We start from the raw sequence: 50,926 nt of genomic DNA, 5'->3' as shown, positions 1-50,926 counted from the left end.
AAACATTTGCCTATATTACTATTATTGGAAATGTGATTTCTGAGTGATGATTAAGCCTATCAGGTGAATGGTCTGTAATTTAGCTTTTCTGCTTTGATTGGATATTCCTTGATCTACTCCAGTAGCCTCCTACCTGGGGCCACGTTTCTCTACTTGCTACCTGATTCCTCATAACCAATTTTTCATGCTGTATCGAGAGTAAATTGCCTTTGATTTTATCTATTTATTTATAAATTTTTTTTACATTTATTTATTTTTGAGAGACAGAGAGAGACAGAGTGGGAGCAGGGGAGGGGCAGAGAGAGAGAGAGAGACACAGAATCTGAAGTAGACCCCAGCCTCCGAGCTGTCAGCACAGAGCCTGATGCGGGGCTCGAACCCACGAACTGTGAGATCATGACCTGAGCCGAAGTCGGACGCTCAACCGACTGAACCACCCAGGCACCCCTGATTTTTTTTTTTTTTAACTGAAGTATAACCTACATCTGGAAAGGAACACATACAGAAACAGGTCCATGAAGTTTCACAGACACGTTTTGTCCATACTGCCAGCATCTGAATCAAGAAAGGAAGGTGATCAGCATGGGAGCATCCCTGTTATGTGTCCCCCAAGATACTGACAGCCCCTGGCCCAATGGAAACCGCCATTCTGACTTTTGACAGCAGAGATTAATTTTTCCTGTTTTTGAAATTTTGAAATTTATGTAAATGGAATCAAGTAGTATGATGTCTGTTTTAAAATCTATTTTCTTTTGCTTGACGTTATATGGATGTGAGACTCATTTGTGAGATCTGTCCATATTGTTGCCTACACTTGGGCGTGGTTTTTATTCATGGCTCTATGGGATCCCATCGCATGAAATCAACCATACCTGTTTTATCTATGTGATTGTTGATGGGCATTTGGGTAATTTCTAGTTTTTTACAGTTATAAACACTACTGCTGTGAATATTCTAGCAAATGTCTCTTTTGTGAACATATGCATACATTTCTACTTGGTGTATCCCTCAGAGTGGATTTGCTGAGTTAGCTTCCGAAGATACTACCAAATAGTTTTCCTACGTGGTCGTGCCAATTTGTGTTCCCACTAACAGTATATGATAGCTCCATTTGTCCCGCATCCTTCTCAACACTTAGTATTAACAGTTTTTATAATTTTAGCCATTTTTATGAGTTTTTAATGCTCAATGTGACATTTAAAAATGCAAATAAGGTTATATTTCTTTTCTGCTTTAAATCTTCGAATAGCTTTTCATTTTACCTAGAATCAAATCCAACCTTCTTTTTATTGCCTATGGGCCCCTTCAGTGGTCTAGCTCCAGCCTACTCTGTGACTTCTTTTATCCAGCATTTCTGCTTATTCACTCTGTTCAATTCACACTGGCCTGGCTTCCTTTATGCTATTTTGAAACATGCAAACTCTCTCCTCCTTCAGAAATTTTGTACTAGCTCTTCCTTCTAGAAGGAGAACTCTTTCCTCAGATATCTATGAATGCTCAGTGAATGAGTGAATGAAGGGATCACCGAGCCTGGGGGAGGGGCAGGCCTAGCACCTCAGGAAACCCAAGCTGCTGCTTTTTCCCTCTCTGGAAGCTCATTTCATTCCAGCAACAAAAGCCTGGCACAGAATTGCTGCTGTACATTTCAAGTCTCCCAGAGACTACAAACGTGAGAGCTGAAGAACCTGAAAGGCATGAAGATCGCGGTAGAACTTCCACCCCCGCCCTCCCAACCCCAGCCTAATCCTGCATTTCAGAGCATTTGACCATTACATGTGAACATATCTCTGCTTCATCCTCACTGGGGAACTTGACGTGCAGGTTGGGTTCAGTGGGAAATCATCGGATATTTAGCTAGAACAAATAAAAGCCACTGTGTATTGTATAAAACACACATTCGTGTATATGAATACACATCACAACCTCGTCTAAGGAGCAAATAGACTGAAGGTAAAAGTCAACCCGGCTGAACTCAGTGATGCCTCCATTACAAAGATTGCTGTTTTACACCTGCTCTCAGAATGATGTAAAGGATCTGTGGAGAAATGGTTTCACTTCATAAAAATAAATTAATGAATAAATAAACCATTAGAAAGAGGCCATTAACCATGGCTTGTGCCCAATGACATTAACTTCTAAGAATCTTGCCATTGCAAAAATATCTGCAATTAGGGAAGACTGACAAGGAGGAGTCAGTGGGAGAGTGAGAATAAACTCCAGGCTCATCAAGTATCTCTTGCTGTCGGGCACCCTGCAAGGAGCGTTTCACAAATGCTACCTCTGAAAAGTGGGTCTAATCATCCCTCTGTCATACATAAGGGCTGTTGCTAGGGTTTGAACTCCCTGGCAGGGAGAGGACAGTGAGGTACCTCTATGCCTCCCTTTGAAAGCAGCTACATGAGACATCAGAGGCAGAATTTAATGAGTTCTCTGTAGATCAATAAAACGAAGGCAAATAACCAGGTGGGTAAAAGGGCAAAGCATGTGAGAAAACATTTCCCAGGGGACACATAAATGGCCAATGCACATAGGCAAAGATGTCCCATCTTACTAGGAATTTGAGAAATATAAAATAAAATCACAAGATAGCTTTTACATCACTAGACTTGCGATACTGGCAAAATGTAAAAGTCATTTTCATGTAAAAGACATTATCAAATATTGCCAAGAACGTGAAGCAATGCAAACCTTATGCTCTAAAGGGTGTCTAATGTGGAGAAAATGAGGGATTTTCTAATACAGTCACAGATGCATCTACCCAGTGATGCCTCAATTTCACTCACTAGACAACCTCTCAAAAAAAAGCCACACAAGAGAACATTACAGAAATGTCCACCACAGCACTATTTTTAAGAGCAAATATAAATTGGAAACAACCTGTATGTCTAAAGGAGAGGGATACATAAATTGGAGTACAGTCGAACAATGGAATATCATACAGTAGTGACCTTGAATGATCTAGAACTAGAACTACACTCTTCAAAATGTTTGCATTTATGTTGCTTAAGGAACACACACACACACACACACACGCACACATACCGGAATGATAAGCACTAAACAGGATAGTGTGTTTGGGGGTGGTGGTGTGGGGGGAAGGTATACAGAAACTTGGTCATTGTGATTTCTGAGTCTGGGTCTTGCTTCCATGACTTATGATTTGTTTTGAATTCGTTAGCTGTTAACCATTGCATGTTGCACCTGTAAAAGGAGAATTTTTAATGTGAAAATCAGAGAAGATGAATAAAGTGACTGAACTCAGGAAGTTCCCGCACAAAACAGCAATTTTCTCAGGGCCATCCTAAAGCAAGCCTGAGCTGAGCCACAGAGAAGCTCCATAACTACATTGTTTGAATTCCTACCTCCCCTTTTCTCATTAGCAAACAATGCTCTCCGGTTTCTCCAATCTTTCAAGGTAATTAAGGGCCTGCCCTAGATGTTTTGGCTTTCTGTTGTTTTTAATTGCAACGTTTACATCCTCCTTAAAAACATTTCCATCCTCCTGATAGGTTCTGCCTTCAGAGCCACGTGGTTCCCCCTCCACCTATCAGGAAACACAGGCCTAGAAACCATCCTCGAAAGTGTAAAGTGGCCCATCCAGAGCCTCACCAGAAAAAGGAAATACCAGAAATGTCCCTTCAAGGCACTGCAGGGGTGGGGGTGGGGGGGCTGGGAAGGCACGTTGGAACTTCTAAGCTTTGGGGCAACTATACTGATTGGATTTGGCACTCGTGACTACTGTCCAGCTATAAAAAAAGTAAGATACGACACAAACTTTTTTATAAGGCAGAAGCCGAACAAGACAATGAGAGTTAGGAAAAAAATGGAAATAACTTTTAACACTGCTTACAACAATGGTTCTGTATGTATGTCACTTGACAGTTTTTGTAGTAACACCTTTGTTTTGTTTTGGGTGGGTGTCTAGACCTTGCTGAAGAACCTCATTTAATGCTGATGCTAGGGGAAAGGAATAAAGATCTCCATTTGCAGCTTACCAAAGGGGTCCTCCAAGTGTGAGAGGCCTAAGGGTTGCCAAGGTGTGTGAAATGAAAACCATTTTCATAATAGTATTCAGACCCTATTTATTGAAAGGGCGGGCCTACGCAGGTCGACTCCATCTTGTTCTGTGTCCTTCACCTTGACCAGCCTCCTCCCCTTGAGTAACCTCCCGCTCACCGGTTCAAACTTCCCGATCAAAACACGCCCGGCGACCTGCGTAACAGGACTCCGACCCTTCCCCAGCCAATCGGCCGAGGCCACAGCCATTACCTCACCAACTGCCCCTAGACCCCAATAAAACCTTTGTGCTTTTGAAACTGGATCTCTCTCCCCGATATCTCACCGCTGCGTCGGTGCAGGTAGGGGATGCTGCTGGAGCTAGCTCGAATAAAGGCTCTTTGCTTTTGCATCGGACTCGGCTCCCTGGTGGTCTTTGGGGATCACGAATTCTGGGCATAACATTTATCTTTTTAATTCTCATTCTCTCCAGTCTTTTGCTTGAAAGTGGATTTTTTCAGAGGCTACCTGACATGTTACATCCTAAGAGGTTTGATGCCGAAGCAGCTGTGAGAATCCAGCTGTCTTCTGTTAAGTCAGACATCAAAGAGACTTGGGAACATTAAGCAGGGGTATGTAGTAGTATGTAGAACAGTATGACTTTCCTCAATAAATTTGTTCTGGAAAGTTCAGTTATTTTTCATAAGATGCATGACGTTTATGTTAACACTTATGTTAAAGTCTATTGTTTGTATTTAAAATAAACAAGAAAATAAGCGTTTTAAATGCTCTCCGTCTTAATTTCTGATATAGTAAATATTGACAGCAGTAACCCACATAAACAAGCACTTTAGAATCCTCAATAATGTTTAATAAGAGTATAGCAACTTGCAAACCCCTGGCCCCCAGCTCATCACAGAAAGCTGTGCTGGTAATGAAATTGCCGAACTCCTGTCCTGTTCCTGCAGCTGCTTCTGTCTCGCTCTCTCTAAAACCACAAAACCCGCCAGAGATAGCTTGGTCAGGAATCTGCTAAATGGAGATTACATTATGTATATGTGTGTGTGTGTGTGTGTGTATATATATATATATATATATATATATATATATGTATGTATTTTTTTTTCTCTTTCTTCTTCTTCTTCTCCTTCTTCTTTTCTGAGTCCCAGTGCCCTGCAGGCCTGTCTCTGGGTGTCTCCTGAAGGCCAGGGCAACCTGTCCTGGTTGATATCATCTTTGGAAATTTCACACAGGAGCCGACTTTGTGCTCAGGTATTTCAGGATCGCCCTGGGAGGTCTGCTTTACAGAAGTTAACAGCCTGACTGGGCCAGGGAAATGCTATTCCTCAGAAGCCATTTGGGACACCTTCTACGTTGGGGTATTCTGTATAGACCAAGCAGGGCATGTAATAACTGCTCAGACGGGTCTGGAAAGGCAAGAGTTCCTTTACGGGGACGATTCGGAATAGATCTAAGCAGACATGACTGCCGGTGAAAGATTTGTCAGCCGCCAGAAAATCAGGTAACAACGCCTTTAAACCCACTTCTTCCTGTGATGGCACTATTCCTTCCTACGCTCCCCTTGGGGAAGGTAGGCCTGCCCTGCCCACGGTGGCAAGGAAGTAGCGCGGTATGGAAATGCCACGCCTGGGTTCAGTGCCTGTCTCCCATTCTCCTCTCTCCACGGGATCCTGCCTGCTCCCGCCGGTCTGGCAGGTGGACACGGGCCGGGGTCTGCGGTTGAGCCAAGCGGGTGCAGCGCCGGCCGTCGGAAAGGTGTGGAGGGAAAGAGGTGTCTGGCTAACATGTGCACGACCGGGAGGGCGGCCCCCGGCCCGCCAGGCGACCTTGGGGGAGCGGGCTCCGTCTCTGGGCGAAGGTGTGCAGTTCCCGCTACCTGCCGGTCCGGCGGCGCTCTGGCTTCCTCTCCCTTTTCCGGCGGCCCTTTGCCAGGTCGGCCTAAGCTGGCTTCTCCCAGGTGAGCTGGTGGTGAGGGCTCCGTTTGGACCGCCAGGCCCAGGCGGACCCTGAGGCTAAGGCGCGCAGGGGAGAGGCTACGCGGGACGCACAGGTGGGGAGCCCAGGTGGGTGGCGTGCCGCTCACCCGGCGCAGGGCGCACACCCGCCTCGCTGCGGGTTAGCAGAGGTCACGCCACCGCGGCCGCAGGAGGGGCCAGGGCGCACCCCGGAGCTGGGAACCTCCCTCCCTACGATGATCACTTCCCGGCACCGCGCCTCCCAGCTCCTCCCGCTGATCCCTCTCCAGCCTGCAGGATTCTGGAGGTGGGGTCGGGAGCGGGGAGTCTTTGGCGGCACGTCGGGTAAATGTGGGCACCCCGCGAAGACAGGTAGGCCTGGGCTAGGACCTCTGAGATTCGTGGTCGCCGTCCCCGCCGAGCCTCATCCGCTCCCACCTTGTGTCTTCCTTGTAGCCCAACGGGGGGATGCTGGCCCTGTTGTTCTGCGGCGTGTCCATCGCGCTTCCACCCTTTGTCAGAGCAGGTACGTTGGGCCGTCCTCGGGTCTAGGCCACCCTCACCCACCTGCCTCCTTGCGGCTCTGTGGGAGCGCCTGCGCGGCCCATCTGGGGGCTCACAAGAGCCCCCAGCCTTTCTGCTACTTCCACCCCAGAGGACCAAGTGAAGTTAACGCTGAGTGGGGAAACAGCAAGTTCCCAGCATCTGACGCTCAGCCCCAAATGTCCCCTTTGGGTTTTGAGGCACCTTTGGGAGGGGGAAGGTGGGTGGGGTGAGGAGGTGTGGATAGGCAAATTTGGAAGTCTTGAGTCCAAAGGCTCAAAACCCAGCAGCAGAACAGAGTTATCCCTAGAAGACACGCAGTGCAGTGCCATGCTATGTGGTTCAGTAGAAGCGAACTTTAACATGAGCGGATTTTTAAACAATCCTCTTTGGGATGAAATACTTGCACCTTTTATTCAAGACGGAGTGAAATAACTGGGTGGCAGAGCACAAAGAAACAGGACAAGGGGGCTCAGAATAGGAACGTGTACTCAGGCAGATAAGGACTCAGGGTCTTAGGAAAGAAGGGACAGAACAAAATCATCCCAGACAGAGAGGATGAGTCAATGTCTTTTATGGACACATTTTTGTCCATAAATCAAATCAGCAGACCATTTGAGGGAACTCCCACGCTGAGAAAACTCTCCAATACAATTTCAAATTGGCTAGAAAATTGAAGAGGCATTTGTTAAAACTGATAATAAATAGCACCAGAGTTCTCTTTCATGATTCCCCCACCCCTTTCTTTCCCTAGATGCATGCAAGGATATTAGAATGTACAAGGAGACACCTTCCGCCGGCCAGCCTTTTGCTTTTAATTGTATAAACCTGTCACCAACGTCTGGGAAAGTACATGTAACATGGTATAAATATCCTGGCAAAAGCCCAATATCCACAAACGCACAGTCCAGAATTCACCAGGAGCAAAACTGGATTTTGTTTCTCCCCCTGACACAGGAGGACACTGGGATCTACCAATGTGTCATAAAGTAAGTTGCTCATTTAAAATAGAACTAAGTCCTTCTTTCTCTCTGTCTCTTTTTCACACACACACACACACACACACGTGTGTGTATAATGTTATAACCATATATATATATGTGTATATATATATATAATTCTTTTAGGAAAATTCTTTATAAACTCTTAATAAACATAGAAAGCTCAGTGAGAAGAATAAAATACAATTTTATAACAGTTTGTTACCAGACGGTTTCCAGTGAACACATTTTACACTTGATATCAGCCAAAATGCCAAGAAGCGATCCAGTGAACACATTTTAAGACAGAACAGGTTTATAAATCAGTTGTTGGAACATGAAATGCGTCTTTTCCCATTGATCTAAGGCCACAGGCCAGACCAGCTTAAAAATCTGTTTCTCCCATTGTTATTGCTGCCTTCTTTCTTAGAATGCCAGAAGTTTTCATGACAGGTGGCACAACCAGATGGGGATAAACCTCCTTTGAGCACCTTTTTGTAATGGCACTACAATAGGAATTTAACAGTGACTGACAGATATGTTTCAGGCCCTGTGCTAAGTAAGCCTCATGTTAGGACGTAATGTAAATGAGTGACCCAGGGCTCATGGCAGGGAGACAGTTGAGCCTGGTGGGGGCTGTGGGGAACCAGAAAGCATATGTCCCACCAAAGGCAGCAATCTTTACAACTCAAGCCCATTTTCTAAGTTTTCAGGGATCCTGGAAATGGTGTGTGTGTGTGTGTGTGTGTGTGTGTGTGAGTGTGTGTGTGTGTGTGAGTTTTCAATAAGCTTTGTGAGTATGGCTTAAATAAAACACATTTGTGGACAAATTTTGCCCAACGGCCTCAATTTTATTACCTTTCCTTACTGGCTGGCATGCATGTCTTTAACAAATGATTTGATCTCTCTGAGCCTTGATTTTCCTGTCTGTAAAATGGAAGTAACGCCAGCCTGATAGGGTTGAAGGGACAATTAGCTGAGATTATATGTGAAATTGGTACTGGAGAAAGGTGATTGCGTTTGCCCAGTGGTACACAAGTGGGAGTGGCTGTGAGCCCCTGTTTCATGGCTCCTTTCCACAATTTCACTCACTGTATAGATTAAGGTGCTGACAAGGTGTCTCGTGGAGTCTCCTGTCCTGTTTGACTCTGGGTTATGACATAATAGAGCTGGAGATTGTGTGGCACACAAATTCATCTGGATGTCTGGGCTGGATTTAAAATACTTAAATCTGGTTGCTGTGAAACAGGGAAAGATCATCTTTCCTAGAAAGTAGACACAGATGCTGCTGTCATGGAAAAAAATAAGTGTGAATTCTCACAAATCATTAACATACAGATATGAGACATACTTAGTAAACTGTATATTTTTATGCTGAAGTAATTTCAAATTCCTGCAAAATTTGCAAGAATAGTATAAAGAACTCCCACCTATCCTTTATCTAGATTCCTCATTATTTTAACATTTGCCACATTTACCTTATAATTCTCTCTCCCTCTCTCTCTCTCTCTCTCTCTCTCTCTTGCTCTCTCTCCATATATGACTGATCCCTGAACAACATGGGTTTGAATTGCATAGGCCCACTTATACATGGATATTTTTTTGATAAATATAGTACATTACTGTAAATGTATTTTCTCTTCCTTATTATTTCCTTAACATTTTCCCTCTAACTTTATTATTTTTTTCTTTTTTCATTTTAAAGAGAGAAAGAGAGAGCATGAGCAGGGGAGAGGGGCAGAGGGAGAGAGAGAGAGAATCCTAAACAGTCTCCACACTCAACGTGGAGCTCAACAGGGAGTTTGATCTCACGACCTTGGGCTCATGACTTGAGCTGAAATCAAGAGTCAGTCGCTCACCTGACTGAGCCACCCAGGTGCCCCTCTAGCTTACTTTACTGTAAGAACACAATATATAATGCACATAACATACAAAATATGTGTTAATCCATTGTTTATGTTATCAGTAAGGCTTCCAGTCAACAGTGGCTATTAGTAATTCAGGTTTGGGGGAGTCAAAAGTTCTATGTGGATTTTCAACAGTGCACGGGGTCCAGTGCCCCTAACCCCCTGGTTGTTCAAGGGTCAGCTGTATATGTATATTACACGCAATATTTTTTTTCTAAGCCATTTCTTCTAAAACACTTGAGTTGTATGCGTCGTGTTCCTTTAGCCTTGAGTAGTTCCATGTGTGTTTGCTGCCAAGAATATTTTCTTAGTTATCATATTCAGGAACCATCATATAACATTTTTATCTAACTCCCAATTCACACTATAATTTTGTCAATCATCTCTATTTTTCTTGACACATTTTGTTCCTTTCCTTTCTGGTAGAGCATCCAATCTGGGATCATGTATTGCATGGGACTGTCACGTATTTTCAGTCTCTTTTCATCTGGAACAGGTCCTCTGTGCTTCACGACATTGACATTTTTAAGGAGTACAATTATTTTGTATACTATCCCTTCATTCGGGTTTGCCAGACATTTTCTCCTGAGTAGGATGAGGCTGAGCCTTCTTGGCTGGAATAGCATGTAGTCTGTACCCTCTTCAGACAACACACTCAGCAGCTCATGGTGTCCATTTGCCCCTTGGTGGTGGTAATCGGTTGGATCACGTGGTTAAGGTGCTGTCCAGGGTTTCCACAATATAAATATTTTTTTTCCTTTTTGTAAGTAATAATTTGTGAGATGCATCCCACCTCGCTTGAGGCAGAGGGCTTGCACAATATCTTGAAGATGATTTGGCAATCTGGAGATGAGTAGATTCATTTGATTTTGTGACTGTTGGAGTTTACGAGGTTTCAATTTGCCATTTTCTTACAGCTATACAAACACCTGTCACAGAATCCATGTAAACCTAACTGTGTTAAGAAAATATTGGTATTGTTTTTCTGGAAACAGTCAACTGATTTTATCAGATGAATACAAACAAATATTACATGCCGGAAAAGACGACAGTCTTACCTGTCATCTGAACTTCCCACAGAGTTGTGTTTTGGATTCAATAACGTGGTACAAGGTAAAAAAAATAATTTTCCTGATATTTTTCTTCTTCTTTAAAACTTACTCGTTTTGGGGGGGCCTGGGTGGCTCAGTTGGTTAAGCATCCAACTTTAGCTCAGGTCATGATCTCACAGTTCATGAGTTCGAGACCCACGACGGGCTCTGTGCTGACAGCTCAGTCTAGAGTCGGCTTCAGATTCTGTGTCTCCCTCTTTCTCTGCCCCTTCCCTGTTCTCACTCTTTCTCTGTCTCAAAAATAAATAAGCATAAAATTTTTTTAAACTTGTTTTTAGTTTAAGTTGTATCTTTTAAGGCAGAGTTGGTAAAGAGATTTGAGTACCTAGCTAATTGTTAGCTAATTGATACTGATAATTTTACCCGCTGATTATTGATTTTAAAATTTATGGTTCTTATAACTTTGTAATATTTTATTCCTTGTATTCACCACCTCCCTGCTATTATATTTTTTGAGAACTATCCTTGGTTATTCTTTTATTCTAACAGATTAATAAATTTGTTTGAGTGGGCACTACATGCACATGATTCAATAATCACAAAGTATAAAAAGTCACCCCTGGAAAGTATCCTCTGCTCTCCTGAGCTGTATTTGCCCTGGGCCTGTCACACCTTTCATAGCACATGGCTGCTTTTATTGGTTTCTTCTATCTTTTGCATTATTTTTATATCATGCTATCCAAGCAAATAAAACTATTTCTTTGTCCTTCACTTTTTATGAAAACACGAAATCCTTGACTCACCTTTCTGCACCTTGTGTTTTCACCTTGGAGCATTCTCTTTTCTTGGCTGTCCCAGCAGATATTAATGTCTAAGACATAATCCTAGGCAGGGAGGAGAACAGGCTGGTTATTTAAGATAGGATTAGTTTTCCTGTAATTCTGCTTGTTAGCACTTGTCGGTACAGCCATCTGGGGCGTGATTTTTCTCTGTGCAAACCTTTTTATCACCTGATTCAATTTCATTAATGGAGAGACGCTTATACCAATTTCTCATTTCTTCCTGAAAGAGTTTTGGTAAGATTTCTTTTTTTGTAGGAAATTGCTCATTTCATTTAACATTTCAGATACTCTAGCATGCAACGGTTTACCATCTTTGCTCTTTTGATGTCTGTTTCTGCCAGAAGGTTCTTCTTTTAATCCCTGTTACAATGTATTTCTCTCTCACTGTCTCACTGGATTAGTCTCTCATAAGAGAGGTGTCAGTTTTATTACTTTTTTCCAAGAATCCAGTTTTGGCCTTGTTGATCCTATTACATGTTTTGTGTTCATTTACTTTGTTTCCATTTTCTGCTCTCACAAGGCAATGAATGGCCTTATCCCCGTGTTTTAAGGCGCATTTGCCAGTGTGCAAGTTTTGTAGGCTACATTCTCATTAACCTTATAATTGTTAGATTGTAGGCTATGTATAAAGTATTCAATTTCATTGATGATGCCAAGTTCCTTGACAAAATTTTTTATCGGCTTATACTCACCCCCTGCAATATCCCGGACTCCCTAAAACCTTATCTGAGACTTTGTATTATAAGACTTATATATTTTTTTATCAGCTTAATGGGTGTAAATGTTACTGTATTGTTGTTTTGGTTGCTTTTCCTTAATTATTAGTGTTAGTGAGATTGAACAACTTTTGCATACATTTACTGACCATTTTTGAATGCTCTGAACTGGTGACTCCTACCTTTTGCCCTATTTTTATTTTTTTCATTTTTCTTACCATTTTGTTACTGACTTACAAGAGACTTTATATATTTATATATTCTGGGTACCAATGTTTGGAATGCGTGAACAATTTCCATCGAGGTTCAGTGTATGTATAGAAAATACATGAAGCTTAAGGGGACAAGCTTGATGGATTATCAGAAAGTGAACATACCCTTTGGTTACCCCTTCCAGTGATCAAGGTCAAGAACTAAAACACCACCAGCACCTCAGAAGGCCCCCTTCTGCCATCTTCCAAAGAACTGTACTTCCCTAATCCCCTGACTTATAATAGCATAGATTAGTGTTGCCAGCTTATGAATTTCACTGAAATTTAATCATATTGTATGTAGTACATATAGGCACAAACCTGGCTTGCTTGGCGCAATAGTGAACTTGTGAGAATCATCATTTGAAGTTGGGATTGACGCGGTCTTCTTTTAGGGCCATGCTTTTAGTGGTTTAACCAAACTGTGTGGTCATTTCGATCCCAGCTGATGACTTAAGAGTTTGGCAGGACGTCAGGCCCTGACTCTAGCTTTTGTCTCCTACACCTGTATCTGTCAAAGCACTGTCTTATCAGTCTACTGGCTGTCACCTTCAGGATAATTTGGGGGGTGGGGCGCCCAGGTGACTCAGTCGGTTGAGGTTGAGCATCCGACTTCGGCTCAGGTGATGATCTCACAGTTTGTGAATTCGAGCCTTACGTCGGGCTCTGTGCTGCCAGCTCAGAGCCTGGAGCCTGCTTCGGATTCTGTGGCTCCCTCTCTCTCTGCCCCTCCCCCACTCATGCTCTGTTTCTGTCTCAGAAATAAATAAACATGTAAAAAAAAAGAAGTATTTGGGACAGTTATTTCTAAACACCCAGTTTTCCTTTAATGAGAAGTTCATCTTTACAGACTTTATAGCTACTGCCTGTGCCTTCTCCACTTACAATACTAATACCTGGCCCTGAGGAAATGTTCAGTAAGTTTCTACTGAATAGGTGGATGGCTTCTGAGTTCTTTCTATCTCCAATATTTTTTGTTTTTCTTATTAACTATTGGGCCAGTGGAAAAAAATTACGTGACAAGTATTCATTTAATATGTGTCGGGACATATAATCAACAGTTTGCATACTCTTTCTCATTATCCCCTTGTTAGCATTGGCTCTGACTACAATTTAAAAACTAACAACAATCCTGTTCCAAGGGAGGCCTGGCTGGCTAAGTCAGTGGAACATGCAACTCTTGATCTCAGGGTCATGAGTTCCAGCCCATGTTGGGCGTGGAGCCTACTTGGAAATAAAAAATTCCCTAACAGTATTCCTGTTCTGCTCAGAGGGTACTGATTGCCAGGCCACCGTCCCCTCAGCCTCAGGTGGCTTGGACTGTGGCATTACCCACTTTCCGAGTCCAACTTTGGCCTTCTCAGGATACGGGGTCACACGTTCTTCTCCGTGGCTTCTTGTAGACTCTTCCTCCAGCATTCTGTCTCCCACCTTGCAGCCTTGCAACAATTACCTCTTGGCACCAGCATTATGCCCCTTTAGAGTCTTATCAGTAGAACTCTTCTCGAAAGTTTTTCCTCTCGGCCTGGGCCTGTTGTGGTCATAGATTTGAAAGCACTTGACATTTGTAGAGAGGTAGGTTTTTAGAATCAACTTTGTCACTACCTCAGTGTTAAGAGGATGGGTTTTTTTTTTTAAAGCACTTGCTCGGACTTATCTTCTACTTCCTGAATCAGATTATCCATGGGTGAGGTTCAGGCATCTTTATTTTTAAACTATCTGCTCAGCTTGAGCAGATAGGAGGCTAGGAGTCAAGCAATATGAAGAAGAGGGATTGTTCTGAAACCGTTCCCACCAGTGACCTCAGTTATGGCTCTGTTTTTGCTACTCTCCAGTTCAGACCTTGAGTTACTTTTTGGGCCTCAGTGTCTTCTTCTGTCAAATGAGAACATTGGAATCAATTCTCCAAGCACTTAGAGCTTATTATCTGCCTGGGGCCATACCAGGAAATGCTTTGTGTAGGAGGTGAGCATTGCACTGCGTAAAGAATGAATAGCAATGAAGCTGGTGGGGAAGGGGGGGTGGGGGGCGAAAATGATGACAATTAGAAAAAACCCTAGCAGGTGCAAAGGGATCAGGTAAGAAAGAGAATGGTGTTTGGGGGCATTAGATAGAGTCTGGGGTCCATGTCAGAGTGGGGTAAGGTGATGCTAGGAAGTAGAAGATCTTGTTTGCTAACCAGCACATAGCCTTTTCCCCACTTAAAGTATGTCAACGGCCAATCACCCTATTAGGAGAATGACATACTCCACTTCTTTACGAGTTAGTGAAGTCCTCGTGGAGGCACTGCAGGGAATAAATTGGAAGGGCTTGCGGATGGTGGCGTGTGGATCATTGACGCTATTTCAGAAATTCAGTGATTAAACGAGGACCATTGAGGAGAGTGTATGAGATAGAACTGACAGAATGAGGGGAAAGGAGAGGAGAGTGAGTGGAGGGAACTCATTCCCAGTGGCCCCTCTTTTCTCCATTAATTGGAGGGAGATGTTAGGTGGAAATTTAGAAAGAACAGTGTAGGTGAGTAGGTGAACGAGGGAGTCGAAAGCAAAGAATTTCTAAGGTGAAGACCATGAATCAGTAGTGATGCCAAGACTCATGTTGATGTGATTTTCTCTCATAATGTTCATTGGGTTGTAGGCATGTAGGAGAGAGACAATGGGACCAACCCAGGGTGGGTTTTGCAGGCTGAATATGCTGCAAGGATAAAGGGTGACAGTGTGGAGGAATTGAAAGGGGGTCAGTAAAGTGACAGCCACGTGATGGGAAAGGAAATGATACCTGAAGGAAAGTGGTAATTAATACCAAATGGAGGGGTCAAGAAGACTGCTTCCAGCGAAGACAGAAAAATGGGTGTGATGGATAGAAATTTCAGGTAGAAGACTATAATGAACATGGTGGATAGATGTTCACTGTCCATGGTGAGCCTCTTTAAACACTAGAGAGGCTCTAAAGCTAAAAAGAAACAAATGAACAAACAAACAAACAAACAAACAACCAAAGCAACCAAATACACACCCTACAGTTTTCCAGGGTTTCCTGCAGCTAATGTTCTGGATGTGACTAAGCTTCTTCAGCTGGCTTCCCTGAAGGGCTGAAATAAGAAATTGTCTAGATTGTCCTGCTTTTTCTGCTGGACAGCATGGTCATGGGGATTTTTCTGCAGCGGTGTTCCAGGGCCCAGACCTCAGCTTTGTGGGAGCTGAGAAGCAGTGCATAGGCCCTCTGATGATGTATTTGTTGGTGTGGCTTTACTAGATGTGGCATGACTTCGCACGCTAGAGTTGCGTCGTGGCAACTCCTGGTGTCTGACTTTCAGGTGGGGTGTTTCAAAGTCTTGACTCCCACCTCACAGTTATGTCAGAGGTAGCAGGGATCCTGTGAGCTCGTTCACCAGCATGGTCTGGTTTAGATCTCACTGCCTGAGTGCTTCTTAAAATTTTGTAAGCGCCTAATACCTGTGTTAAATCCTTTTCCCCCTAAAATAGCTGGGATGCTTTTTGCTTTATGCAACTAAAACCTGTCCAAGAGATAAGGCCTCACAGATTTGTTTTGAAGAGTGAATGAAATCATCTATCTGGTAAGCCCTTAGTTCAGTGTAGGTACATAGCAATTATTTAATAAATAAATATCACATGCTATTATTTGGTTAAAATAAAGGAATGGAAGAGATGGAATAATAAAAAATGATAATCAGAATGGTATATTTGTTTTGAGGAATTTAGAAACATAGCGGTTCTGGATAATGACAAAGCCCAGCTTGTGGCTGGGATAATTGAAGACCAAGAGGAATAGAGATGGTCCTTGAAATTGAAGGGTTATGGAGGAAAAGGTTCAGGTATTAACATATCCATTCTTGGGGTACCTGGGTGGCTCAGTTGGTTAAGCGTCTGACTTTGGCTCAGGTCACGATCTCGCGGTTCATGGGTTTGAGCCCCGCATTGGGCTCTGTGCTGACAGGTCAGAGCCTGGAGCCTGCTTCAGATTCTGTGTTTCCCTCTCTCTCTGCTCCTCCCCCACTTGCATTCTCTCTCTTTCTCTCTCTCTCTCAAAAATAGACATAAAAAAATTAAAAAAATAAAATATGCATTCTCATAGACAATGAAGTATTCACATTGGAAAAGCGGTGATGTCTCCATTTTTTTTTTCAATTCCAAACTACTTCTCAATACAATGATTTCTGCTCCACTATTAGGCTGTGTCTGTACTTCCTGAGATCATTCTCAAAGGCAAATATGATCGTCTCATTCCCTTACTGGAAAAGCTGCAATGTTCGTCCCATTTTCATGGTTTTCTATGATTGGGCTCCTGGGTGCCTGACCAGTTCTATCTCTGTCATTCTCCTGTAGGTTCTGCATCTTAGCCAGACACTCTGGGCCATTCTATTCCTCCAACCACTGTACATGCTGGGCTCAAAGTGTTCTTGGTGCTTGGGAGACAAAATACATTCAAATGTTGCCTGCTCTCACTACTAATATTTTAAGTTTAGATCTTGTCAGTGAGATGTCACTTACAGATTTTTAAGTAACAGTCAAGGCCTTCTGAGAATTTAAACTCTACAACGATGCCCTAGTAGACTGTGGTAGAAGCAGTCCCAGTTACTGTAAAGGGACAGGAGCTATCAAGATTGCTTCTTAAATTATCAAGATTGGATTTCCATATGATTAAGTATTTGTACATCTTAAAAGAAAGGACGAGTCGATCAGAAAGGGACTGGTCAATGACGGAAATGTAGAAAGGGATATATGGATCCACGTATTCTGGGCCTCCAGAGATTGCCCCTATCGAAGCCCTATCCAAGGAAGAAAGTTTTCATAGTCCAAGGACTCAATGCTTTTTGTTTGTCCCTACTCCAAAGAAGGTGGCATCACATTATGGGGTCTGATGCCTTCACCCATCTGACCCTTACTAATAATTCCCATTCTGTTTGTTAAGTAACTATCCAATTATAATTGGGTTTCCCATATGGGGAATAAGGTAAAACTTTTAGAAATTCACATGATAAATAAAGAAATGCTCGTTCTGGAGTTATTGAGTTTTAGCTTCCAAGGTGGATCCATTTACACTGTTCCCATGAAGAATGGAGTCTGCTCCTGAGCTAGCTACAGCTGACTCTGTGAGAAGAGAGCTCCAAACGCAGGCAATTAAATCTTTATCAGGGTAAACCCTAAAGTTTGTCCTCTATATTACATGGTTGTGAGCTTTCTGAAGACAGGGACTGCATCTTATTCCTGCATGACACAACCTCTCACAGACTAGCAAAGAGCAGGAACTTGAATGCTTTAATGAATAAATGGGCTCAATAATTCAAGAAGTTACTCTGTTGAGTGGCACTTCCCAAAGAAAGGGGCAAAGTTTTGAGGAAATGTTCAGAAGGGGGTCTGTGAGATGGAAGAAGTGGCAGTTAGCATGAGAATGTGAGCTTCTGACAGACAGATGGAGGCTGAGGCCTGCCCTGTGGGTGGTTGCTGAGGATGACAAGCAAGAAAGGCATTCCTGAGACCAACCAAACCTCAAGCTGGTTTGGTGTGAGGTTGTTCTTGTCGATGCAGCGGCAGCGTGGGCGACGTAACAAGTTATGTGACATCTGCCCATAGCCAAGCCATCATACTTTGACTATTGCTCAGACCACCAAGCAGAATGTTCTTGAAGAGTTATTTTGGACCTCTGTAAAGTCCCACACCCAGCAGGTTGAGAAGGTGTATTTGGGCCTGGAACACAGTGGAAGCATTCATTAGTCACCTGGGCTTGCAGTTTTAGCAAAGGGTCATGGTGCCATGAGATGGTGGTCCACTGGGAGATATGGTCCCCTGTGAGTGGAAGGCATTCCTGCCTGTTCACATCCTCCTACTGTATTCCTCTGCGGACCCTACCCAATCCTCCTCCATCTAGTCTTCCTTCTAGCCCACTTAGGCCTCTCTCTTCTCAACCTCTGTTAGACTTAATATTTACAGCACTCACTGTAGCTTGCAACATATTCTTTGTCAGATCTTCTGTAGATATTTATCCATCTTTCTATCTATCTACAGATATAGATGGATATGGATGGATAGATAGTAGATAGATAGATAGATAATCATCTTCAGTTAGATTATACATTACCCATGGTCTAGGGATCACATGTTTCTTGCATCTCCCTACAGTTCATAGGAGGTGCTAACTAGAATGTAACTGATGCACCAAAATACTCTTTGAATTAAAACGTGTATGTATAAGGGCCCCCCGGTAGCTCAGTCGGTTGAGCGTCCGAATCTTGGTTTTGCTTCAGGTTGTGATCCCAGGGTCATGGGAATCGAGCCCCACATCAGGTTCTGCACTGAGCGCAGAGCCTGCTTGGGATTCTCTCTGTCCCTCTCCCTTCCTTGTACTCATTCTCTTTCTCAAATTAAATAAGTAAATAACTAAATAAAATATATATGTATATATATTTTTGTATTTAGGACTGTAAAGAGATTAAAGGAGGACGGTTTACTCGTTGGAGAGTTAAGCTCTCAGTGAGCAACGTTTCAGCAGAGGACGGAGGGGACTACGCGTGTCAAGCCCAACTGACACACACAGGGAAGCGGTACACTATTTTAAACAGCATCACTGTGAATATCAGTAAATATGCTCATATCCATTGCCTTGGCTTCCTCTTGGCTCTGCGTGAGATGGCTGGCTTTGGGAAGCAGTGATTCTCAATCTTGATTTTCTTGAGGGTTAGCAGACTCTCAAAGTTGCCATTGTTAGAAGCAGAGGAGAGAAAGAGGGGGTGGTCAAAGGGCAGGAGGAGTTCAGTTTCTCATCTGGGAAAACAGAATACTCAACACGCTTGGTGTGAAAATGAAATGAGAGCACATATGTAAAGCAGGTACTGGGGTACCTGGCAAAGTATAGGTATTCAGGACGTGGTAGATATTATCGTTACTCTTATTTCCCTCAGCCATCACTACTGTGACTACTTTGCTGGGCCACTCCAGCTTTGGCCTCCCCTGCCCATGCATGCAGAGTTCAAGGTCTCTGGACTTGATGCTCATGGGGCATCAGTTCTCAACCCAAAGCAGCCAGTTGGCTTGAACATATGACCTGGAGACCTGAAAGCAGAATATTTGGGGTTGAAGAAACCCTAAAGATAATTCAGCTTAAGCCGTTAATTTTATAGAGACCCAGGAGGAGTAACTTATGAAACTTACAGAGCTGGTTGGTGACAGAAACAGGTCCAGGACTAAGGCTTTCAGTGGCCAGATGAGCATTCCTTCTTTTCAACACCTTCATCAAGGAGTTCTTGCTATTGCCTTTTGCTCTCTTGTCAGGAGGTAGTTGTTTTCTATGTTTATTCATCTAAATGGGAAGAACTGAAGACTGAATATTTCTTTGATTTGGACCATTATATCTGTCACTAATTTCTATCAGACTTCAAAACGCTGGGTGGTACCTAGCAATTTCTTAATGGTGTGGTTCTCTTAGGCATGTATTTAGCATGGATGGCTTCCTGCTTCCCACCTAGAACCCTTTAATTAAGAAAAATAATTGTATTACATCTGATGATTTTTATGCTTTTGGGTTTTACGTCACCTGTTATCTCTCCAAAGGTAGGCGAAAGTTGTCTTGCTCAATCCCCCACACCTAGCCCAGTGCCTGGCCTAGACTAGGCACAGACCTATTTATTAACAGCATGATTGGCAACTGTCATGCTTTAGTTTTACATGGGTAGCCAAGGGATTCTTTGAAACACAACATTTCAAAGGTGAAATGAAGACTACCTCAAGAGGTCATTGAGCTTAATAGTCTATATTTCGTGCCATTGCAACAAACACTTATTTATGATCTATTATATCTCCCAAATTGTTAGAACCTGATCATTAACAAATTAAAAAAAAAACATAAACCCATTGTTTCTTCTGTTGAGAAGCTCTCAACCTGGTGGTAGTGGAGATGGAGATGTAAATGAATCATTTTAACAATTACGTGATAAGGATAGAGTTATAGATAGTGTCTGAGGAACAGTAAAAGAATCGGAAGTAGCCACGAGAGTGGCAAATAAGTGGCCTTGGAAGGCTTCCAAGAGGAAATGTCTTCTCAGCTGAATTTTGAAGGATGAGTTAGATTTATAGATGTAAAGAGTGAGACAGGGCAGAGAGAATGGTCTAAGACAAAACATAAAAGTGTCCACCAGTATAGTTTGTGTTGGATCTAAAACTAATTTTGTTGGAGCATACATAAGCATGCAGTAAGGAGCGGAGATTGCTGAGGCCATGGAGTGAAACAGGGTCAAGGTTAAGGGGCCAGTTACACGCAGGCTTTCCCATGGAGCCACTGCAGAGCCTTTGGATGCAGAGGGATGAGGCTGCATTTGTGATGGACAAGACCAGTCTTGAGATGGTTGAGCAAGAGTTGAAGAGGGTCTTGGAGCCTGCAGACCACTTTGGCAGCTGCTGCAATACCCAGAAGAGGGCTGATAATCAGAACTTGAGTGGAATTGGCAGGAGATTCTTCTTCAGGCGGTAATTTAGTGGCTCTTTACTAAGTGCCTAACAAGGCCAGGTCTTGTGCTTAGTAGAGAGAGCATGATAAGGAGGAAAACAGCCATGAGTGCTGCTCTGATGGAACTTTGAAGTCTGAGCAGGGAGGGGAGGCAGAGCTATATCAGATAAGTTGCTAGTGAGATGTGTAATTACCAAGGAGATTCAATGCAATGAGAGAATGGAAAATGTGAGATCAAACAGACAAGGACCTGTTGAGAAGTCTGTGGGTCAGGGAAAGCTTCTTGATAATAGTGACACTGATAGTCAGGAAGCATAAACTGAATGATGGAATGGGTGAGATTTTTCCAGACTGAGGGAGCAGCCAAAATAAAGGCCTTGTAACAAAACAGACCATGGTATGTCTGAATAATGGGAAGTAGGCAGGTTGGCTGGAGCAATGCTGAGTGAGGGAGGTCACGCTAGGTAATGAGGTTGGAGAAGTAATCAGGGGCCAGGAATTGGTGGGAACATGCAATCCAAAGCAGAGAGTGTGGAGTTTATTCCAAGAACAATGGTAAGCAGCCAGACGGGTGGAGAGCAGGAGAGTCGCATGATGTGACTTAACATTTCTGAAAGCTGAGTGTGCCTGCTGTGCACAGAATGATCCCTACAGAGGTAGGAGTGGCATGTAGGAGGCAGGTACAGAAATGCAGGTGAGATATCAGGTAGGTACAGGCAACATGGTGGCATTGAAGATGGAGAGATGTGGCTGGGTTCAAGGAATTTTAGGAGGTAAAACCCACAGGTGTTAGTGTTGGACTGAATATGGGGTAAGGGATATGGCAAGGTCAAGGGAGTTAGGCCTTTTGGCATATGCAGTGGGCTGGTTGGTGACATTATTCAATGAAATAATAGAACTCTGAAGGAAAACTGGATTTAGGAAAGAGATCATGAGCTTGGTCATGGGTAAGTTGAGTACTTGGAGGTGCCCATGTGGAGATGTCAAGTAGGCCAAGGCCATAGTCTAGAGAAAAGTCTGGAGATGCAACTTTCAAAGTCCTTGGCCTTTAGATGGTAATAGAAGGGTGGATATGAATAAGAGTACCTAGGAAAGAGTAGAGAGTGGAAAATAGAGGGGTTAGCTGTGAAGAAGGAGGCACACATGAAGAAATGTTAGGAGGTGAAATTAGTTTGACTTGGAGGTTGGTAATTTGAAGAAGTAAGAGAAGGGCTGTTGCCTAGAATGACTTCTAGATTTTAGCTGTGTGAGATCCAGAGCAAGGTGGTATATTAACTGGCCGGTGATGATTTCTGTCTGGCACACACTGAATTTGGATGCTTTGTATGTAGAATGTGCAAATATTATTGTCATTATAAAGGACATATGTTTTTGCATTTTCCTAGCTTCCCTCTTATAGCTTCTCTGTGTCCCACCCCAAATCTAGAGGAGGCACGTGGGGCTAGGCAGGTGATTGCTAAATGTTGGTGGACAAATTGGGAAGAGAAGAAGTGGAGAAAATTGAAGGGCTGACAAGTCAACACAAGGGAAGACAGTGATACAGTGGAAGTATAATGGAAGAGGATGGGATATAAAGAATGTGGAAAAGCAGGGAGAGAGGATGGAGCAGTGAGACATTAGGATCATTATCTCCCTGTAGGACCCAGGCCAGAGCTTTGCTTAGAGCCACTGCATACAAACTGCATCTGGATTATTAGGTAATGAGATTTTAGTACACAATCTCATCAGTTTACATTTATACCAAATACAGAATGGCGAAGGGAGCTCTCGTGGTAGCCCAGTGCTTAGGGCTCTTCCTTAGCAATTCAGTTATTTCTGGTTTCAAAATAGGTATTTATGGGGTGGCATTTCATCATGCCATGAGCTTTGTGTTTTCCTTGACTAGTATTAACTGAAGATCTGCTTAGTACCGTGTTTTCTTTACACTAGCATTGGATAAGTAGCTGGGAAGGTATCATACATGATTCTAATGCAATTTCACGTGGGTTTGATTTCTTAGCAGAAACACATGGATATGCAGGAAGAATTCCTAAAATCATTTACCCAAAAAACAATTCAATTGAAGTACAACCTGGTGAGTAAAATTATTGAAGCCATTGAAATCATAAGGGGAGATTAATATACATGTTTAATATAAAACCAATTAAATTTCATTGACTGTCCTGAAATTTGACAAGGCATTTGTTAAAAATTCATGTCAAAAATGTTGGAAGAAGTTAGGAAAACAATTGAATAGAAGAAATAAAGAGCGCGAAAAAGAAGAAATAGAGATCTTTTCTAGTAAATATTAAAGTATGTTTAATTATAAAGCTATAATAAATAGATACTGCTATTTGTACGCAAACACAAAGATTAGATAACATAACAGAAAACAATAAGCATATGTTGGAATACACAGAAATTTAGTAAAGGAGATATGTAGAGAAAGAGATATAGTGTATGTGCAATATTAGTAAAACTTGTTAAATGTGAAGAATATGTAGTTCATTCTTTATCTCATATCAGACACAAAAATACAGTTTTGATGAATTAAAGAACTACATATAAAAATAAGTCCTCAAAAGTACCATTGAAAATAAAGATAGGGGTGCCTGAGTGGCTCAGTCAGTTAACCGTCCAACTTCGGCTCAGGTCACGATCTTGTGGTCCGTGAGTTCGAGCCCTGCGTCAGACTCTGTGCTGACAGCTCAGAGCCTGGAGCCTGTTTCAGATTCTGTGTCTCCCTCTCTTTCTGACCCTCCCCCGTTCATGCTCTGTCTCTCTCTGTCTCAAAAATAAGTAAACATTAAAAAAAAAAAAAGAACATAAAGATAAATCAGGGCACCTGGGTGGCTCAGTTGGTTGAGTGTCCAACTCTTGGTTTCAGCTCAGGTTATGGTCCCAGGATCATGAGATTGAGGCCCAAATCAGGCTCCATGCTAAGCATAGAACCTGCTCTGGATTCTCTTTGCCCCTCTCCTGCTCACAAGCACTTACTGTCTCTCAAATAAAACAATAATGATAATAACAAAAGATAAATTTATGTCCAACCTCAGAAGGATGTATTTTCTACACATAGAACCAGTGGAAGAAATCACAGAAGATTAAAAATTAGACTATCATAAAAAATTTAAATGTATGTATATGTAAAAAATGGTAAAATCAAAATGTGAAAGACAAACTAAGAATGTTTTGAACAGAGATATTAAAAAACAGCTAATATAATTTCTATAGAAAATTCCAAGAAATCAAAGAATATGAATAATCCAAATGGGGCAAATGAATAATTCACAGAAGAATAAAAGACTAAGAAAATATGAAAATATATTCACCTGCGATAAAAAATATACACAAAAACAATGATATCTATCCATGAAATTGGTAAGGATTAAAACATATGTAATACCAAATATTAGCAAGGATACTATGGGGAGTGTTCTGATACATGACCAGCCATGAATATGAGCAATCATTTAAAAATGTTTAGGTTTAAAACTCTCCAAAGGTTTCCCATCTCAGACTAAAATTCAAATAGAAGAAATAAAGAGCGTGAAAAAGTGGGGCCCTCCAGTGGGGCCCTCCACGGTCGACTTCCCCTTGTTAGCACTTCACATGTGCTTGGACCTCATTTATTGCAGCTCTCCATTCAGTCCTTCTGTTTTGACCACACTGGTATACCTGCTGTTCCTTGAACAGTCAAGCACACTTCTACCTCAGGGACTTTGCACTTGCTGTTTCCTCTACTTGAAACGCTCTTCCACACACATCCCCATGGTCTGTTTCTTCACTTCCATCGGGTCTCCACTGAATGTCATCTCACCTGACCACCGTGTTGAAATAGCACACCTCACTCACCACCATGCTCTAGCCCTTGAGCTTTCTCTATGTTTTCATAAAGTACTTATCACTACCTCACATATTTTGAACTTGTCTTGTTATCTCTAATTCTATTTGAATCTATGCTTCTTAGGAGAAAGCTTTGCATCTGGTTTGTTCCCTCTGATATCACCAGTGCTCAGAACAATTTCTAGAACACAGAAGGTGCTTATGGTGGCTGGGTGGCTCCATCGATTAGGCACCTGACTCCTGATTTCAGCTCAGGTCATCATCTCACAGTTTGTGAGATCGAGCCCTGTGTTGGGGTCTGTGCTGACAGCGTGGAGCCTGCCTGGGATTCTCTCCCTCTCTGCCTCCTCCCTACTTGCTCTCTCTCTGTCTCTTCTTCGAAATAAATAAATAAACATTTTTTAAAAAAGATGGTGCTCAAGAAATAGTTGCTAAATAGATAAATAAGTCAATGGACTGGTATAGACTCTGCAGAGGGAAATCTAGTATGTATTCAGACCCTTCACAAATATGTATAACTTTTGACTCAGTAAATTCTAGATGGTAGACCACATATAGCAGACACAGATCCCCAGCGTCCCAGATACACACACACACACACACACACACACACATATGTATGTATATATGTATCTATATGTATGTATACATATGTGTGTGTATATCTTAAAAATTAGACTATCATAAAAAATTTAAGTGTATGTATATGTGAAAAATGGTAAAATCAAAATGTGAATGACAAACTAAGAGAGAATGTTTGGAACAGAGGTATTAAAAAACAGGTAATATAATTTCTATGGAAAATACCAACAAATCAAGGAATGTGAATAATCCAAATGGGGCAAATGAATAATCCACAGAAGAAAAAAAAAGACTAAGAAAATATGAAAATATACTCATCTGCAATAAAAAACATACACCAAAACAATGATATATATATAAATTGTGCTTACTATGTTCAAGGAAGGAAAAGACATGATTGAAATTTTCAAAAGACAATTGAAAACTTTTAAAAAGAGTAGCATATCAGATTTGAAAAAGAACAAACGAAACATCAGGACTGACAAAGACAATACCAAAACAAAAAATTGAATACAGAGTTTAATAGCCTATGAGACATTTGAAAAAAGAACTACTGAACTAAAATATAAGTCAGGAGAAAATGTCCATGATTGAGCACAGAGAGACAAAAGAATAAGAAATATAGAGGCTAGAGGAAGAGGATCTACAGAGCTAACTTGTATGTAACTACAGTCCTAGAAGAAAGAGAAAAGAGAAAAATGAGAGCAGAGGCAATATTATTTAAATGATAATCTGAGAATGTTCCAAACTGATAGACACATCAATTAAAAGACCCTGGAAGCTAAGGAGACTCAGCAGGATAAATAAAACCAAACCTGCACCTTAAAATACCACAGTGAAACTGCAGAAAACCAAAAACAAAGGAAAAGTATCTTAAAAGTTAGGGAAAAAAGAAAAAAAAAAGACACGCTCTGTGTGCAACAGTAAAACCACTGTTTGAAACTTCAATGGAAATAACAGAGGTTGTATGCTGAAAAAAAAATGCTGCTAATTTTATAATCAGTGAAAATATGGCAAACTAAAAATGACAAACTTTGCCAAGCACAGTCTTAAAAGGAACTACTGCAATGCTCTTTAAGCAGAAGGAAATGTTTCCAGATTGTGAATCAGCTATGTAGGAGGGAATGAAAGAGCAATGTTGATGTAAATATGTGAGCAGATCTAAATGAATCTTGACTGCATAAGGCAATAATAATGACGATTGTTCATGGAATTTAAAATATATATGACGTTAGAATTCCCAACAGCATTTGCCTGTATGCTAGGAGAAGGTCAAATGTAATTACATTCTAAGACTTTACATTCTCTTAGAAGAGAGTGGAGATATCAGTTATATCAGACTTTGATAAGTTTGAGGATCTATGTTTTAATATTTAAGGCAGCCCTAAGATAATAATAATTTTTAAAATATAGGGTTATATGGAGTAATAAAAAATAATCAAGAGCAAGGTAAGAAGCGATCCAAAAGAAGGAATCAAAAGAAAGCAAGGAGGAAAAGACAGATATAGGACAGATGCTACAAATAAAATATCTATATAAGTTAGTCGATTTAAATACACATATATCACCAATTATATGATGGACTAAATGCTCCAAATTAAGATTGTCACACTGGGTTTGAACAAGAAATTAAAACTCTGGACTGTCTACAAGATGCTGGAAAAGACTGGAAAATGATATATGATATAAACACTAACCAAAGTGATGTTGGTATAATTATACTAATATCAAAGTAGATACGAAGGCAGAATGCATTATTAGAGATAAACAGGGATACTTCATAATGATTGAAAGTTCATTTTTGAACCTATTAGATACATAATAACATGGCCTTAAAGGTGTGTGTGTGTGTGTGTGTGTGTGTGTGTGTGTGTGTGTACATACAGAAAGAGAGAAAGTTAGTTCAGGATTACAGGGAGAAATGGACCAATTTACACTAATAATGGAATAATAATGGGATAATACCAGCCACGGTTTTCACAATAGCTGATAGAACAGGCAAACAGAACACCCTATCATGACAAACAAAATGTGTCCAACGAATGGCCTGATGTTTATATTACAGAGCCCTGTGCCCAGCTACTACAGATTACACATTCTTTCTAAGCACAATGAAATGTTTGATAAAATAGACCATATATTGGCCTATAACAACAGATTGAAATCATTGCAACTACATATTGTCAGAAGTTAGAAATAAGTAATAAAAAGACAATTAGAATAACCATATCAAATCAAATAAACAATCAAATAAAAACAACTCCTCTCGGGGCACCTGGGTGGCTCAGTCGGTTAAGTGTCCGACTTCAGCTCAGGTCACGAGTTTGAGCCCCGCGTCAGGCTCTGGGCTGATGGCTCAGAGCCTGGAGCCTGCTTCCGATTCTGTGTCTCCCTCTCTCTCTGCCCCTCCCCCGTTCATGCTCTGTCTCTCTCTGTCTCAAAAATAAATAAACTTAAAAAAAAAATTAAAAGAAAACAACTCCTCTCAATAGCTCATGGATAAAAATAGAAATGAGAAAATTATTTGACAGTGAATACTAATAAAAAGATTTCAGTGAGGTTGATGAGATACAAAGATTTGATCAGAGCACGCTTGTTAACCTGAGTTAGGAAAAGAAGATGGTTGCAATATCTATGAGCAGCACCCTCACCCCCGAAGACAGAAAAGGAGAAACAAAATAAATCCAACAGAAATGGAAGAGATGGGGGCACCTGGGTGGTTCAGTCGGTTAAGCGTCCAACTTTGACTCAGGTCATGATCTCGCAGTTTGTGAGTTTGAGCCTCGCATCAGGCTCTGTGCTGACAGCTCAGAGCCTGGAACCTGTTTCGGATTCTGTGTCTCCCTCCCTCTCTGCTCCTCCCTCACTCATGCTGTGTCTCTCTCCCAAAAATAAATAAACATTTTTAAAAAATTTAAAAAAAAGAAGTGGAAGAGATGAGGTGAAAAGTAATAGCAGAAAATAGTGAAATAGTAAATGAACGTTCAATTGAGTGATTAACAAAGAAAAAGTTGTTTTTTTTGAAAGTGGGATGTGATTGGTAGCCCCCTGGATGATTAAGAAACGAGGGAAGGGACAATCTGAAGGAAAAAGAGGCTATCACCATAGATCATATACACACAAAAAAGATCACAAAAGGATATTCTGAACAACTTAGTGCCAAACAATTTGAAAATCTAAAAAGAAATGGGCATTTTATATAAAAATCAGCACAGAGGATCTGGCACAAGATTTCAGAATAGGAATAAGACTATAAATTTAAAAATCTTGCTACAAACAAAATTCTGTATCTAGTTGGCTTTTCCCATGAGCTCTACAAAGCAGTTAGTAAAGAAATTTAGCAAATTTAAACAAAATGTTTCACAGAGCAGAAAAAGGAAACAGTCATTAACTCATTATATTAGGTCAGGAAACTCTTAACCCTCAAACCAAAAATGAACGTTGTTACAAAGCAAACTTCAGGCCAATCTCATTCATCAACACAGATGAAACACTCTAAGCACATTTTTAGCAAATTTATTTTAACAGCATACATAAAGAATGTTACCTTGTGGCCTAAGTTGGGTTTACATGAAACAATGCCAAGCTTCTTCCTATTAGGTAATTCATTCTTTTATTTTGTATTAACAAACCAAAGGAGAAAAAATAATATATTCACCTCATAGACACCAAAAACCATGAACACCTAAATTAGAATTTTTTAAAAAATTTGTTTAATGTTTATTTTTGAGACAGAGAGAGACAGAGCATGAATGGGGGAGGGTCAGAGAGACAGGGAGACACAGAATCCAAAGCAGGCTCCAGGCTCTGAGCTGTCAGCACAGAGCCCGACGCGGGGCTTGAACTCACGGACCGTGAAATCATGACCTGAGCTGAAGTCAGACGCTTAACCGACTGAGCCACCCAGGTGCCCCAGAATTTTTTTTTTAAACTTCCTTTAAAACTACAAATGTAAGGGAACACCCTTAATCTGATTTTTAAAAATCTATCTTTAGAAACCTGTAGAAGAAATAACACACTCAAGACTGAACTCTTAAACCCGTTTCCTTGGTTTTGAGGGAGAGCCAAAATCTCAATAGAGTTTCATTTTTGCTGAATCTATTTATAATGTTGGTAGGGAAATGTAAAGACTGACTAATAGTTAAGACACTCTTGTCCCAAGCAGGCTCCACTCCCAGCACAGAGCCAGATGTGGGGCTCAATCCCATGACCTTGGGATCATGACCTGAGCTGAAATCAAGAGTCGGATGCTCAACCGACTGAGCCACCCGGGCACCCCCCATACTATTTTCTTGATGGGGTGAAGGTGGTATGGATATGCGCTTTATATGTATATTCTATACTTTTTACTATACATGTGTTATAGTTGAGAATTTTTTTTTTTTAAAACCTTAATTCCAGCTGGAATAAAGAAACATGAAGTAGACTATTTAGAAATAGAGTAACTTTTTATGTCGTGTAAATAGATGGAATTTATTAGGCTCATGGAACCAAACAAAAGAAAAATATAAAATAAATACATATAAAAATAAAATAAAAATATAAAATTGTTAAATATAATTTGTGAACGTGTGTGGAGTCAGGATAGGGGTCACGATTGGTAAAGTATTTGGAAGATTTGGAACTAGAAAACCAGAGTTCATGTCTTGTTTCTTTCTCTAATGTGTGACCTTGGGGACAAGTCACTAATCTATCTGAACCTCAAGTGTTCTCATCTGTAATATGGACCTTATAGCACCTCCTTTTTTTTTTATTGTAGTATAGTTTTGAGGATATGAAGACCTAAGGAGACAATGTGTGTGAAATACTTTGTCAACTTTAAAGTTCTTTGCTAAGTTTCCTAAGACTAGAACTAGTATTTGTGTCCCTAATACTGTGGAAGACATTGGCCAGATATTCGGCTGTTTAGACACCCTGGAAGGCCACTTGTCCCCTATTATCTCTGTCCAAAGAGAGAATAAAGTAGATTAACGTTGACCTCCAAGGGGGTATTTTTGGTAATCAAAACATATTCCAGGCTCAGAAGCAAGAGGTTTTGTTTAGCTGATCATTTTTTATAGACTTTTCATGTAATATTTATGAATTTGTTTTTTACAGGCACTACCCTTACTGTAGACTGCAATATAACAGACACAAGGGATAATACAAATCTCCGATCCTGGAGAGTCAATGACACCTTGGTGGATGATTACTACAATGAATCCAAACGAATCAGAGAAGGATTTGAGTAGGTGTTGTGTGTTTTTCTGACTTCCCTAAAAGTTGGCAAGAATTTCTTCATTTAAATTATTTTGGGGGCGCCTGGGTGGCTCAGTTGGTTGAGCGCTGACTTTGGCTCACGTCATGATCTCGCAGTCCGTAGGTTCGAGCCCCATGTCAGGTTCTGTGCTGACGGCTCAGAGCCTGGAGCCTGCTTCAGATTCTTTGTCTCCCTCCTCTCTCTGCCCCTCCCCAACTCATGCTCTCTCTCTTTCTCTCTCTCTCTCTCTCTCAAAAATAAACATGAAGTGTTTTGATGCTAGTACTGCTTTTTTTAGATGCTTCTCACTGATCCCTCATTACTCCTTTTGGCTTTGTCTCTCAAAGATCTTGCCAGTGCTATGCACAGCCAAACCTTCTTGAATCAGGGGGGTGTGAGGTGTTCATGTTATCAATCCTGCTTACACCCTAGTCAGACACATGAGGCAAAGCATCAAGTATGGCCTTCATGCAACAAGATCAATTTCTCCCAACTTAAAACCAGCCTCATTCCTGTTTAGTTATATCATGAGCTATAGACCTTCTAGGCTTCAGTAGCAAAACAGGCAGCAACACGGGGACTCTTAGGGGAGATAGGACTTAATCATTAGCTAATTGAGTGGTATAAACCCAATTTGTGATTGTTTACATTGGGTGGTATAAATCAAGACTACGGAAGGCAGAGGGCAGGAGAAATTGTGTTGAACCCTGCAGGGCTGATAAGTTAGGATAAGTGGAGAGGACCAGGCCAAGGCTCTGGAGGGCTGACGATGCTATCTGTAATGAACAGAGCCACACTTCCTTGTCACCTTCCAGAAGAAAATGAAAAATTTCCACACACCTCACTGAGCCACTCCGTGAAGCCTTCTTAGGGTAACAGGATGGCCCAAAGTGTTCTCTGGGAGAGACTTTTATTCTCTAGACTGAAGATGGTACAGTAGGCTGGGTAAATATGACTCCTGTATAACTGGGTGGTTCTTTTCTTTTACAGATCTCACATTTCTTTTCAGAAACATATTTTTTACACAGTGAACATAACCTTCTCAGAAGTGAAAATGGAAGATTATGGCCATCCTTTCATTTGCCATGCTGGAGTGTCGGCAGCGTACTTTATTTTAAAACTCCCAGGTAGTTGTTCGGTGGGGTACATGCTGTTTGGAGGGCTCAAAAAAATGACAAGGAGACACATATGAAAACAGCATGGCATTAAGCACTTGGCATGAGGCAGCAGGGTGATAGTCAGTAGAAGAACTCAGCATTCATTTCCTGTTTGGAAAGGTGATGGTTTTAAACTCATTTCCAGAGCAGAGAATATCAACACTCCTGAAGGCGATGAATGACCAACTCAAGAATTTCTGGCCATCACTCCTGTCTACTTACCAGGGGCTTTATGAATCTCATAAATATTGCACGACATGGTCTTCTTATCATGACCATTACAGTACCAAGATCCATGAAGTCTATACATTACAGGTTCCCAGACATGGGTCCTCCCAAAGGGAGGGGTGGCGTTGTTGTTCCAAGAGTTGGGGAAGGACAAAGAGAAGTGGAGGATGGATGGGAAGGGCGGATCTATCTAACAGAAGCTAGAGGTTCAAACAGATGGTCAGGATGAGATTGGGCACCAGTGTGCAGAGCAGATCCACTTGGTTGTGCTGGGATTTAATCAATGGGTTGCTATTTCTGTTGACCCAGAATGTGTTTTAGTCACGATGCTTTGTTGTGCCATTTATTTAAAGACATTCAGTAGTGCATGGAGATGTCTTCCACCTCAGACTGTTTGCAGTATGGTGTGACTTAGGGCAGGTCGTGATAAGATCCTTAAGGAGTATTTAAAAAAAGGAATGTGCTCTGGGAGTTCAAAGAAAAGAGAGCCCCTCCCCATACCTACCCCCCCCCCTCCCCGGCCAGGCCATCCCCTACACACACACACCTTCTAGTGGGGACTAGAGCATCAGGAAGGGGCTGATGAAGGAAGTGTTGTATGCGGTGGGTTCTAAGAATGGAGAGACTTTCTCTTCCTCTGTCCTTCTTCCACTTTTCGAATTCTCTCCTTCCTAGAGCCTCCTTCCTTCCGTGGCAGCACTGATTTGGGCTGTGGTAAGGGAGAAGGCTGTGTTCCTCTTCTCGGTGGTGGTGGTGGTGGCGGCGGTGATGTGGGAGCATGTCTTTAGGGACTTGACATTCCAGAGGAACTGGTTCTGCTTCTTGGTCATCTCCCACCCACTGCTTTTGCCATAATTTGCTCCGCAGTGGTGTTCACAAGCAGAGCAGGGGTAGACGCCCTTTCTGAGATCGTGCCTTGCAGGCAGGCCCCCAGCCCAGACCTTGCCGGCACAAAGGGGGCAGTCTGGCTCTCTGCCAGCCTTATGGAGACAACAGAGTTGGCTTTCAGGGGAGGCCGTTGAAGGCTCTTTATTTATGACAGACATCCTGCTGCTCAATTTTTGGTGCCTGTGGAAGCAGTTATAACAGGAATAATCAGGAATGTTCAAGAGAACCACCAGGTCTTCCAATACACACGCTTAGGCTCTACCTCTGGAGAGTCTAGTGTTGACTAAGTAAAACCTGGTTGTGTGTGTTTTGGGAGCAGTTCTCATGCATAGGAACCATGCTGTATCCACCATCAGAAGCAAGAGTTCTGCAGGATTTCCTTCCCCAGGTTTCCAAGAGCACATTTGCTTCCTGAAATTCATGGTCCACGCTAGATTATTCTACTCCCATATACCTGTTATGTAACTGTAAAAAAAATATTTAAGCAGTATCCTCATTGACCTCTCACACATTTCCATTTGGTATTTGTAATGTGATCTGTATAAGTAAAGTGTATAATTGAGTCTTTGTATTATGATTATTTGATTATTTATGTATTTATTTGCTGTCATTTGTAGCCCCGGATGTTCAAGCTTACTTGATAGGAGGGCTTGTCACCCTGATAGGTGCAGCAGTGTCTGTCACATACATCTACAACATTTTTAAGATTGACATTGTACTCTGGTATCGAAGTGCCTTCCTTTCTACTGAGATCAAAGAAGGTAAGTGTGGGTAACCAATGAAAAATGCCTCATACTTGATTGTTGCTCATCCGTATACCCATTGTAAATATACTTTCACATATTTTACTAGCTTGCCTTTCATGTTGTTGGCAAATTGGAAGGAAGGAATCTTCCTGGAACTTCTCATGCTTCAGGGAAACAATTGGTCTGTGGTCACCAGTGTTGTTCAGTTAAATAAGGCTTGCAGGCTAGTGGTGACTGAGCAAATATTTGCAAAGCAACAGGAGCAAATCATCTTCCGGGTCCCACTGTGACCATTTTAGAGCGGTTCTCACATCTTCTGGTGTTTCCAAGAGAAAACAATTTCTCCTGGAGCGACAAAGGGCTCCCCATCTGCGATGCATCTTCAACATGGTCGGCACATGAACAGAATTTACATCATGAGGAGTGATGAGCTGCCTGCAGCTGGAGCTCATTCTAGGCCCTGTGCTTGGTACCTGAAAGATTTAAGAGTCAGAGGACTCTCAAGGCTGGAGAGAGACCTGAGTTTGCATTTGGCTCTCTACTTACTCCCGTGTGATCTTAGAAAGTATTTAAGGTTCTTCTCTCTCTGGGCTATAGAATGGAAAGAAACATGAAGGAAGGAAGGAGAGAAGGGAGGAAGGAAAGAAGGAGAGAGGGAAGGGAGGAAGGAGGGAGGGAGGGAGAGAAAATGATCAGAGCCTGCCTCACAGAGTATTGTAGGAACAACTGAGTTCAAGTCCAGGAAAGCACTGAGCAAGGACCAAGGGCACAAGGGGCATCTTGTTGTCTGAAGGCCAAAGCCTTCAGCTGCCCCTGCCACTCTGCCCTGGGTTTCAGTTTGGTCTGCGAAGCGTCTGTCCTGCCAGCACTACTCAACACACAAATGCCTGTGAGATCCTGAAACTCCGAGGAGAAGGCATTTCCCACCATCATGGGTTGTTTTTTTTTTTAAATAAAGTTTATTTATTTCTTTATTTTGAGAAAGAGCTAGAGAGCGAGCAGGGGAGGAACGGAGAGAGGGAGACATAGAATCTGAAGCGGGTCCCAGGCTCTGAGGTGTCAGCACAGAGTCTGACGTGGGACTTGAGCTCACGAGCTGAAGTTGGATGCTCGACCGACTGAGCCACCCAGGCGCCCCTGCATTCTCTTTTGATGGCATAGCTCAGTCGCGGAAACCTGACTCTGTGTGTCCAGTGCAGCCTGAAGCGCCTCTAGGTTGCGGACAGTCAGCTGAACGTGGGGTTTGTCTTTGGGGTCGCAGTCCCTGCAGAGTCTCCCTGTTGGCCGCGCTCCTGCCTGCCTGTGGGGCAGGGGACCAGTGCATCACCACTTGTCTTTTCTGACACCCCCACGTGAGTGGTCCAGCTGCCCTCTGTTTACTGCCTGGCAGGGAACTGCAGAGACTTCAGTGGTGTTTCCAGATCTCTGGCCCTGGTGTGTGGCTCACTCCCGGACTCACTGGGACTCCCAGGAGTCTGAGAGCTGAGGGCCTGTGCAGCTGTGGGCTGGTGAGGTGGAGTTTAGCAGGAAGAGATAAAAGGAATAGTGACTCAAGCAGAGCAGGGGGGGGGGGGGGGGTAGCTGAGCAGATGACAGACTCAGGGAGCCCCACCCTCTGCTGGGAGCAGGCTACAGCCCAAATTCGGGCCGAGAATTTGGACATCGGGGCTCACAGTCAAGCCAGGGTTCTATTTTTTTCTTAATTCCGAGGAGTACTTGTGTACTTTATGATTGATCTCTACAGCTCCGTCTATGAGAACTACCCCTGTAATTCCTCTCTGAGCGTTGGCTTTGACAACGAGTTAGCGATGAGACTTACGATTTGTCCCAGATGTTATTTCCAAGTATTGTATCCCTTAGGGATATTTCCTGAGTTATTTGGGAACTGTGGAGTAATGGGTGGCAAATACAAATGAGGAAATAGATGAAATGTGTCTTTCTTATGATAAGTTATTTACTCCAATGAGATTAGTTACGCTTTATAACATGAGTAATAGTTAGGTGTGTATAACTCAGTTTTATTGAGTCATCGACAGCCATAATATCCACGAGTTCTGTATGTTCTCTATTAAATTATAGGAGTTGCTTTAAAAATTCTCCTTCCAGGCTGTGCAAGTGTGTGTAAGAATATAAGAGTGATCTTACACATCTCCTAGAGAGATTTGTGTGTGCCTCACCTGCTTCCAAATAGGTTTGTAGAGAATACAACAATGAAAAACAAACAAAGCAGGTACAGTGAACAGAGGGTAGAACAATAAAATAAAGCTTGGGGGTAGAATCAATGACAAATCTTGGACACTTTTTAAAGATGAGCTTGCTTTAGAAGTAAAGGCAAAGCAATGACAAGATTCATCGTGTGCTTCTCACAAATACCCTTCAGTTGCTTGTGACAGCACATGGCTTTGTCTGGGACAATTTTCCAAGGAAAAGTTTTTGTAGGGAGGCCTTATTTTTAAAGGGTGTAATATAAGGAACCTTGTCTGCAACAGCCTTCCCATGGTAAATGTAATAGCATGCTTAATGTGGCTTTTCTTCTAGTGTCTTCCATGTTAAGGCTAAAATGCCAAACCTCATGCAATTTAGTAAAAGCACCTGAAGGCCAGATGGATTCTATCTGATTTCTCCATAGGTCCAGTTTGATCAGGTTGGAGATTTAGCAATAATATAAGAAAAGAAAGTAAGGGCTTGAATAATCTTTAAGCGATCTGTCATAAATATTAATTTATGCAAACAAACTTTGTATTTTTTGCCGAGAGCCAATAAAGCCATATGCAGATGCTTTAACATCGAAAGTAGGGCTGAACCTCCTCAGGAAATTAAAAAAGTGTGGCCAGAATCTACATGAACTGTTACCCCACCACTATATAGAGGCAGGCTATGGGGGTATCTGCCAGCAGGCCATTTTCTCAAAAAACTTACCAGTAGGTCTACATTTCCACAATTTTTGAGTGAAATAGACAGTTAAGGGGAGTGTCCAACTCATCATTATCTATTGCCATTCATTGTCACTTTCCCAATTGCTGTTCCATTTACTATGGCTAGGAAGCAAATTGCCTCAAAACTTTGTGGCACAGGGCAGCCATTTGTATTGCTAATGGGTTCTGTGGGTCAGGATGTGAACAGACACAGTGGGGATGGCCTGTCCCAGCTCCATGATGTCTGGGGACCCAGCTGGAGGACTGGCAGTTGATTCTGGCCATCAGCTGGTGGCCTCGGTTTCTCTCTCAACAGCCTCTCCTTGTGGTCTCTCGGTGTGGGCTCCTGAAGCCCACAGGAGCCCACACAGCATGGTGATTGGCTTCCAAGGGCTAGTGTTTCAAGAACAAGAGAGCCAGGAAAAGCCATATTTTCTCTTATGACTCAGACCCGAAATTTCTAGTGCCAATTCTACCACATTCTATTTGCCAAGGCAGCTATAGAGTCCTAGCCAATTTTAAGGGAGTGGAAGTAGATTCCACCTCTTTGTGGGGGGTGTGGTCAGTTCTGAAAGAGCATGTGGAACTGGAAATACTGCTAGGGCTATTTTTGTAAAAAATGCTGTTTGCCACACTTGCTCGAGACTAATCAGGGAGAAACTTTGTGAAGTTTCCTCCTCCCAGTTCTCATCTCAGCCGCACCAGAGGGGCGGTGGGCTTGGGTTTGACTCAAAGCTGTGCACTTGGCAGCTGAAAGACTGGAGAAATAATGCAGCCTTGTCTGTCTCAGCTTCCTTACCTGCAATCTGAAGGTATAAACGTGACCCTTACTGTGACTGTGAGAGACACAACCGTGCAGTGCTGGCAGGCAGTCGGCTAAGACGGCCCTTCAAAACTGCAGGCGGATGCGAAAAGCAAAATGGCGTCAGCTTGGTTTTTTGCTATATCGGGTCAATCAGTTATGAGTTGATCATTTGGAAGTGACAAGAGCCCACTACGTTTTGAGAACAAGTCGTGAACATAAACATTTCTACTCAAAAGCTTCGAAAGAAAAAAAAGATGACTGAAAAATTGGGAGCATTTTATATTTTGAGTTTTTAAAAGGTGTGAGTCCTTCACTGCCCAAGTCTCTTCTGTCCCGAAGTCTGCACGTTGCACAGCACAGAGCAGCTGTATGTTCAGACTCCTCACATAAAAACACAGAATTGGAACACTGTCAAAAGAGAGAATTCAGGGGGCGCCTGGGTGACTCGGTTAAGCGTCTGACTTTGGCTCAGGTCATGATCTTGTGGTTCGTGCGTTTGAGCCCTGCATCGGCCTCTCCACTGTCAGCACAGAGCCTGCTTCGGGTTCTCTGTCTCCCTCTCTGCTCTTCTCCCTTTCACACATACTCTCTCTCTCTCAAAATAAATAAATAAATAAATAAACATTAAAAAAAGAGGAGAGAGTTCACTTAACAAACATAGTTTTTCATTTTGTTACTTTATTTTATTTTGTTTTATTTTGTTTTATTTTATTTTATTTTATTTTATTTTATTTTATTTTATTTTATATTTTATTTTATTTTATTTTATTGTTTGAATGAGAAGGAAGAAAGAGAAACAGCCTGAGGGAAGAGAGACACCGGTGGCAGGGGTTCCGACAGAGGTGGTGATGAACATGGATGTTCGTTGTAGTTTCTAGACCAGGAAATACTGTATTCACTGGGGAGGCTCTGTTATGTGGCAAAGAAAGTACCAAGCCAACCACCCCTTTACCATAAAAAGGATAAATATTATCATATTTTTAAGTGAGAAGATTTAATTCCTTCCTAAAGTGGTTAAAAGCATAAAGCCTTTATGAAATCTTAAAAAAAAAAGTTCACATGTCCCCCAGCTTTAGAAAATCAAGTGTATGACATTAAATTTGATACAGAAAAATATCCACTTATGGAGTAGCGGTATAGACTAGTAACATTGAAGACATTGCACAAGGAGTTTTAGCTCGGTTGGGTTTTTGCCAACTCTAGACACAAATTCATCATCCCTTTGGCACATGACTTATGACCCTGATTTATTAAAAAGCAAAATCTGCTCATGATCTAAAACTTCTCTCTGTCCTACATAGATGTAACCTCCTTGAGCCTCTGCAAAATCAAGCCCCATGCAGATATTTGGCAGTGACTGATAGAGACCTCCTCTGTCCTGTTTTTCTTGCTCCAGACACTGAAGATAGAATCACACCAAAAGAAGCCCCCATTTTCACAGTTTCCTTTTATTACAGGGGGTAGAGAGACTGAGGAAGAGTGTGCCTGTGTGCACATGTGTGTATATTACCATTTTCCACAGGATGACCAGGAAGGGTAGGCAGAGACCAGAAGGTTGTCAGTGGTTGGGGTGAGAATTTATGGAAAATGAGAAAAGGCTACATGTAAACTCTAAAGTTCTGTGCACATTTTCCCTACAGATCTTCCTTGATTTATGATGGGGTTGCATCCCAATAAACCCATCATGAATTAAAAATATCATAAGCTGGGGCTCCTGGGTGGCTCAGTCGGTTGAGCATCCGACTTCAGCTCAGGTCACCATCTCACGGTTTGTGAGTTTGAGCCCCGCGTCGGGCTCTGGGCTGATGGCTCAGAGCCTGGAGCCTGCTTCCGATTCTGTGTCTCCCTCTCTCTCTGCCCCTCCTCTATTCATGCTCTGTCTCTCTGTGTCTCAAAAATAAACATTAAAAAAAATATCATAAGCTGAAAATACATTCAATGCACTTAACCTGCAGAACATGATAGCTTAGCCCAGCCCAACTTAGACGTTCTCAGAACTCTTACATTAGCCTACAGTTGGGCAGAATCATCTAACACAACACCTATTTTATAATAAAGTATTGACTGTCTCATGTGATTGACTGGATATGGCCCTGAAAGTGGCAAACAGCAGGTGTATGGGTACCGCATGGTTGTCTGTATATGGATTGTTGACCCTCCAGATCACGTGGCTGACTGGGACCTGTGGCTTTTGGGTCTGCCCAGCATCAGAGAGAGGAGAGGAAAACATATCACCAGTCTAGAAAACATCAAAATTCAAAATGTGAAGTATGGTTTCTCCTGAATGTGTATAGCTTTCAGACCATCATAAAGTAAAAAAATCATCAATCGAACCATCCTAAGTTGGGGACAGTCTTTAGACAAATACTAGACGAATACAAAATTCTACCTTCTTTTGTTGGGCTTAGAGCCAACCCTCTTTTCAAGTCTATTCAATCCAACAAACTTCCATAAAAGAGGAATAGAAAGGGATGGCTCTCTCTTCGGTTCCTGTTAGGTTGGCTATGAATTTCTTAATAGCCTGAAGGTCAAAAATCACATTTTCTTTTTTTTTTTTTGAGTTTATTTTCATTTATTTTGAGAGAGACAGAGACAATGCGAATGGGGGAGGGGCCTTGAGAGAGAGAGAGGAGACAGAAAATCCCAAGCAGGCTCCGAGCTCCAGTGCCGGAGCCCGATGTGGGGCTCAAACTCAGGAAACCTCGAGATAATGACCTGAGCCGAAACCAAGAGTCGGATGCTTAACCGAATGAACCACGCAGGCACCCCTCAAAAATCACATTTTTCTAATGAGATGGTCACTCAAGCCTTCTAGCATACTAAAGCTTCTTACTTGTTCATATGACCCCTGAGTAGAGCATAAACATTCCCCTTCCATGCCCTTCTCAAACTCTTTCTCTCCTTGATCTCTTTACCCTCCGCTACCAGCCCATTTTTTTCCTTAAGTCCGTTAATATCCAGGAGCTGCCCTACATCATTTGTGAATGTTTCTCAAGAGCTCCAGGCCATGGGGAAGTTTCTTTTCTTTCTGTTTCTCCAGTTCATGAGGCCATTTGTTATCTTGCAGTGCCTCGTGTTTCTATTTCCAAGTCTGTGAATGGTCTTTCCAGTTAGATGTGTCTTGTTCATCTGTACGCAGGTGAGCACAGTGACTGTTACATGTGGTTAGTTGCTCAATAAATGCTTGGCTCATCCTGGTGATGACGAAATGTGCTGCCGTGTTTGGCTTCTCAGTTTCACACAGGAAGTTCCTAGAGTCTGCTCAGAGGCTTGGTCTCTAGAGTGCTATGCGCAATTGCAGTGATGGAATTCACTAATGGGTCTGAATTGTGAGAGACTTGGTCGGTTTTGCCAGGTACAGTTACGAAAGTCCGCCATTGCACAGGACCCATGGAAACTCCTGCCTTCAGTTCTCATTTTCACCACAGGGAGTGGTGGACTTAGAGTCAAAGGAGTCAGGTTGCAATTGGGGCTGTGTCATCTTGGAGAAGTGATGCTTATGTAATGGTGAAAAGACCATCCTCCTCATAGATCGATGTCCATGGGGTAGGAAACTCTGAACTGTAATTGACAAATCACTGGAGGCTCAATATGGACAAATCTGAGACTTAAAATCTTCACAAGGACCTAGTCAGAAGGGGTCAAAACCCACACTTTTGTGAGTGTTACCTCCTGGAAGCCTGACCTGGCTTACAGTAAATATCCTGCCCCCAGAAGGGGGAGGAGAAAAATCATTCTGAAATATCCTAGAGCACTGTGTTCTTATTAACAATGCCTGCCCTCAGGATAAACTAGTTAATGAAAGCCTTACCTGCTAGGGTGTTATCAGAGCCTAACTGACCTGTGCAGAGAGAAATACCCAACTCCAGCCCAATCTAGCCATCCTGCCCCACCTAAGTGGGGATAAAAAACTGAGCAATGCTTGTGAAGTTCATAATCCAGAGTCACTGAAGGACTGAGATCTAATCATAGGGACCATAGACTGCACACCTCACCACCCTGTTACTAAAGGGCGTTTTTTTTTTTTTTGTTTTGTTTTGTTTTTTTAGCTCTTTCTTTTACCTGGCACATTCTATCCAGCTATCAGGAAAAAGTATGAGTCATATTGAAAGGCAAAAACACAATTCGAAGAGACAGCAAACATCAGAGCCAGATATGGCAGGAATGTTGGCATTATCAGACTGGGAATTTAAAATATTCCTGATTAGACTATAGATGCTGGCGAGGATGTGGAGAAATGGGAACCCTCTTGCACTGTTGGTGGGAATGCAAATTGGTGCAGCCATTCTGGAAAACAGTGTGGAGGTTCCTCAAAAAATTAAAAATAGAACTACTCTATGACCCAGCAATAGCACTGCTAGGAATTTATCCAAGGAATACAGGAGTGTTGATGCATTGGGGCACATGTACCCCAGTGTTTATAGCAGCACTCTCTACAATAGCCAAATTATGGAAAGAGCCTAAATGTCCATCAACTGATGAATGGATAAAGAAATTGTGGTTTATATACACAATGGAGTACTATGTGGCAATGAGAAAGAATGAAATATGGCCCTTTGTAGCAACATGGATGGAACTGGAGAGTGTGATGCTAAGTGAAATAAGCCATACAGAGAAAGACAGATACCATATAGTTTCACTCTTATGTGGATCCTGAGAAACTTAACAGAAACCCATGGGGGAGGGGAAGGAAAAAAAAAAGAGGTTAGAGTGGGAGAGAGCCAAAGCATAAGAGACTCTTAAAAACTGAGAACAAACTGAGGGTTGATGGGGGGTGGGAGGGCGGGGAGGGTGGGTGATGGGTATTGAGGGCACATTTTGGGATGAGCACTGGGTGTTGTATGGAAACCAATTTGACAATTAACTTCATATATTGAAAAAAATAAAAATAAAAATAAAATAAAATATTCCTGATTAGTATGCCAAGGGATCTCATGGATAAAACCAGACAGCATGTAACAACAGACAGGTGATGTAAGCAGAGAGAAGAAAATCCTAAAAAGAACCAAAAAGAAAGCTAGCAATTAAAAACAAACAAACAAACAGCTGTAACAAAAATGAAGAGTGCATCTGATGGGCTTCTTAGTGGAGTGGATATGGCTGATCAGAGAATCTCTGAGCTTGAGGATATCACTCTAGAAACCTCTGAAACTGAAAAGCTAGAGAACAAAGACTGAAAACAAAAAAAAGAAGAAGAAGATATCCAACAAGTGTGGGACTACCACAGAAGGTGTAACATAAGTGTAATGGGAATACCAAAGGAGGAGAAAGAAAGGAACATAAATATCTGAAACACGACTGAGAATTTCCCCGAATTAATGTCAGACACTTCTGAGAGTACCAAGCAGAATAAACAAACAAAGAAACAAACAAACACCTAGACCTATCATTTTCAAACTGTAGAAGATCAAAGACAAGAAAATCCAAACACCCTAAAAGAAGCCAGACGAAAAAACACCTCACCTGTCAAGAAACAAAGATGTGTGCTTCATTCAACCTGCCCTCAGAAACGACACAAGCAAAAGACAGTGAAGAGGAACGTTTCAAGCCCTGAAAGAATGAGAGTTGCCTGGTGTGGCAGTGCTTGGCACTGAGCCAGCCAGTTGGCACTCCAAAGTCAATGAGCCCAAGGGAAGGATGTCAGGGTAGCAGCTCAGAGTTTCGCCGTGTTAGCATAAAAGAATGTGGTAGGAATAATCCCACGACTGTATCCCATTTCCTTTTCAGATGGGAAGCTGTATGATGCCTATGTCTTGTACCCCAAGCCTCAAAGAGAAATCCAGAGTCCTGAGGTGGACACACTGGTGTTGAAGATTCTGCCCGAGGTGCTGGAGAGGCAGTGTGGATACAAATTATTTATATTTGGTAGGGATGAATTTCCTGGACAAGGTAAGTTTTGAGTATCAAAGGTATAAAAGCAGCAGATAAAGAGGGAGAGGGAGGTCTCTGTTCCTTCACTTTACAAATGGTGGGGTGGGGGACTCTCCTTTCCTTTTCCATGGAAACATGGAGAGTCCTGTACCTCCCCAACCCACAGCCCCTGAGCCAAGTTAGGACCGGGCCTGTTATCTCTGGGGCCCATTCCTGCAGGAGGGTGACTGGGATGCCTGGTTGAAATAATGTGACTCTTGGCAGCCTTGGCCAAGAGACTGAAAGGAGACAAGGGCTCATTTGCCCTCATGCCCTTGAGACTAACTGCTGAGCGTATTCCATCAGCTTGAATATATCAATCCGCTCATGTTTAAAGCTGATCTTATAAACCTCAACCCCCCAGGCTTTTCCTGCATAAGTAAAATAGAATTCATTTATTTATGTCTCCCATTGGACAGGAGTGAAGCTTTGGGCTATGCAGGCAACCTCTCAACCTCAGTTGTCTCATCTGTCAAATGGGGATGAGAATGCTTCCCTGACTTGGCCAAGAGAATGAAATGAGGCAAAACCTGAGCGGAGACGAGTATGGAGCTTAGCACATATGAGACATTCAGCAGATAAAAGTTTCCCTTTTGACCTACAAATTTTCCTTCCTGGAACTCTATACAATAAATGGCTGAATTTTGAAATAAACATCCTTTACTGGTCAAAAGGAAACCAAAATTACTTTACAACATTTGCTAGTGGCCTGTTCTGGGTCGTTTGCAACGGTTGCTAAGTACTTTGGATTTGTAGGCTGCTCATATCCATGGTGAGCTACAACTATATCTCAGCCCTCATCTTCTCAAGTCATAAAATCATCCTCCATGAGGAAATGAAAATTTGATTTAACGCTTGCCATAAACATGTGGGAGAGCTAAGATTTCGTAAGCACATTCTGTCGCTTACTTACTCAGCAAAATATTTATTGAGCGCCTACTATGTGCCAGTTAATATTCTAGGCACTAGAAATATAAAAATAAACCAAAGGGAAGAAGAACATGACCTTGGGAAGGCCACAATCTATTTTTATATTCTAGGAATAAGGAGGATATAAAAATTAATCTTTATTGCTAAAAAAGACCAAGTTGCATCCATAGCTGGATATTTCAAGAACTCTCCCCAAGAAATCATCAGGGGATGTTACTCATTTTCACATTAGTTCTATAAGTCTTGGGCCTTTAAGTAGCTGTGAAGCACAAAGGGAAAACACCGATAAAGATTAATACAATGTTTGAGCTATCTACATTTTCCCTATCCTTTTAAAATCTATTTATTTAAAAAATGTGTTAATCATCTAATATATACCAGCCCTTCGGCTAAGTTGGAGATATCAACTTGGGGATGATAAAGCCCTTGTTCGGAGTAGTTCACAACGTGGAGCCTGAGGAAAGTGACAGCTAACCACCAAAAAATAAGACTTATGAATACCAAGGACCAATTTTTCAGGGAAAGTCAGGAAGGTTTCACAGAGGATGTGATAAATGTTTGAAAAAAAAAAAAAACTTTCACTGAGGAGGCTGGGTGGCTCAGTCAGTTAAGTGTCTGACTCTTGATTTCAGCTCAGGTCATGATCTCACAGTTGTGAGATCGAGCCCCATGAGATCCCCATGAGATCAAGAGTGGAGCCAGCTTAGGATTCTCTCTCTTTCCCTGTCTCTCTGTCCCTTCCCCGCTCGCTTTCTCTCTTTCAAAATAAAGAAATAAACTTAAAACAAGTTTATTAATCCATTCCTAAGTCACCTTTATTTTAAAGCCCACACTGTCTTTCTGGGTCCCCTTTCTAATATTCTCAATAGCACTGAGGTCTGGGCTGTTTCACTCATGAGATAATCCACCTCTTCTTTCTTTATTTCCAGCTGTGGCCAATGTCATTGATGAAAACATCAAGCTGTGCAGGAGGCTGATCATCATCATAGTTCCTGAATTCCTGAGCTTTGACCTGTTAAAGAACATGTCCGAAGAACAAATCGCAGTCTATAATGCACTCATCCAGGATGGGATGAAGGTCATTCTGATTGAACTGGAGAAGGTCAAGGACTACACAGCCATGCCAGAGTCAATTCAGTACATCAAGCAGAAGCACGGGGCCATCCAGTGGAGTGGGGACTTCACAGAGCAGTCACAGTGCGCAAAGACCAAGTTCTGGAAAAAAGTGAGATATCACATGCCACCCAAAAGGCCTCCACCGTCTTCTTCCGCCCAGATGCTGAAGCACACGTACTGAGACCTCATAGCCAGCAAGTGGGGGGCCAAGGTGGGTTCATCACCAGTGATGGCATTGTTGGCACGGGGTGGCTTACAGAGGGACAACGATGCATCACACTTGGACCATCTGCTTGAAGCTTGCTACCGTATATACTTGTTGTGAGAGGGCCTGTGTCTGTTGCTTGTTTTGATCAGAGCTACTTCTTAAGGGAAAGACGTCACCTCTCCAGAAGGCCCTCCTTCACTTACAGGCTCTCATGAACACTCCCTGAATGCAGAGATGTAGTGCATGAGCCCTGGGGTAATGGGACACGAGAGTTGTAGAGTGGCGGTTAAGATGTCAGGAAGTTTGGCATGTAGTGTAGCATCTGTGGGGCCAGAGATGGAAGTCAGGGTATGGCGGGGAGGGCAGGCGAGGATAATGGCACTTTTTTCATGACCACGGTCTTAGCACATTGATACTGGAAGCCACCTAAAGGTCACACAGACTAGTGGGGACCAAGTGTGGCGCCACTGGGATTGCACATTAGTTACCCTCCTGCTGGACTCCAGTCTTGAAAGACTTTATCCACCAAATCAAAAATAAGTAACAATTCGCTTGTTTTTCCAGCTGGCCTATGAAGGCCAGAATTCTTAGAAGCATGTGAGAGACACAGCTGGCACACCAAGATGAGGCAATTCTAGTCCACGTCAAACAAAGCCATCTGTCAGTTAGCCGGTGTCCCCTCATCACAGGTCAATCTATGTTTGAACAAGGCATGAGGATTTTTGATGCTAAAAATTAGCTGTAAACTCATCTGTAAACTATTTTCAAAGACCTGACCTGAGGCTTAGATAGCGTCCAAGTTCTGTGGTTTTGATGACATCAAACCCAAACAAGTGACCTGCTATGGTCAGAATATTGTATCTCCCAAATTTACATGTTGCAACCCTAATACCCAATGTCATGGTATTGGGAGGTGAGGCCTTTGAGGAGGAGGTGAGGTGATTGGGTCATAACGGTGGAGACCTCACGAATAGGATTAGTACTCACGTAAAAGATACCCCAAGAGGTCCCTTGCCCCTTTGGCTATGTGAGGACACAGCTTGAAGTCTGTGATCTGAAAGAAAGCCCTCACCTGACCATGAGGGCACCCAGTGTTAATAAGCCACCCAGTGTATTGTGCTTCATTATAGCAGCCCAGACAGACTAAGGCATGGCCCGAATGAAGGGTCATGGGGACTGGAAGGGAATCAGCCAATGGGCAGGACAGGGGCTGGGGAGGGGGAGGAGGAGCAGGAGGGGTGAGTTGGGAGAACAAAGACCCCAGCGTGCAGGAATGAGCAGAGTGGATGGAGTCTGGGGGATGGGGGACAGGAATAGGTGGCTGTGTGACCTTCTTGACAGGCTGCAGACAGCATAAAGTGTCTGGTGGGATCTTACGTCACGAGGAGCCCCCTCAAGTCTTTTAGAATTTAGGTTCCCAGGTGACCTAAGGTTACACATTTCTTTGCCATCATACGCCAGTTCTCACTTAGCGTCAAGCCCCTCTTTATTTTACTTAACGTTTGCTCTTTGAAAATTTTTTTATTGTGCTAAAGTATATATAATGTGAAATTTACCATCTCAACCATTTTTAGCTGTATACTTTAGTGGCAGTAAATACATTCACCTTGTACAACCATTAGAACCGTCTGGTTCCGGAACTTTATCATCTTCCCCAACTGGAACTCTGTCCCCATTAAACACTAACTCTCCCTCCCTGCTGTCACAGCCCCTTCAATGTTCTGCTTTCTATGTCTATGATTTTGGCTATGCTAGGTCCTGCATATGAGTGGAATCATACAGGATTTGGCCTTTTGTGACTGGCTTATTTCACTTAGCCACATGTCACTAAGATTCATGTGTAATATTTGCTTTTTGTTTCATTATTTTTATTTAGTCCCTCCCTCCCTTCTTTATTTCTTATCTGCTTGAAGAGTAGCATGTGTCTATTTTATTACGGGGACTAGGGACAACCACCAGAAGTAATAAGCTTATTAGGGTCCTTCTAATCAGGTGTTTGTAAACTCTTGGCTTCTTGGTTTCTGTAGAACACGGGAGTCCGAATTCCTCATGGAGGATTTGCCAGTTTAAGGAAAAGAAGCTATTTCTCTGGATGTACCCAGGAGCAAAGCAATGGCCACTGATGTGTTCCTCATTCTGTTCCCCTCGCTGCCTCAGTTTTCTCTTCTCTGCTTTGTACCTGGAGATTGCTATCGATGCTGGAGAAGGCTTGTTGGCTGCGGGGGTCAGACAGGCATTTCGTCCTTCACTTTGGCTTATGTGGAGTCCATGCCCCAAAGCCTCCCCCTTCCTTCCAAGCCCTTTCTTTCCAGGGGATGAAGAGAGACAGAGAAGCCCCAAGAGTCAGGATACACTTGAAAGAACTCTGGCCATGATTTTCAGGGAAAAAAATTTTAACTGAAGGGGGGGAAAAAAATCAATCGGCATTGAACATTTTGCAGTAGGCAGCTCACAGTTTTTGGAGAATCCTAAGCTTTCTACTACCTTCTTAAAGTCACACAAAGAATGCCCCTGGAGACAGGCGCTCCTATTGAGACCCACGGCATCCACGACTGGGGCCCATGCTGTGAGCGCTCAGCTGGAGTAACTTTCCAAACCGTACTGCCCTGCCTGCTGGCTGGTGTCCTCTTCTTTAGGCAAGGACCCCGAGCCTTCCTGATCCCCTGAGTATCCACACAGGGCTACCGGCTCCCATGGGTGCTTTGAATGTTGTCCCCGCTTGCAGCTTGGTCTTGATTATGAGGAGCTCAGGGAGTTTCGAAGCCTAATCCTGGGAGGTAGGTGCCAGGAATAACCTTCCGCCGGGCTCACTCTACCACACAGTATCCCAGGCCGGAAGAGTGTTTGAAGGAAGTACCTGAACTGGGGAGACCCAGCTGAGGCCTATCCTGGGCCTCCGGAGGACCGTGCTGTCACCCCTCCTCCAGCCTCAAGCCAGTCCTACTACCTCTCAGATCATGTTCCATTCTCCCTGAGACACTCAGTGGCTGTGAGTCCAAGCACCCTGGTATGGTACCGGAAGTCGCTCACTTCTTGCCATTATTTCATCGGAACGCCCCTGAAATGAAACTCGACAATATGTCCTGAAGACTCTACTTGCCTCAGAGCCTTCCAGAATTTCTGTAACAGGAGTTCAGAGGCATTGTTTGGTTGGGGTAGTGGTGGTGGGAGAGAAGGGCTTTAAGTAGCGTTTGTTTGTGCAGATAGCCCTTGGCCGAGGATGGAGAGACCATTAATTCCACGGGTCAGAGAATGGGCTGGTCCCTAACAGAGATTTCAGGGAAGGGGTGCTGGGATTCCACTGAGGATCCTCAATTTTATCCACAATGCAGCCCCCAAAATGTGCATTTCCACTGTTTTGTAGGTGTTCTTTAACATTACATCTCAGCACTTGGACCCGTAATTAAGTTGCTCGTGATCATGAAGTGTAAGCTTCATACTGAGTACTCACCCATCTCATTCTCAATTTTATTATTACTAGTTTCCTGGTTCCAGCAGTTCCATTTTTAATTTCTACCAGTTTTTAGTGGAATAAAGGGATACAATGTGGTAAAAATGTAAGTGATTGAATTAGCCTGGCTTTGCCACTGAAACATAGATTAGAAGGTAAAAGCAAAAAATATTCAGTTGTCAGCTGTGGACTCATGTCTAAGTTTGCACAACTAGGAAGGTTTAGGTGTCACCGGAGAGTGGATAGAAAGGCAGATTATATGAAAGCTGAGGGCCACCACTGATTCTCTCCTGTTTTCCCCAGTGGGGCGTGGTGAGGTAAATGGGGCTCCGGATAACCTGAGGGGACAGGACTCACCTGGGGGCAGGGGTGAGAGGTGAATAGGTCAAAGAAAAGATGAAACACATGTGTTGAACCCCTCCGTTACCTTTTGGTCCGCCTTCCTATAATGACTGAATCAACCACAGGACCCACTTCCTTTGGTTTCTCCCCTCAAATACTGTGAGTCTGCCTGTGAGAAAGTCCTGGGTGAAGACTGAGTCACATTAAATAGAGGGTCCAGGAAGGTCTGGTCTTTTCCCCGAAGGTCAACCGAGATAAAGACACATATGCGAAAGTGCCTGGCACAGGCCATAGAGTCACGAGGAGTCGTCTGACCTACCTGGGGCTGGGGGGCACAATCCCCCAGCGCCTTCTGCCCCTGCCAAACTGCGGTGACTCAGAGGTCTGCCTGCTCTGGCCCAGTCGGTTGACCTTTCTTTGGCTCTTGATCCTGACTCATTTTTTAATAAACTTTCCTCCAACAGATGCTTTGTTTGGTTGATTTATCCAGGGCCGCGTCTGGAAAGTTAAAGTGGAAAATTCCTCCCTGGTTCCCTTCTTTGAATAAAGACTGTTCTATAGATGACGAATCCGCAATGTCTAGAAGTGATGGGGGCGATGGTGGCCCTCATAGCGGCAGCACATCTGTTGTGACGGCTAAAGGCCACTCTTCTCAGATCTCAGATGGATTCCTCTGGGGCCTTCATGGATGGGGCTCTGTACACATCTGTCTCCCTCTCCCCTCCCTCCCCAGGTAGCTTCGAAAGGATGCTGCCATTTGCTTCAATCAAAGTCAAACCCCAGACCTCTGAGAGAGAGACAGAGATTCTTCCCTTGAGAAGGGAAATCGGTGCTTGTGGCTCTGGCCCTGCTCTCCAGAGTCACCTTTCCTCAGAGGTTCTTATATTAACAACAGTTGCCACTGCCCACCGCTGGTGCTCTGGCCTGTCCACCCTTGACTAATTCCTAGAAGCGCAGCTGACACCTGCAAGGACCAAAAAAGACTTTACAGGATGGGGAGGGATAACAAAAGAGAGTGAAAGTCTCCTGGGTGGCTCTGTCGGTTAGCGTCTGACTCTTGATCTGGGCGCAGGTCACGATCTCACGGCTTCGTCGGTTCGAGCCCCGCATCTGGCTCCGGCAACTGCACTTGTGGTGCAGGGCCTGCTTGGGATTCTTTCTCTCCCTCTGTCTCTGCCCCTCCCCTGCTCTCTCTCTCTCTCTCTCTCTCTCTCAAAATAAATAGATATTTAAAAAGAGAGAGAGAGAATGAAATCCACAGGGATATACCATCAGATGGTCCCACTACAGGATGGAGTTTTTCTTGTCCTCATCAGAATGCTTTTCCCTCACCTCCCACCATCTCAGAAGAGGACCAGGCACATCGTTTCTGATTCGGGCCCCGAATGCGCTCAAGGGAGACACAGGTGCACTCACACCCCGCGGAGAGACCTCGCACCAAATGCTTGGCCGGAGTGTGCTGTGTTTTGCAATCTCTGGCTGTGCGGTGAGGCTGGTGTTGGGATTCTAGCAGCTCCGCCAAAGAGAGCTGGACGTGGCGAGAGCAGGTGGGGCATCCCTGTGGGCCGCAGCCGGCTGAATCGGACACAGAGGCCCGTCCCTGAACAGCACACGCCCCTTCCCTCTTCTGGCCACGAGAAAACATGAAGCTGCAAGTCTTGCAACGATCAGAAGTCCATCAAGTAAATTCAGAACTCTCAATTCTGAAACCTAAATCTCGCTTTTGTTTGTTCAGAGCTCATATGAAAAGGACAATTCTATCAATCTAGAAATTAAAAACCCTTTTCTACTACAACCAGGTTACCAGTGTGTCGCCATTCTAATATTTATAACGTGACGACACGACCCGGGTGACCGTGTC

General features: G+C 42.9%; 1 protein-coding gene across 5 annotated transcripts; it reads left to right on the top strand.

Annotated features, from left to right (window-relative positions):
• The first annotated feature begins 5,393 nt into the window (after positions 1–5,393).
• IL1RL2 (interleukin 1 receptor like 2) lies at positions 5,394–49,530 on the top strand. Of its 5 annotated transcripts, none has more exons than XM_019428527.2 (10): positions 5,394–5,518; positions 7,270–7,504; positions 10,320–10,515; positions 18,701–18,860; positions 22,723–22,797; positions 30,228–30,357; positions 31,360–31,496; positions 33,260–33,403; positions 42,836–42,997; positions 44,878–49,530. In XM_019428527.2, the coding sequence occupies exons 2-10, from the start codon at positions 7,290–7,292 to the stop codon at positions 45,243–45,245; spliced, it is 1,587 nt and encodes a 528-aa protein (XP_019284072.1). In that variant the 5' UTR covers positions 5,394–5,518; positions 7,270–7,289; the 3' UTR covers positions 45,246–49,530. The 5 variants fall into 5 exon arrangements, with proteins under 5 accessions (XP_019284072.1, XP_019284067.2, XP_019284070.1 ...); XM_019428522.2 differs by lacking the exon at positions 5,394–5,518 and adding an exon at positions 5,818–5,974; XM_019428525.2 differs by lacking the exon at positions 5,394–5,518 and adding an exon at positions 5,991–6,344.
• Positions 49,531–50,926: the final 1,396 nt, after the last annotated feature.

This window comes from Panthera pardus, unplaced genomic scaffold (assembly GCF_024362965.1).
Source record: "Panthera pardus isolate Hobbes unplaced genomic scaffold, ASM2436296v1 HiC_scaffold_25, whole genome shotgun sequence".
NCBI classification, from domain to species: domain Eukaryota; kingdom Metazoa; phylum Chordata; class Mammalia; order Carnivora; family Felidae; genus Panthera; species Panthera pardus.
Note: the sequence above shows the minus strand (reverse complement) of the source record. Positions and strands in the feature narration are given on the sequence as shown.

Bases quoted from the DNA above. Each gene is read 5' to 3' on its own strand.
- IL1RL2 (XM_019428525.2), top strand. From the start codon at position 6,209: ATGATCACTTCCCGGCACCGCGCCTCCCAGCTCCTCCCGCTGATCCCT. The intron at 6,345-7,269 runs GTAGGCCTGGGC...TTCTTTCCCTAG, and splicing joins TGGGCACCCCGCGAAGACAG to ATGCATGCAAGGATATTAGA. The intron at 22,798-30,227 runs GTGAGTAAAATT...TGTTTTTTACAG, and splicing joins TTCAATTGAAGTACAACCTG to GCACTACCCTTACTGTAGAC.